This window comes from Camelus ferus, chromosome 19, assembly GCF_009834535.1.
Source record: "Camelus ferus isolate YT-003-E chromosome 19, BCGSAC_Cfer_1.0, whole genome shotgun sequence".
Taxonomy (NCBI): Eukaryota; Metazoa; Chordata; class Mammalia; order Artiodactyla; family Camelidae; genus Camelus; species Camelus ferus.
The window spans coordinates 3046665-3117243 of NC_045714.1; the positions used below are offsets into that span (position 1 = coordinate 3046665).

Genomic DNA, 70579 nt, shown 5'->3' on the forward strand with positions numbered 1-70579 from the left:
AGGCACCATTGTACTTAACCTCTACGAGCTTAGTTTCCACGACTAGGAAATAGGTGCAATCAATTCCTACTGCACTGGGTTGTCAGCGATTAAATAACCGATGTGAGAGACCTAGAAGGTGCCCAGTGAACGTTCACACTGTTCTCCTTCCCATTTCCCTCGTCTCCTGCGCCTCAACGCTTCCGTGGGCTGGGAGGAATGATGGCCCCATTCGCCATCTCTCCAAGGACAAACATCTCTATCCGAGGTCCAGCAGTGTCTGGCATGCAGCCAGCACTCACTGAATGCTGTCGATCCAAATGGAGGATCAGGAAGTCCCCACCCTAAGTTCCCTGGACTGGAAATTGGGGACCCAATTCAGTCCATCATACAGAAAACAAAGGCAAGTACCACAAACAATTCTCTTGGTGCCATGCAACTCTACTCCCAAGCCACTGGAGGTTTTAGGTTTTTCTCAGCAGAATGGAGCAAAAAATGGATGGAGGTGATCTCCTGAGCCTGCCTGGCAGAGGAGGTACCAGAATGAAGATGAAGGTAGTCCAGATTCAGCCTGATGTCTCAGCTCTCTCCCAAAGGCAAACTCCAGCTTGTTCTCATCCCCACCACGCCCCCGACTGCAGACATCCTCATATATTGGGGGCATTAACCTTCCTTCCACCGGAGGCCCCCAGGAGAGGCAGTGGGCTTGTAAGCACTTAAAACTCGTACCTCTAGGTCAGCCCTCCTCCCTTCCACCCACCTCAGCAGAAGCCCTGGAGCTGGAGGCTTCGTGGGGACAGATGCCACAGCCTTGGAGAGATAAGTCACATCCTCAGCTTCCTTCAACCTGTACAATCACCGAGTTGCTATGGTGATGCTGCAGCCCTGAGATGCAATGGCTGCAGACAGCATGGGTGCTTCTAGGGCTCAAAGATGAGGGTGACGCTGTCTGGCCCAGGAGGCCAGGCGATTGGGCGGGATGGGTTGGAGAGGAGGAGGGGAGCCCTCCTCTAGGCTTGGCTGGTAATTGCCGCTAAGTGAGGGGCTGTCACTGAACCCAACATGCGGGTGGTGGGGGCCCCTGCTCTGCACCCTGTAATTACTGCACCAGACAGCACTTGCTTCCTGTGCGGGGAGGCAGGGATGGAGGGGGGAGCAGACAGGAAGCTCTCATCCACCTGAGCCAGCAGGGCTCTGGCAGCCTCTCCCTACCACCCAAGCTTCCTGCATCCCAAGCAGCCTCTCCAGCAGAGGCTGGGACACCCCCAGCAGGCCACTCCTTTTTGCTGGCTCTCCCCACGTCAGCCAGGGTGGAGCGTAAGTTTCCTTTAATCCTAGCCTTTGAGCTTGCAGAATCCAAGGCGGGCAGAGGTGCAGGAACCAGATAAGACACCACTTTAGGGCGTCTTATCTGGGTGTCACACCTCCATTCCAGAAGTCTGAGTTGTGAAGCTGAATTGGAGGCAGGAAATCTTGGTTCTGATTCCTTTTGAACCCAGAGGCTCTGGGGACCTTAGGCTAGTCACTGCCCGCCCCCTCCAGGCCTCAGTTTCTCTCACCATAAGACTGAGAGTGGGGCTCACTCTTCAAGATTGTCCTACAGCAGGGGTTGGCAAATTATAGCCCACGAGCCAAACTGTGGTTCGGCAAGCAAGCTTTCACTGGAACACAGCCACGCCCTTTCGCTTCTAGACCTAAATCTGTGGCTCCTTTCCAGCTACAATGTCAGACCTGAGTAGCTGCGACAGGGACCATATGGCCCCCAAACAAAAAATATTTACTATCTGGCCGTTTGCATAGAAAGTTTGCCAACCAGTTTCTGAAGTATTAACATTCTTCTAGACTTACTGGGCTGAGCTATAGTGGCTCAGATCTAGAACAGTTCATAACAAGTCCCAACCTGGTCTCCACCCTGCAGACACCACCGTCCTCCCAGGATTCCTACCTGGGTTTGCATAGTGGCACAGGTTGGGCAGTTATGGGAGCAGAAGTGCGGTGCAATAGCGCCACCTGCTGTGAGTGCCTAAAAGCACTTCTACCCAGAAGGACGGGGACCAGCAACTCTCATGATGGTAGGGGAACCAGCTCACGGGAGCAGGCCAGGCGTCAGAACGCACATCAGAGCTGGGATCTCACCTCCTCCCTCTACATTTTATAAAGACTGCAGTCTAGAGGGGCAGCGGGACATGTCCAAGGTAGGTGAGCAGAAGGCCCAAGTCCCAGAGGCCCACAAACTTCTATATTGTTCCTTGGACGTGCACGTGGGTACACAGCCCTGGCCGTGAATCCTAATATGGCCACTCATTCAAGGCCTTGGTTCCACAGATGATAAAAGGATTTTCAAAATACATACTTACATAACGTTTAACTTGTTACCAATATTGACTCAATCTTCAGAACAACTCTGAGATAATTATTATCCCCATTTCACTGATGAAAAAACTGTGGTACAGAGAGGTTAAGTAATTTGCTTAAGGTCACACAGCTAGTGACAAAGCTGGGATTCAAATCAGGCTGACATCCCCAGGATTGATGCTCAGTACCTGTTTTTTCCCTGACTGCAGGTATGGTGGGGCCCCAGGAGATAGCACACACACACAAAGGACGTGGGAGGCCTAGAGTATGACCAGTCATCTGAAGAAAGGCCCCAGGCAGGGAAAGGAGGGGAGAGGCCAGACCCACACTGCCCTTCCCTGCCCCTGCACCTCCAGGCAACACAAGGCAGCCAGTGGACCATAAACCCTTTATTTCCAAACTATAAATAGACCTGCTGTCTGAGAAAAGATGCTCTCCAGGTGATGAGGCCCCAGATTCTCTATCTCCCATTCCTAACTGCTCTGCAGTCCAAACCCAGTCCCCTTAGAAACCTGTTATGCCTCTGACATCGCCATCTTGGCACTCAGAGCCTGGCAAGCAGCTGAGAACAGCCCACTCTCTTCCCCTGCTGTGAAGCCAGCACAGCTTAGACCCGCCTCCGGCCCTGTCCGAGGCTGGCCTGGTGCTCACCCCTGCTGGACCAGCTCCCTGCCTTGGTTCCACCATGTGGTCATGTGTTCTCCGAGGCCCAATGCAGGAGACTCCTGCTCTACCGTTCCCTGGCAGCTGTGAGGGGCCATGTGGGTCCCCGAGCCGCTGACAGGTGTGAAGGCTGGGGAGCAACCTGTTTCCAAGTTGGTCCCCTGGCTGGTCATTGCTGCCCCTGGGCCACAAAGTACTCCTCCTCATTGTCCTCCTCATCTGGCTGGCTGGTCCGGAGTAGTAGCTCCAGGTCAGGGTTGGAGCCCAGCCCCTTCAAGGGCTTAGGGCCGCCATCACCTGGAGATAAAGACAGCCCCATTACAGACCCAGTCTTCTTCCCCTGGCATGTGTGCTGAGTCACCCAGGGCTTCACCCACCCACCCCCTGGAGGTGACCCCTATGACTTCTTGGAGGAGTGGTGGTGGCAGAATCATCAGGCAAACTTCCTGACTTGAAGGGACAGCCAATGCAGAGGCAGCTGAACTGTACAGTCAGCCATGAGACTGGAACTGCTCTGAGGAGTCAAGAACCACCTGCCTCTTTCTGGCAGGGCTGGGTAGAGCAGAAATCAGTGGGGCAGAGTCACAGGAGAATGTTCTCAGGAGACAGGCCTCTGAAAGGGGAGATCTGGTTACCTCTGGAGTGCAGGGCTTTGAGGGCAATGTGCAGGGATATTCCCGAGAGGCAGAGGGCAAAGCCCAGCCAGTTCAGAAGGCTGATCTGATCGCCCAGCAGATGAGCTGCCAACAGCAAAGTGCAGACTTCCTGTGGGCAGAGAAGCAGGAAGGGATGTGACCAGCTGGAGGAGGTGGAACCTTCATAAGGAGGGAGGAGGGCAGGGGCACCGGACACACCCAGAGGGTAGAGCCAGACCTGCCCAAACTCCTGGGCCCTGGCAGGCTGGCCTGCAAGGCAGTGGGGAAAGCCTCCCCAAGCTCAGGGGACCAGGCCTGTCTGTAATGCTTTCCTCCCTTTGTGTTACTGGGATGCAGCCAGGGAGGTGCTTCTCACAGAGGTCTGTCAGGACTGAAAGAGGCAAACCAGATCCAGGCTGGGAGTGCAGGGAGTCAAGCCCACAGCCATGTCCACAGGGATGGACAGCTGCCCTTCCAGAAGGCACCTGTGTATGGAGAGCCCCCTGCTGCCATGGGAGAAATGCAGTCACACTGGGCTGCACAAGACACACACTGGTCAAGGAGCTCTTCATACATACTGGCTGCAAATGGGATGGGTCAGATGATTCTGAGGATGACAGCTTATGCCTCATCCTTTGGTTGGTAACCAGAAGACCCTCAGGGCAGACCTAAACTTCTGGTTTTCTACACCACTGCTCTAGTATCACTGTTTGCCTGGTCCGTGGCCCCGAGCAGGGAGGAGGGAGAGATGGTGGGGGAGGAAATGGGAGAAGTGATGGAATGAAAGGGTAAGGATGCTGCTAGTAAAGGCAGGCCTGGCAAACGCAGCACACTCATGATATAACCATTCCTTACTGTGCCCATGGCAGGCATTGCCAATCAATCACAGAACTCTTTACTGATGTCTGGCTGGGGGCTTCTCTACCACTGGCTCTAGGCCACTGCCAACGGATCAGAGTTAGCATTCCTGGTACAATGTAAATGCATCCCAGGCCTAGTGGAGTCAGACCTGGCTTTGAATCCCAGCCTGGCTACCTCCTAGCTGTGTATCCTGGGTTATGAGAAGGTCTTTATGCCTGTTTCCCCATCTGTGAAGCAGGGATGCTCATCCCTACCTCACAGGGCTGTAGTGACGGAGGGAGTACAGGTGAGAGCACAGCACGCAGAACCCTGACTGGGCACTTCTGTCCCTTCTCTGCAGGGCTCTGGGATGCAGGAGCTGGGACACCCTCGGGGGGCTCCCCTCTAGGACAGGACTGGGGTCACCTCCAAGACTGTACCTTAAAAATGCCGGCAATGGAGAGAGTGAGGCTGGAGGTTCTGGAGACCAGAAGGAACTCAGAGAAGCCCAAACCAAAGGCGAGAATCCCGCCAAGGAAGAGGCTCCCAAGTACCCGCAAGAGTAGCCCCGTGTCCTGGAAACGGAAGATTTTCTCAGATGTGGACAAATGGAGACCTGAAAGCAACAGGGGGGAGTGGAAGGCCACGTCCTGGGTGTGCTCGCCCAGGAGCCTCACCCTGCCCCCCACCCGCATGCGGTCTGCCGCTGCTGCAGCGCACACTCTCTGAGCACCTGCCACCTGGGGCTCTGAGCACGAGGACGGGAGGTGTCAGAGAATCCCGCGCAGATGGCCTGAGACTTAGGGAAACCAGGGAAGCAGTAATGGCTGCCAGAGAGCCCTGGGTTAATACAAGCCAGAGATGGTAATGAGAGGGGCTGCATCGCAGAGGAAATCGGGAGGAAGCACCTTGCTCCTTCACAGTGTGTACCGACCTGTCTGTGGGGGGAGGCGGGGAAGGTGACTTCACGTGGCTTTGGCAGCTGTGAAACCCAGTGGGCCAGGGAGATGGGGTAGCCCATTACACGAGGAGTGCCTATGCCCTGAGCCACTGGAGGAATCCCTTAAATTTCAGGTGGGCCACCTATAAACAGGGATGAAACTCTATCCTTACAAACCTCTATTTAATCTGGGTCTTGCTATTACGTATCTGTGGGTTTCAGCTGAGACATGTCCCCTTTCTAGACCCGTTTCCTCGATGACAAAATAAAAGGGCTGGGATTCGACCAGACTGTATAGTTTGATGAACAGCTCTCAGAAAGTAAACACACACACATACACATATATCAAGGTATTACAAAACCATGGTCCCTTGTTCCAGAGACAACCACACGGGCATACCCACACCAAGTGTTGCTTAGACTTCAAAGGACTCTCAGCCCTTCAACACTGTCCATCTGAGAGAACGGTTCCTTGGGTCCCTCCCTGCAGGAAAGGCCCCCTGAGGGAGCAGCACGGTGTGAAGGAGAGCCCCAGACTAGGCACAATGGACACTTGCGGAAGTGGGAGGCCGGCTGAGTACTTTGAGATTTTTGGAGGGAAAGACCAAAGAAATGCAGAGTGATAGTTCCCCCTCCCTGGCTCCACAGCAAACAGCCTCCTGATGTAGGACATCTCGTCTGGTGCTGGGCTCAGCAGTACTGCAAAGGCGTCGGCAAATTGAAGGGAATTTGGGGAAGAGCAACATAGTAATGAAGGCGCTTGGGGGATTAATTTACCAGAGAAGATTAAAGGAGCTAAATCCATGCAGCTTTGCTAAGTGATGACTACCAGGGGCTTTCGGATGAGGGTTTGCAGAGATGGGGAATGGTGTAAACACCCAGGAAGGGAGGGAGAGTGCAGCATTTGGTACAGGGGGCATAAGGAAGGGATGGTGAGAGATTTTTAAAAAGGGGAAAAAAAGAAAAAAAAAAGAGGCTGCAGAACATAAGTTTCCTGGACAACAGGGCTGCAGAATAATTTTCTCAGAGAGGTTTGAGACGCTTCACTGCTTGAAACTTAAATGGATGTGGGACAGAATTCTCTGTAATGACCCTGAGGACAGAAGGGACTCTGGGAGGAAGGATATACAGACAGGGGACAAAGACTAATTCCAGAACACTGGGGAAAGGGAGGTGGTGTTGCATCTCTGGCCTGGACAATTCTCCCTGCCTCGGCTCTTATGTGCCACCCACCCCACCCAGACCTCGGGGCCCCCAGCAGACCCCTGCCCAAAAGTGCACTCTCCTCCCCACATCTGAACCTACTCTTCCTGCCTCCTGGGATGCCTGCCTTCATCAGGCTATTAAAATCACATTCATTCTCCAAAATGCATTGTCTGGGAAGCCTTGACTTGCTTTTTTACCCCCTCATCCTGAAACAATTCATGACCCTCTGTTCCTTCTAAGAAAAAGAAGGCATAATGGTCAAGAAGAGGGACTCTGCTGGCTCCACATTCGGGGCTTGTTTCTGAGCTGTGGGACCTTGGGCAAGGCTATCTTTACTTCTCTCTGCCTCAGTTTCTTTCGCCTGCAAGATGGGGAGAGTAGTAGTACTGCCACATGGGGTTTTGGGGAGTATTAAAGAACTAACAGGTTTAAAATGATCAACATCAACTATACTTAAATTTTTAAAATAAAATAAATAAAATTTAAAAACATAAAAAATAGAAAATAAAATCATCAGAACAGCTCTGGTATACCTTTAGGGCTTGTCTGCATTCACCATCATTACCACCTGCTATGTTTTGCATACACTTTCTAGGTAGCATTTATTGTGCTGGATTCTAGCCATTTGGTTTAAGTGTCTGACCAGCCCCCAAACCAGGCACTGCCAGGGAAGAGACAGCATCTTTGATCTCCGTAACCTTGCAGCTATCACCGTGATGGGCTCAGAGCAGGGATGGGAGATCTGCTGCACCATGGTGGCCCTGCTGTGGATGACCCAACATACCTTCAAATATGGCAAAGAGCGGGAAGAGCCCCAGAAACATGAGTGGCTGCAGGTGGAACATGGTGTCAATGGGGTTCTGGAGCCCTGCAGAATGCAACATGGATGAGCCATTGGGCCCGACCTGGCCTGGCCTGCCTCCACCCCGCCTGGTGCCCAGGCACCTCTCTCACCGAGTTCCGCCTTCTGCAGGAGCATCTGGGTGAGGGTCCAGCGAATACCACCGATGAATGAGGCACCCAGCACCAAGGCAAAGCCCTCGGCATTGAACTGCGTGGACTTGTAGGTAAACATGAAGAGGCCCCCGGCGATGAGGAGAACCACCAAGACCAGTGCTGCACGCTGGAAGGATGGGGAGCAGTTGCAATCAACTTGAGGGTCTCGAGTGCCTGGAGTTTGGGGGTCAGCAGCCATCTTGGTTTGCCCTGAGGCCAGACACCCTTCTATCTGCCCTAATCTGGGGTCCTGGCCAGCTCCTTCCCATCAATGTACACAGCTGACATCCAGTTGGCATGTGCCCAACATCCTGAAATACTGCAGAGCTTTTCTACAGCTGTCCTGGGCCCCCATGTGGCTGCACCGCGTACCCCCCTGGATCTAGTGAACAAAGGGCTCCTGCCCCACTGCAGGGAGCGTCCAGGACCTGCCGCTTGGGCCCTCGTCTTTGAACCCTCTCTCCTTTGGTCACCGCTCCTGCCACTCTGGTTTCTAAGTATTCTTAGTAGTGCCCTGTGTCTAGGTCCTTCCTCAGGGAGCTACTGCCGTCTGGGCTGGCCTTGTCTCCTCGGTCACACACAAGGACAAGCCACTGCTCAGGTTCCCCTTTTTTATTCTTAGCATCTATGGGGGTAGGAGGGACACAAGGAAAGCCGGGGCCTCACCAACTCCTCCAGCTTGAAGATCAGAGAGAAGATCAGGATGAAGAGGATCGCCGAGGATTTGGTCATTGTGTACCTGGAAGGGAAAATTACTCACGATGAGCCACTGGAGCCCGGGGCGCAGACCCACTGCCAAGAAAGGAGCTGGCAGCACCTTTCTGGAAAAGGCTGGGGGAGACCCCTGACTTCTCTGAGGGCAGCAGGGCAATCTGGATACAGACCACCAAAGAAAGGTGGCCTGAGTCCTCTCGGCTGACACATGACTTTTAATCACAAGAAATCTCTGACTAAGAGGTCTCTGATTATCACCAGGGAGAAAAGGCTGCAGGTCCAACATTGAGCTTATGGCGTCCTACTACCTGCCTACCCCTCAGTGAGACCAGGATAAGGTGGGAAGAATGAAAGAAGGGGAGAAAAGAGAAGGCAGGGGCTGTGCTCTCTGAAGTGCAAAGTCAGAGATAAGAAATAACTGTTCTGCCGGCCCCTGAGCAGCTGTGTGCACCGCACACCCATCAGTGCCCTTTCTCCTTTGTCCTGTCGCCGGGCCGCCTGGCAAGGAGGCACACATCCCTTCCATGCCTGGCTTCCTGAAGAGGCTGGAGACTCCTGGGAGAGCTGCTGGGTGTCAGGGAGGAGTGGAGAGACAAGGGCTGGTCCCGGACAGTGGCTTGGTGGCTGGCCCGCCGCTGGGTACACAGCCAGCCAGCTGGACAGACAGTGAGAGCCGGAGCCTCAAAGGGAAGTGGCGGGGTGGGGCTGGTACTCACAGCGAGACGGTGATGTAGAGGAAGCTCCAGTTGGACAAGCCCACGTCAAGCGCTGTCGCCAGGGCTGTGGAGACAAGGGGTGCCCAGAGGACCCGCAGCCAGTGATAAGAATACTGCCATGAGGCGCCTGAGTACCCCCCTTCTTTGGCCTCTTTGTCTTGGCTTCCTCTTTTTCTACCCAGCAACCGAAGGGTTAACTCCTGGCCCCCAAAAAGGTGGGTGGGGGCTGCTGCAGTCCCTTCTGACTGTGCTGTTCCCACTTGTTAAAAACACTTTGAACATCCCCCTGATGGAGGTATTAACCTGATCCTGCTGATCCCTTACTGGAAGCTCTTCAGAGTGGTTCCCATCTCCCGCGGGATAGACACACACTCCTCCCAGAGGACCTGGTCCGCCAGGATCTGACCCCGGAGGACTTCTCATTTCTTGCAACTCCACTTCCTCTCAACAACACAGAGTCCTCAGTATCCTGAGACGCTTTTCAGTTCCCTTTCAGACCCACCCACACACTGAACCTCCCCCAGGCACGAGTGCCTGCCCTCCCAGGATCCGCCAGACCCACTCCCCGCAAGGTCTCAGCCAACTCAGCCCTTGCTCCGGGAAACCCTCCCTGCGCAGCCGCCCACGGACTGTGGCTGGTTCCCTCCCCGGTGCTCTGTGGGCCCCCGGCGCCTGCCTGGCAGAACGCGTGCAGGCACTACATGCTCTGCGCACTGCTGTCTCCAGGCCATAGTGCCTACTCAGTGTGTGTTCAAGGGTGAGGGGACTACAAGGCCACCGCTGTGTCAAAGCTTCTCTGGGTGTGCCTGGGGGGGGTGGGGAGACAGGATGGCTAAGAGGCAGAAGTGGGGGTCAGGGAGGCAGGCAGAGGAGTGAGAGGGGAAGGGCCTGAGCTTCAAGCCACAAGGCTTCCTTTCTGAGGTTTCCATTTGTTCTGGACCTCTGGCTTTCTGAGCTTCCTCCGCCCGCTCAGGCTCTCCCCTGGGCCGGCCAGTGGGCACATACCTGTTGGAGCGACCCTTCTGAGGTAGTCGGCCCAGCTCAGCACCACACGGGCCCTGTGGCTGGAGCACTGAACCAGGGCCCTGGACAGGGCAGAGAACAGGAAGATCACGGCCAGGTGCAGCATCGTCATGAACAGGGGGAAGTGGAAGCTCTGTACGGAGCCCAAAGCACAGAGGGAGCCTTTACAGCCTTGCCCGTGGGGTCTCGCCTCCCTCCTCGCCTCCCTCTGGTGGTGGCAGCGCTAATTCAGTAGTTCCTGGGGCTCTGCAGTGTACGTGGGGCCTTCCCCCACATTACATTCTCCCCAGTTTTGGAGGTCACACAGACAGCAGGGGGCAGAAGAGGGGGCAGTCATAGCCTGGTGCCGTCTGCATCACTTTACCAGGACTGTGAGCTCCCTCCAGCCCTCCCCATGGCACATACCCAGGTAGGAGTTGGGGTGGACCCATATGACTGTGGCAACTATCAAAATACTGAACTACTTCACTGGCTGGCGAGCAGCTGCTGGCTTTGGGCTCAAGTTCTCCAGCTATCCTCAGTGTCTCCCTTTTCCAATTTCCCCTTTACCCAAATATTTAAGGAGAATCCCTGGCACGGCCCTGTCCTATCACTGGTGTGACAGGCTTTCAGTTAATTGAATTAGTTGAATCCAGGGCCTTCCTGCTGTTAAATATCGGGGGGGGGGGGGAACTGTAGCCTTGGCTGCAGCCACCTCCATCCAGCCCTGGCACTGTGAGGCCTCAGCCTTACCTTGGTCAGCCACTTGTTATAGAAGGTGATGCCAATGGAGAAGCAGTAGTAGAGAAGGACCAGCCCCAGAGTCAGCCCCGCCTTCCACACGAAGGCCAGGTCGAGGGCCCACCTCCCCATCCGGGGAAGCTGCAGCTTCCTGGCTCGGGTCAGCGGGGGCAGCACCTCTCCTGAAGACGGCCGGCAGGAAGAGCTGGAGGGCTGGGCCCACACCTCTCAACGAGAAAGTCTCCTGGCCGGTACTTTCTCCGCCTCCATGATTCAGAACTGTCCACGGAGCACTGCCCTCACCTGAGGGGCTGGTGGCCCACGTTGACACTCTCCATGATTAACCCCAGGTCTGAGGCTAGAAAGATGAAAAGGCAGTTCCGGTGGCTCAGGCAGGGGGAGGGCTACCTGACTCGTCCACCCCAGGCCTGCCCCGCAGGGAACAAGCAGACAGGACAGCAGGAAGGAGCCTGCTGGCATTCGGCCTCAACACATCCACTCCCCTGTCACCTCAAGTGGTTCTCCATGAATTTCCACCAAAGTGACCTTTTGAAAATGTAAATCTGATCATGTCAGATCAGACTGCAGCCCTTCAGGAGCATGCAGGGCTATTATGATAAAGACCAAAACTCTTCCCGTAGCTCGGCCCAGCCAGGCTCTCCGGCCTCAGCACCAGGTCTCCTGCTCTCATCCTGCCAGAAGGCTTTCCTTTCCCCAAACACACCGGGCTCCTTCCTGCTGCCAGAGGGAACCAAACGCTCCGCCTTGCCTTCATTCCCTCCTCAACTGGTCCTACTTATCTTCAGCTCAAATGTCACTTCCTTGGGGAGCACCGCCCCCTTGATGGGCCCCCTACATTTCCTTCATCACACGTGTGCAAAGCCTGAGGATCTGCATGCTGGCTGTATCCCCTGGGGGGCTGTGAGCTCCACACAGACGGGAGCCGCGGTATCTGTGTTAGTTTACACTCACCTGACACATGGAAAGTTCACCGTATGGATTGTTGGCTCGATGCAAGAGAGGGCACGTGATTTTCAGGGCACTGATCTGGCCTTGAAGACAATGAAAATAGACCAGAAAACTAATACATCCCATGCCCTGGCCTCTAAAAACCACTCCCATAGAGGCGGTGCCTGCCTAGGGTCTTGCCAAAGACAACCAACACCACCACTCCTGGCCTCCCTATCAATCCAGCCGAGCCTAATGAGTGGGAGACCGGGCCACCCAGGTCCAGTGGATTTCCCCAGCTGCTCCATCTGTGTGTCCCTCTTCCCCCATCTCCTCCTCTGAGACATTCTCACCCTGCTGAAATGCCACCTCCTTCTTCCTAGAACCATCCGATCAGATATACCCTAGCTCCCCCACCCCCAGCCCTTCCTGAAGGGAGAAATTCCATTCAGCTCTGTACTCTGGAGTCTGGCTTATCATCTCCCCTCCCCGAAAGCGAACTCAGAGCTGGCACAAGGCTTTGCCTGAAGGACACCCTAGGCTGTGGTTCTCTTCAGGGGAACTCTGGAAACCTGTGGTGTTTTGGGAGAACTCTAGCTTTTAGTGAGTGGAGACTACGGGGGCACCACCTACATAACCAAGAATTGTTCTGTAACCTGCATAACTTAGACATTCATGCAGGTAGAAGATCTATTTATAATTCCCCAAACCTAGAACCCAACTCTGTTTCGCCTGGAACACGGAGTAAATTTTCCATGGTTCTACCATGCACTAAAATGTCCCAAGAATGCATTTGCCACAGACACTGAGAGGAGACGGAACTGTTTTTGGTAAGACAGAACGACGAGTTCCCAGCTGGGAAAAACGGTACCATCTAACAGCAGCGGCACACGTGGTTCTCGAGCTGTCACACAACACGGCTGCAGCAGTCTGCACCATGGCTTTCACGTTCTAGAAAGTTCTACAGAGAGGTGAAAGCAGGGACTGCTTCATTGCAGCTTCCAGTGCCCAGGAACTTACATACTGAGTTAATAACTTTATTTTATTGTCAATTGCTTTCCTTTTATTTCTCTTTTATATTATAGTAAGGGCAAAGTCAATTAAAAAATTCATGTGTAGGATGTTTTTATTAACCATAAGTTTCATTTGAGGATAATAAGGGGGGTTGTTAATGAAATATTTATCTTGAAAAAGAGGGTGTTGTATCCAGTGGGTTGAAGATGCCGGTGCTAGGTCACCCTCTGCGGTCCCATTCCTTGAAATGTAAGCTTGTATCTCCCCAGTGTGTATCCCTCCTTCTGAACCCCTAGTCAACTCCAGAAGAACATCCAACTGCCTCCTTGTAATTTTCGCTTGGATGGCTAACATCAAGCATCTCATACATAGCCTGTCCAGGACTCCCGTTTTCCAGAAGTCATCCACCCTCTGTCCAAACCTGCTCCTCTTCCCACCTCAGCTAGGGGCCCCCTCACCTGGTTGTTCAGGCCAGAAATCTTGTTCTCATCTTTGACTCAGCCCGCATTCAATCAACAGACAACTATCAGCTTTATCTTAAAAGAATATTCCAAATAGAGTCCCATCTCCTGACCTCCACCACTACCATCCAAGTCACCATGCTCTCTCTCCTTCACAATTCATTAGTTTCCTCTATGGTCCTCTCTGCTTCTGCCGACACCTCCCACAATCAGACTCCTGCTCACAAAGCTAAAGAGTGGAGCATGCGGGCACCAAATCCACATCTAACAGAACTCCAGGCCCATCCATGCTCTTTCCTCTATACCATTGTTTCCCAACTTTGGCATTATTGACATTTGGGGCCAGATAATTCTTTGTTGGGAAGGGGCCTTCCAGGGATGTTTAGCAGCATCCCTGGTCTCTACCCAGTAGATGCTTGTAGCATCCCTCCCCTCTCATCCCAAGTGCTGACCACCAAAAATGTCTCCATATCTTGCCAACTGTCACCTGGGGGGCAAAATGCTCCCTGTTGAGACCAATTGCTTGCATCCCACAGACAACCACAGGGGCATGCTGGCACTAAGAGTTTTCCCCTGGCACTCTCTCCCCAAGGTTCCCCCATGGCTTCCAAGTCAGGGCAGTCTGCACCCTTCTGTGAATGGACTTTTTTCATCTTCTGGCTTCTGGTGCAGTTCCTACTCCAACACTGCAAAGCCCTCCTTCCACTGTTTAAACCCTGCCCTTCCTGTAACAAGCCAGTCTAGGTCCCCCACTTGCAGGTGAAGTCCCCACGACTACCCAGCCACAGGGAGCACCTTCTCAAAGTTAACAAGTCTCCTAACTGGTGTCCCTGCTTCCTCTTACCCTCTTACAGCCTGGAGCCCACAATTCAGCCAGAGAGATGGCTTGAGCCCAGAAAGCAAACCAGGCCCTCACAGCACTAATCCCAACCTAGCAGGCGCGAGATGTAGGCCTCCCACCCTCTGGCCTTTGCCCACATCTGCAACCTCACTCTCCCCTCCCTTCCCTGCCACGCTGGCCGCTGGCCGCTGGCCCCTGACCCCTTGTCCAACACACCAAGTCTGTTTCCCTCTTTGCATTTGCTGTCCCCTCTGCCCAGAACACTCTTCCACAGACCTATGCTCGGCTAAATCTCCTGGGCCATCCCCTCCCACCCCAGTACTCGTGGCACCTCCCACTACGTGTCGTTTCCTTGTTTGCACACGTGTTTACTGCCCGTTCCAATTCCCACCCCACCGCGAGATGCGGCCCCTGCGCTTGCAGGCCCAGCAGGTCGGTGTGATGCCTGCCCGGGTCACGTCGCGGGTGCTCAGGAAATGCCAAGGAGAGCGCGCGCGGAGGCCCGGGCCCTCCACGGCGGGGAGACCAAGGCCCGGGAGGGGCAAGACCCGGATAGGCCCAAGCCGCGGCGCGCGTTGCCGGGCCGGGACCCCACTCCCCGCCCCTCCCCAGTTCCCTCCCGGACCCCGGGAACGCGCAGAAGGCCTGCCGCGCCCTCACTCACCTCAGCCGTGGGCTCACCGGGCCGGGATCCTCCTGCCGGAAGTGCGAGCCCGAGCGCCGCCGTCGGGGGTGGGCACTTCTGCCGGAAGCTGCTGGGGGCGGGGCGGGGGCGTTGTCAGGGGGCGGGGCCGGGGCGGGACCCACCGCCATGGGCGGTCCGCCGCTATCCCGCGCCGCGCGCCCTTCTCCCCGCCCCGGGAGACGGTGGAGACTGGTGCCGAGCACCGCTGCGTACTGTGGTTTTTGTACCTCTTGCGCTCAACCACAGCCTCGGTCTGGAGTCCTGGTGCCTGCAGCAGAACCCTGCGCACTGCGGGCAGCCAGAAAACAGTCGCCTACTACTGTCGAACTAATTATTTACCTTTTTCCAACCCAGTGCTGGGCAACCATGGAAACACCAAGATAGATCTCTCCTGGGCTTTGTCTTCTGGGACCTCAAGCCAACTGGGGAGTGATGTCAGGGGCATTAAATTTTAGGACTTGGAAGATCAATGGGAGGTGGTAAATATAGACATTTGTGAAACATTTTCTGTGTGCCTGGAACTTTATAAAAATTATCTCAATTTCAATAAATTGGGGGGAGGGCATCCCAGGCAGGAAATAAGGAGACGAGGTTGGAGCCTGGCTTGGAGACCACTTGTTTATAAAGAGTTAACAAAAACCATGGTTGGAAAAGTAGCCAAGGGGCAGGTTTCAGTGGTCCCCAAAATGCCAGCTAGAGTTAAGATCTTACTCATCTTGCAGGATGAATTAAGAGGTAGAGCACGCTGGGTGGGGGGTGGGGGTAGGCATTTGGAGGCCAGGCAGCCTAGGGTTGCAGATTGAGGCCCAGTCTGGGGACTTTTTCCCCTCCCTCTCCAGCCCCTCCTGGATCTGTGGCTCTAAGACTAGCTGCAAACAGGAGTCCTTGCAAATGACTCAGCTGGGCTCCCTGGCTTCCCTGAACGGAAGGCTCAAGGCTCAAGGCCAGAGTGTAACCAGTTCATTATGCAAACTGCTGCTGCCCCGCCTCCGCCAGCTGGCATCATGGGGGTATTTGTTCTCTCCGTACTTAACAACACCTACGATGACACCCAAGCTCTTGGCTTTATTCAGTCCTCAAGGCTGCATGCACTTTCCATGCCTTTTGAAAGAGCTTGTCCTCACCCCCTTCTCCCTCAGAAGCAAGATAAAGCATCTATTTCATCACCGCCCTCATTCAAGCCTCCCAGCTACCAAAGCTGAGGTTTGAAGTAACAACTAAAACACCAGCTGGCAAGCTGGGCACTAAGTACCGGCAACACACAGGGTGAAGAACATGTCTTCTTTGTAAGGCACAAGTACTCGAGCTGTTCCCTGGCTGTGTCCCTGGCAGGGAGAAGAGGGAGAACACGTCCACAGGGGTGTACGGTATGCTTTTCCCTGCTGTACCTGGCAGGCCTGAGCAGAAAGCTCTTTGTCCTGGCGTGACAATCTGTGAGCATCCTTAACCAGCAGGTGTGTGCGTGAGCGCATGTGTGCAGGCTTGTGCGTGGTCGGGAGCACAGTCACTGGAGAGGAGGAAGGGGCTCTTGGAAGGTGGCTGAGCTCTCCAACGTCCTCCAGACACGAGATGAAGGCTTGTCAAGGTGAAAGCTCCCTTGGGCAGGGAGCTAATACAGACAAACAACTGTTAACAGGAACCAGTTTGTACATGAAAGAGTATTTATTGAAAACATGGTTACTGACAGGAATCTCCTGGCCACTCTCAGGTTACAATCCTGGCTCACAACTGGGAGGGTTACCTTTTTTTCTTTTTGGCAGATCACATTTTATTTTTCCTCAAACATTCCATCCTAGGATAGGCAGATCTTATATAAATATATATACATGTCTGTATAAGTATGGCCTATAGTAAAGAAAATATATAGTACACTCTTCATTGGGCAGTACCACCATGCCAAGCTACCAATACTGAATGCCACTGTGCTCACACGTGTCCACGGAGAGAGGCTGTGCGTGTGGTTTATAAGTGCTGCAGCACCAGGGAAGCCCCATTGGCACAGCTGTGGCCTCCGCTGGCCTCAGCTGGCTCCCTGAAATCATGGCCAATGGCAGAAACCACAGCGCTGGGCTAGGAGGAAAGGGAGGCAAACCTCCTGAGGTCTGGCAGGCCAAAGGAAAGCAAATCAGAGGGGCTGCAATTTGGGTTAGGTGGGAGGTTTCTCCCCGTGGAAGGAAACGATGTAAGTGTGGTGGGAGGGGAGTAGAATCTAGTGACCTCACCACAGTCTAGGCCCAGGCCTCATCTGGGCTCTCCCTGCAGAGTTCCTTGAGACTAGGAGGGTGGCTTTAGCCCACATGTCTCTGACTCACCAGGATAAGAGACTGAGAGCATATAGGGAGAAATGTCCATCCACCCATACAACTGTGTGGTCAGGAGGACCTGGTGGCCCTGGAGATCAGAGATGTCAGAGCCAGACCTCAGTAGCAGCAGCAGCACGTTGGCCCTGGACAAGGCCAGGGTGAGCCCTCACGAAGACGGCAAAAGCAACGGCAAGGCATCTAGTAAGCAAAGGTCGAGGCCTCCACTTGGATCTGAGACAGAGGCACGGCTCACCCAAAGGTAGCCTCTCTGAGGCTCTCAATACGCCCAGCATGTCTGTCCACTGCAGGCAGCCTTTCCTGGGCCAGCTCTTGCCCACTCGGGGATCCAGCCAACCAGCGAGCAGGCTCAGGGAGAAAAGGTGAGTGGTGGTTGTTAACTCTGGCTCAAGAAGCAGTTTCTTGGCCTGGAAGGCAGGGGCATCTACTGTCCACTCCTCATGGCCCAACCCCAGGCTCCGCGGTGATGGGAAGGGCAGAGCACCCAGCCTTCACGACTCAGAGTAGACAGGGACCAAGAGGAAGCTCTGGGTGGTCCGAGGTGGGTTTGAGGAGTGACTGGTATTTACTGGCCACCACGGTCACTAGAGATTCTGTACAAGCAAAAGACAAGGCACCAGACTGTGAGTGTTCCTCCTGGGCCCCACGTCCCTTGCTGGGCACCGTGGCCTCTGGCTCCAGGCTCAGCCATAGTGATAGACGAAGTCATAGCTGCTGGGCTCCTTGGGCACGGGCGGTGGGGCCTCAGGGATCTGGATGTTCTCCAGGTCCAGCAGCCGCAGTTTCATCTCCATGCTCAGCAGGGTGTCCAGGTCACTCTTGGTCAGCTCGCTGGACATGTCCTTCCCCAGAAGGGCACTGAGGCCGTCAATCCAGATGCAGTACTATGGGGAACAAGTTGCAAAATGTCACCTGGCAGCCCCTGGTCAGTGGAAGGCCCTGGCAAGGTCCCTTTGCTGAGAAGGCTCACACAGTCTCTTTGGGCCCTTTTCAGTACAGGCAGGACTGACCTGGGTAACAGCAAAGAAAAACTGGGAGATCGTTCACTTTCTCAAAAGACCTTTTAGTTTTTATGAGGGCTTTATACTTAAACTCCCTAAGGTAGTATGAAATATGATTAAAAAAAAAAAAACTAACCAATAAAGCAAAATAAGATCTAAGTATTGGGACATCAACTACCTGAAATTCCCCCCGAAATTCATAATGGTGGGGAGGAAATATATATTAGGTGAGAAAGCAGGACATACAAGGAATCACTGTAGAATCTCAATATTGTTTCAAAAAAAGTAAATAAAAAAAAACTCAGTCAATAAATGTTAAAAATAAGTACTAGAAAAATTGAACTTGAGGGTCTCATGATAAAAGGGAAAAAACAGAATTCTCAACTCATCCCTAACTCCTGTTGTTCCATTTTTGTCCATGACTTTGCTCACCTGTCTCCCACCTGCTAGTTCTTCATTTCTTCCCAGTAAAACCCCACTGGCAGCTCAGGCCCTGCCTAAGTGTCTTCTCTTCCAGAAGCCCCACCTCTAGTTCCCTCCAATGGCTCTGAGTTCACCAGACACGTACGCTTTCAACCACAGTTAATCTTCAATATTTAGTGTCTTCCAGTGCTACAGATGAAACTGTAGGCCCCACGTCAGGAGGACCAGATCTATTTGGCTTCAAAGCCTGGGGGTCAGGTCCACCACACCAAGTACCCAAGAGCCCTGAGGAGGGACGATCTGTCAGGCTCACTTGGGTGGGTGGTCATGCAGAAACTGAAAGGAGGAAGGTTTTCCTAGTTCCAGGCAAGTAAGTTATCCCTGGTTGACCCTGTCTTTCTAACGACAACTTATTACTGCTGCTAAGAGTGACACGGAGAACCCAGCTCAGGGGGAAGGACCCCCAGTGTAGCAGTTCCTCGGTGTCAATAGCCTTCATGACACATTGTGGGCCCCTGACTCTAGGGAGACATTCCTGTTCTGCCCACTCCTCCCCTCCAGCTGCAGAGTCACAGAGAGGGCCGGGCTGTCCAAGGCAGCACGACACCGCTCACCTCATACTTATTAGGTGCAATGAAGTTTAAGGTCTCATCGGGGTCATACAGGATGGAGAAAGCCAATTCCAACACCTCCTGAAGGAGAAAGGGTTTCAGGTTTCAGTTATTTGGAGCAATGGAGTGGTCTGGGCTCTATACACCAAGATCTTGGCCAAAGTCCTAGTAACTTGGCTGCCCCACCAAATGTGCTGATTCAAATGTGATGTCATCAAGGTCCCAGGGCTCGCATACAAGTGTGGCTGGAGAAGAGACCTGGGTAATCAACCTTCACTTACCCACTCCCCACTCAAGTCACACCTGAGGTGTGGTGATACTTTCAAGATCGGAGAAAAGTCATTTCTCAACACTTGGAACCTCTGAATGACAGAGCCCATGACTAAATTTCCTTAAATATATATCTGGGTAATTGAAATGAAAGCTTTAACAGTTTAAAAAACTACCACAACAAAAACAAATTATGGCCAAAGACAGGACAACTTGAGCAGCAACACATAATTGTAATGGATTGAAACAAATACAACAGGCTTAAATCCATGAATTCATAATAATACTAAAAAACAAAAGAAAACAAATACACACAAAATAGGTCACTGTTGGGTAATATCAGGGACATGACTCACTGTTTTAAAAGTGGGTACATAAAAGGAAAGAATCAAGCATCTATTCTCCATTCTTATATAAGCTGAACCACTGAGAAACCATAGTAGTTGACAGCAAGTTTCTCTTCAGAGTGGTAGGGCAGCTAATAAATGAAAACGGATGAGTGCACTGGAAGATCATTAGTTTGCAAACCTTAATTTACTAATAAAATAAAGCACTAAGTGTCAAGAGTCTGCCAACATCACAAAGAGAGAGACAACCAGACAATATAGGCTTCTTGACAGAATATAATACCGTCCAGGAAGGGGTCTTGCCCCTCCCCCACAAAACTCAAGCCTGAGCTGGATCAAGCCCCTAGATCTCTCTCCCAATTTACAGATCTGGGACAGAGGAACAGGTTAAACTATACCATGGGGAGACAGTCAGCAGATTTCAGACTCTGGGAAACTACCAAACAAGCAACCTGGTTTCTTCAACTAACAAACCGCTGAGAGAAAAAAAGAAAAAGACAAAAAAGAAGAAAAGATGGAGGGGAAACTTATGATTAAGAAACTTAAAAGACTAATCACAATGTGTAGACCCTACTTGGATTCTGATTTAGCAAACAAAATTGTTATGAGTGTGTGTATGTGTGCGGATATACATAAACATTTACATTATTTTTATAGAGAGAAACTATGACATTTATAAGCCAATTAGTGAAAAATCAAACATCAATGGAATATTTAATAATAAATTACTTTTTATACCTAAAAGGTATGAAAAATGATATTGTGATTATGTTAAAAGAATCCTTATAATTTAGAGATATTTTCTACATATTTACAGATGAAATGATACAATACTTGGGATTTTCTTCAAAGCAATGAGGAGGGACAGGTGCGTGGGTGGGCTTTGCCACTGCTGATGAGGCTCAGCGAGGCATAGGTGGGGGTCCTATCTGTTCTGGTGCATGTTCAAACTGCTCTTAATAAAACATTCAGGAATAATTTAAACAGAGATTGGGTGTGAGGGGCCACGCACCTCAAAAGCAACCACCACAGGCTGCACGCCAGGCATCACTGTGACAGCAGCTCAGACTCAGGACTGCCTCTCTACTCACCTTGTTTTGTTTCAGAGCACTTTTCTCCTTCATGTGGGGACAATCCTTCCCAGTGACAATGGCCTTAATGTCTGCAACAGGAACTGATAAATGAAGGTAATTAGTTTCCAGAGCTTTATGCTGCAAGTTGGCCCCTGCATCAGTGCTGGAAGGGAGGCCCCAGCCCCCAGACTCCTGTACGAGCTCAGGGCAGGGGGCCTGTATCCTCCCTCCTCTGCGGTCCCTCCACATGGACCATGGCCTGCCGGGCTGTGTCAAATCCAACTGGGGGGTCAGTTCAAGGCTTTTGCATTGTCTCCCTAAGGAACGGGGCCTCAGACACTCACCTTATTTCCACTTCACCATAATGAAGGTGACAACCACCACCACCACAAACAGCAGTGACAGCAGCTAATAATTATGCTTACGCCCTGCCAGCCACTGCTCTGAGTGCTTTACATACAGATCTCATTCAGACAACAAGGAAAATGTGGCTATTATTCCCATTATACAGAAGACTCCAAAGCAGAGAGGAGAATTAACTTGTAATTAATTAGAATTAACAGCAAAACCAGGATTTGAATCCAGGCAGTCTGGCTTCAGAGCTTCTGCTCTTAACCATTGCCTGCCTTTAACTTAATCTTTTACAGTCTGCAAAACCCACTCATATCTCTGATCTCACTGAATTCTCCAACCTGTGAGGTAGGCCAGATAGAGATGTCCTCTGATCGATGGGGAAATGGGTTTTGAAAATAACTGTTTGAAAGAGCCAGGACTAAAATTCAGGTCTCCTGACAGTGAGTCCAGCTACCATGACAGAGAAGTGAACCTACTTTTCTCCTGCAGGGATTCGAATGTCACCTCCCCTTGTGGGTTGTCATCCAAATCACCATAGTGCAGGACCTTGTGGTTCAGGGCCAAGCGGCAGTACCAGAAACGTTCTGGAACACAAGAGGAAGCCGGGCAGGTGAGCAAGGACAGTTCTGGGAAAGGCCTGAGCACACGAGGGGCAAAAAGATGACTCATTCTCTGCCTGCTCCCTGCGGAGACCATCCAGGCAGGTGCCCCCAGGGCAAGCGGCTCCGCACAGTGAGGACAGACAGCCCAGCGCCCAGGCCCTGGGCTCACCTTGTCTCCGGCGATTTCCAATCTTTCGGAAGCTGCTGCCCTCACAGAGCCTGTTCAGGCGCTGCTGCTTGATCAGTTCAAGGATCTCGGGCTGGATCTTCTCCCTCAGCTCCCTGGGGTGGACATGCACCCAAGTCAGGAGAAGGTCACAGGGACAGCAGAGCCTGTGAAGGGAGACGGAGCCGGCACCACCTCCCCACAACCCCCACCTCCCCGGCTCGGCACTCACACAATTGGCGGGGACTGGAAGTCATCCTGACTCATCCTCTCGGACTGGCGCAGTCGCAGAATCTCAGAGTAGCTCAGGCTACGCAGTTTGCTCTTGAACTGATCCAGAGAGTTGGGTTTAGAGGGCAAAGCTCGAGTGATCTGCTCTCGGACGACTTGCATAACCTGAGAGGAGAGACAAAGGCAGCTGCCCCACCCCTGCTCTGACAAACGGACACCAGGCTCTGCCCTCCCCCGGGGCCCAAGCACAGTAGGGACCACAAGTATCTGCTGGCTGGGCGAGAGTACCGACTCTAAGGCACACCTTTTTAGATGGTTAAGCAGGACAAATGACTGATGGTGACAAATGCTTTATTTCACATATATTTCAACTAGTTACTGGTGTGGTGAAATGAGCTGGAGTCAGAAAGAAATGGTTTCAGATCTTGACTCTGTGCCTTACTCTGTTCCTTGAGCAAGTCACTTAACATCCTCAGGCCCCCACCTACTCATCTTTAAAGCGCAAGGAAGGAAGACACATTTGGTATAGGCTGCTGTGAGGAACATGAGATGCTACGTGGATGCACAGTGCTTGGTACACTGTAGCGTGCTCCAGATATGTGTTAGTTCCCTTAAAACAACGACAGCTAAAATAAAAAGCAGGATACTATCTGCACATCCAGTCAACTCTCCACCAATGAAGGAAAATAAAGGCAAAATCTATAGGAAAAAAAGGCTACAGGGAAACGCATAAATATGGTCATCGCAAGTCGGGGAATTATAAACTTTTCTTCCTTATAATTCACAAATGTTTTACAATGAGATAAGCAGCTTCAAAAGAGCCAGCTCCTAGATTGTCAGCTTTTGAGGGCCTAGCAGTGCTGTCAGGGGTGGGGTACTCAGAAAGCATGGAGGAGTGACTACTGGTAGGTAGTAGTACTCCAACACGCATGTCACACTGACCCACTCCGACCCCTCCCTAACATCTGCAGTTCACCAAAATGCAACAGTGCCTGCACAGAGGAGTGCTCAGGAAACCACAGCTATCACTGTTATGCTTATTCTCCCGTCCACTAAGGAAGAGGAGAAGGGCGAGTACTGGTCCACTGGGCCAATGAGGGGCTCAGGGCACGAAGAGGGAGATACCCGCTCAAGGTTACAGAGTGAACTGAGGGTCTCAGTGCCTCTGTCTCTGACTCAGCACTGCAGCCCACGCTGTCTCCCAGCTCAGGGATTCCCCGGGCTCTGGCCAGCTGTCACAGACTGTCACAGGATGGTCTCAGCCCCTGGGCCTCACAGCTCTGCGACACTGACCTTGTTGAAGTCCTCGGCTGTGGCCCTCATCTCCTTCCAGGTCTTGTTCAACAGTTGGATGCAGATTCCAAAGAGCTCTTCGAACGCTCGGTCGTGGGTGAAGAACATTGGGTGGTAGTCGTTGCGCCCTTCGTTTGCTGCAGAAGGAGAGAAGCAGGCCGAGGGTGAAGCTGGGTGTGCACCCCCAGAAACCTGAGACCCTCTGCTCCAAAGTCTGGAGGAACAAAACCAACTGAGGACCCTGAGGGGTGTGTGGTGGGCCTTCCTGCACTTCCTTAGCTTTCTTCCCCGGGCACTTTCCCGTGGCCTGGCTCTGCCCCAGTACAGGCTCAGCTGGCCCTTACACACAGGGGTAAGTGGATGGTGACATCACTGTTGAACATGCTCAAATCACCATCTCAAACAAAGCCACAGCCAGGGACTCCCATAAAGAAGGGTAAGATGGATTACAGCTCACTCAGTGATTTTCAAAAAAAGCACAATCAGGCTGTCCATTCCAGTGGACAACTAGACACCAGGCTCCTGAGTACAAGGAATGGCTGAAGGGAGAGGGGGAGCCACACAGACTTACGCAGTTCCCCGACCTGTAGGATTTCACAGAGCATTTTGGTGAGTTCAATGGCACTGCGGCCAAAGGGGCACTCATGTTTGTCTTCACGGCTGCTGTTCTCCAAGACGATCTGTGGGGGGAGAGGAAACGGAGGGTGAGGGAGGGGGGGAGGGAGGCAAACCGTGTGGCATCAGCAAGGAGAAAGCTGGCCCCCAGCCTTTACCCGGATGTAGGTGTCTTGATGGACTTTAGCCAAGTACAGCATGTTGTCCAAGGCCAGCATTCCAGGAGGAGTCTGGGTAAAGTCCATTGCTGGGTTGATGTGGTTCTGGAGAAATAAAGAGACCCGACTTGAGGCTCGGCAGTATCCCTGTGTGTGGTTTCACCTGAGGGGCTGCCAGCACTTCACGCTTCCTCTGTCGGGGCTCCTATGAGACTATGTCCCATGTCTACTACGAGACTGTGAGCTCAAGGTCACGGGGCTGTGGCTGACTTACCTTGAGTCCCCAGCACTGGGCGTACTGCTGGGCACTGAGGAGGTGCCCGATAAGTATTTAATTGAATTAACTCCATTCTCAAGCTGTATCCTCACAAAACACCCACTCCAGCTTTTCAAAGACCTAGCTGCTTTGCCCCTCTCTACCCATGCAGCTGACCTCCCGGGCCCGCCCACAGATGGGTTTGTTCCATGGGCCAAATGTTGCACATACACTTGTGAACCTGCCACAGACAAAACAAACCAAGAGTCGAGGCCTCTCCAGCTTCTTAGTGTCATCTGTAACCGTTACGTTACGAGGGAGGGTTGTTAGGGCTCTGTCCAGGTGGGACCTCTGATAGTCAGGGGAGAAGGTCTACTACCGTCCATGCTCTGGGAAACTTACAGTAAATCCCAGCATTTTGTAGTCCTTGGTATACATGGCTTTGCGTTTTTCAGTCCCACTCCCAGGGGCGTTGCTAGGGTCAGACTCCGCATCAAATGCAATCCTCCTCAGTTCAAATATAATGTCTCTTTGAGCCTGGGAGGTGAAACAGACAGTCAGCAGGTGAATCAGCTAATCAAGGGAAGTAAGGAAAAGAAAGAGTGGGTCAGGCTTTTCTGGGCATAACTGGCCTCAACCAATCTGAGGAGGCATCACCTCTACCTTAGCAGGACAGAGATGGGGTTGGCTCAGAGAGTCACCCAGCAGGAAAGGATCACAGGGAGGCACACAGCAGGAGCTCAGTATGTGGGGTGGAAGGCATCCGATCAAACAGCACACTATTTGAGCCAGGAAAGCTCTGTCCCACTGAGCACCTACCTGATCGTTGGGGTCCATCTTGGTCATCATCCTTTCTTCCAGAAGGTTAAAGGTCAGGACTTGCAGGACGTATAGCTGATGGGCCATCTCGGTTTTGATTGGGCGGTTCCCTCGGATCACATGCTGGAAAAAGCAAAGGCAGGGAACAGAGGGTTGAATCAATATTCTTTTACTGAAGAGTCACATCCACGCTGGTGAAAAAGGAAGTGCTCCAGGCAGGGAGTAGGGCTTTCCTCCCCCACACAGGGACTTGACTTTCAGAAGGGGATGGAACCTGAATGGGCCTGACTCATGCCAAGATGATTCACTGCAGGCCCAAAGGGCACCATCTTTTTTCCTGGACTGCCCTGGGCAGGGAAGCGGGATAAGGGGCGGAGTTTGTTCTGTTAAGATGTGGGAGATCAGTGGCTGGACCTTACTCCAAACAATCCAGACAACAGAGAGTGCATGGAGGAAGATCTGCCTGCACCATTGAATGGTACAATTCTTTTGTTTTCTCTGAGAAAAATAAAATGCTTTGGATGGTCTTATCAAGTAGAGAGGTTTTGAAAATATCATTTTCTTTACATGATCTTGAGACACCCACACAAAGGGAGCAAAGAAAAGGGGGTGGTATCTAATGCTCCTTGTCCAACCCCCTCATTCACTCCCTTCTCTCCCACTGGTGTCCCTCCCCTTCCCTCTGATCACTGTGTATGTCCCCCTCCCTGTGTTCCCACACCACGGCCCTCTCCCTCCTCTAACTCTGTCCTCCCCACTCTCTCCCTCATCCCACTCAGCTCATCACCTCCTCCCTGATGCCCAGCCCACCTGAAATCCTTCACCTCCTCTCATGCTCCATTTCTGTCTTGCTCTACATGCAACACCCCTGTCCCTCTGGGCTAACCAAAGCCGATCCCCTTCCTGTCTCTCGCCGTCCTGTTCTCACAACCATGGCAACCTCCTGCTCCCTTGTATTCCTCACTCCCTTTCTGTCTCACCCACCATCTTGAAGCCTGTCACTCTTGGTCTTTTCTTGCCCAAATGAGGTTCTTGCCTGGTTTCCTACACGTACCACCCTCTGTGCCCTTCATCATTCTCTTACTCAGTATAGGTCGTCACTAGAGCTGTGCTGCCAATATGGGAGCCGCTAGCCATATGACCTACATGCATCTAAGTCAGTTAAAATTAATTCAAGTTAAAAAATCCAGGTCCTCAGTCACACTAGCCACATTTTAAGCTCAGGACGCACGTGCTAGTGGCCACTGTCCAGGGCAGAGTAGATACGGAACATTTCCATTATCACAGGACAGCAGCACTTCTAGAGCACTCTAACTCTAGATCAGCTCTTTGTAGAGCTTGCTCTGATTCTGGATCAATCTCTTTAGATCTGTGCATTCCAATTTGTGGCTGGTGAACACTTGAAATGTGGCTGGCCTGAACTGAGATGTGCTGTAAATATAAAACGCACACCGGATATCAGAGCCTTAGTATGAAAAACGAAAATGTAAAATACCTCATTAATAATTAATAATAAAAATACCTCAATAATAACTGATTACACGTTGATATCACAGTATTTTGGATACACTGGGTTAAATAAAATACATTACTGAAATTAATTCCCCCTATTCCCTTTTTAATGCTGCTTCTAGAACATTTACAATGGAATAGGCGGCTCGCATTATATTTCCACTGGACAGTGCTGCTCTAGGCGTCCCCTCTCCACCGTGCCACTCCAGAGAGCTCTTCTTTCCTCTGCACAGCCCAATACAGTAGCCACAAACTACAGGTGGGTATTTAAATTTAAACTGAAATCTTAAAGAACTACAAATTGAGCTCCCTAGCCACACTAGACACATTTCAAGTGCTCAACAGCCACCCGTGCCCTGGGGCCACCATTCAGGACAGCACCTCAACTGCAGGAGGTTCCACAGGACAGCGCTGCTCCTGGCCAACCCCAGCTCATATGCAGTGCCCTCACCTCCTCCCTGAGCCCTGTCCAGCTCCCTCCGCCACGGGCACGCCCTCTTGTCTCTCCAGAATGAGCTCTCTCTCTCCTCAGCTCCAGCTCAGTTGTCTCTCTGTTGCCCAAACTTACTTTCCATGGTCTGCTCCTCCTCCCCCTCCCCGCCCCAGGGTCTTTTCTCTGCCACCTCCTGCCCCCTCCACACCTCCTCCTGTGCCTCACTCCCAGCCTCTTCCTCTCAGTGTTCCTCCCTCTGCCACTCTGACTTCTCCCTACCTGTCTATCCCTATTCCTTCCTCCTCACCTCTCTCCATAATTCATAAAGCCACTCTGAAGAGAGGTTAAAGTTAATGTGATATTGGTTTTCATTTACTTTAATCCTCCTTTCTCAAACTTAGAGACATCATAGCGGGAGGGTAATTACTCGAGCCATCAATGGCTTAAAGAGACGCAGCTCCAGTCCGATGAAGTCTTATTTGACTGTCAAGCATCTTGAGGCCTCTGCTGGCTGGCTCGACCCTGTTAAGTCCCTGGACTAAGTGAGCAAGCATTAACCTCTTCCTAGCCGACCATTTCACTCCTGAGTCCTGACACGGAACTGTCTTCTGTAGTAGATGGAATTTTTGCTTGTTCACCAGGTTTGTCCAGAAATGAGCTGAACTGCATTTAGGTAAATAATAAGCCTGGAAATTCATTAAAGTTCCCTTAGAAGGGCATCCACCCCCACACAGGAGAGGACAGCGCTCAGGTATGTGGACAAGGATGTGGGGACTCATGTGGCAGGCAGCTTGGGAGCATCTGGTCAGGTTCCTCCTGCCATGCTGGCAGTGGGGCTGTAACCAGGGAGACGGCCCTCAGGCAGGAGCCAGTTCTTCCAGGTGAATCTGGCGGGCTCTGTGTGGTTAGAGCAGCTGATCCCTCCACTTCACAAGTGCTCAGTGTTGCTTCTTGAATCCTATCACCTTTGTATCCTGTTTGCAGTGAAAGAACTGCTCATGTGAGCTCAGTGCTTACCAAGCACCGGGCACCCTGCTAAGCCCTGTATATATATTAGCTCATTTGAGCCTCACGGCCAGATGAGCAAATCGAAGCCGACAGGAGTTAAGTGAATTGCTCAAGATCAAAGATTGGTTAACGGCAGAGTGGGGGCTGCTGACTCCAAAGTTCATGTTCAGCATTATGAAGCCTTTCACACTTGACTCCTAATTTCTCATTTCATTCCCTTCACTGTGGTCTCTCAGTTTTATCTTGTTTTTGAAAACTGATAAAACAGCCTCCTTTTAATCCAGATCCTTGGGTCTCTTCCCCTGGCTCCCACCGCCCTCACCCCCACCTCTGCTCTCCCCACGTAACCCTCCTACATCCCCGTGCAGAACAGGGACTGAGATCTCCCTCCAGACACCTCCCCCTCCCCACCAACTCCTGCTCTACTCTGCTCCCTCATACACCCCTCAGGAGACACACAGATCTTGTAGTGTGATCTAAAGTGCCTATCTAGTTATTTCATGACCCTTATTAAAGCCCCTCAGTTGCTTTCAGGAGAAAGACCAAGGCCCTGCTTGAAATCTGGTCTTTCATCCTCTCCAGCTTCATTACAAATCCTCGCCCCACCCTTTACCCAGTCATACACTCCTTCTAGACACCCCTATCCCCACGCAGGAATTCCTTTTCTGACTGTCTGCTCGCTTATCCTCAGCCTCACCTGAAGACCGGCCTTTCAAGCCTTCCTGACACGTCTCCTGCAAGCAGGACTGACTGCTCTTCCTCTGAAATGTCCCAGGCTGCGTGTCCCTACTAGTGCCCCACACGACTCAGGTTTATGACTAATGTTAGCTGAGTGAATTCCTCTTCCGTGCCTATTTTTAAAATATTCCCTCTGGAAAAAAAATTTTTGGAGTTGTGGGGCAACAAACAGTATAGCAGGCCTAAGTATTTCCTTAGAGGCTCTGCAATTCCTGGTGGGATGGCCCCCCAGAGACAACTCTGCTTGCAGAAGATTACAAAACATAGCTTTCCAGTGTGAGAAGTGTTCAGTACCTTTGACAACTTCCCTCTGAGTGCCCATCCCACTCCCTGGTAATTTCAATAATAGCAATAACTCAACTATAATAATAGTAATAATTGCTGTTAGGAGTAACAAAACAATAATAGTAACAAAATATAGCTTGTTCTGGGAACTTACATTGAGGATTATGGACCGAAGGTGCTTCTGTGCAAACGCATTGGCCATATCCTGTGGGGAAAAAGAAGCAAACATGAGGCAAGGTCGCAGCCATGTAGCTGTGACAACTATCAAGAGGAAGGTGATGTCACAGCTCTGGGGCTTTTTTCCCTTAAATTTGTTTTCCTGTCAAGTTAAAAGTGGGCAAATGGAAAAAAATTCATAGACTATCAAATACACTTTAAATTCCGAAAAGTTCCCACACATTGTTTTTGAGTACAAATTAACACAAACAGGGTTTCCTTTCCCAAGGGCACAATCAACTGTGTCATCTTCAAAGAGGGACAAAGACTACTTCAGGACAAGACACCTGTGTTACAAGGATGCTGGGCGATGGACAATGAGCACAGGGCACAGAGCAGCATGATGGTCCCCAAGCCACATGCACCGTTCCAGGCAGACACCACTGCCAATGCTGGAAGGGACTCTAATGAAACACTGACGTCAAATCGAGGAAAGGACTTGGGCCCTAGCATCCTCCTCTAGCCCCCCAGCAACACACCAGCAGACGGAGTCAGGGCAGGATGTGCTGAAACAGCAGGTGGTCCGTGATTCACTTCTGACCAGTTTAGAGAACAATGTGTTGGGTGCTTTGGGGGTAATCTTTCATAATAGGGTCACCTTTTTTTTTATGTTTGGTCAGATTTTGACAGTAACTATTTATTTTACACACTCAGGAAATAAAGTATCCTAAATTAAGTGAATCTTCCAGGGAATGAAGCTTTAAGGGTCTTCTCAGAACCATTATTTTGACCATTCTTATGCAAATCTCCTAAAAATATATACACTTCTTTATTTCTGAAGAGACTATAATGATTATATAATTAATCGTCGCCAAGGGCTTGGCTTCATCAAAAAAAAAAAACAAACCATCAGTTATCATTCTGTGTTGTGACACTGTAATACCCTAAGAAGCTCCTGAAATGTGAAGCTATTTTCCCCTAAACAAAATGGTCCCAGATTACTGTGCTTTAAATTTTTCTGGCAGCTTTTCATAATTCTTCTGTCTCCTCCTTCCAACGTCAGCCATCACTTCTTATAATGTTAATTAGTATGACTTCACTTTCTAAACTGCTGCCTTAATTTAATTTTATACATAATTCTAAATTAATGGGCCTGAGGGAGCTGTCACACCTCTCCCATGGAGCAGTATCTGTGAGTGTTGTCATTTTTCTCAGAGCTGGAAGGCTTTTCTCTCTCACTTACAGATTTCCAGCCATATTCCAAACGGCTGACCCTCCCAGGAACATTAAGCTTTACTCTGTATTCCTGAGCACACATGGGCTGGCGGAGGAGGCAGGTAGACTAGAAACTTCTTTGGTAGCTATGGGATTAAATCCTGCTGTAGACCACACACCAAGTGGGGAACTGACAATGGTCTACTGCTAGAATATAAAGGCCTTTGACCAAAGTCTTCTCTGTGGTGCTGAGCAGAAAGCACTCATCCTCCTTCATATCCTTGTAAAGCTGACTTCTCTAGTGCTCCCTCTGACCAAGAAATGAGCATCCAAATTTCCCTCCGTCAATTGCCTAAAGCTTTTCCAATTCCTACAGTCTAGTAAGTGTCCAAAAGGGTACGGATTTACCTTTACTTTTGGCTACAGCAGGCTGGAAGGCAATGCATGTAGTTTCATCTAGATGAAAGTCACAGGCTATTTCTGAATTTGATCTTCCCTGGCTGAACCACAGACCATGTGAAGGCAGGTTACAAAGGAGAGATTGGGCCACTCACCCTGGGGCAGGCATCCCCTTAATCCTTTATGTGACTCTGATGTGCTTCACTTCCTAAGTGTCCTGACAAATGAGATTTACAGCTTACAACCTTTCCCTGCATCTTGGAGTCCCCTGAACAGCTAGATCAGATCATGAGACTCTTGCCCAGCTTTGCCCTCCCCACATGGAAGAGAGCGGGGCCCTTTCCACATGGCAGCGCTACTTACAGTGACAGGCAGGTCTAGAGGATTAAGGTGCTTGTCCTGCCGGCAGAAAGCAAAACGCACAGAGAAAAGCAGATGGAATGAGCTTTCAGCTTACATTCAAAACAGGACTAGGAAGGAAGAGGTTAACAGAGCAAAGCCATCCAAGAAAGACAAGGACAGACAGAACCACAGATGCTCCTGGTCCTCCCACCAGAACCTTCCAAGAACTTGGTACACGATCCGACAGGAATTCCAACTTACTGGGTCCATAGCATTGACAGAGAATGACAGTCTTTCTTTAGGACATCTCTTGGACCTCTACCAGAGAAATTTAGAATGGTAGTCCTGGAAGGGCCCTTAGCTTTTGATTTGGCCCTTTCATTTCACAGAAAGAGAAACTGAGACCCAGAGAGGTAAAGGCACTTGCCCAGCAGTGGCAGGAAAAGTATGCAGCCTCGGGGCCCTGGGCTCTTAGCTCGGCGCTTGCTCCGCTGCCCAGCTGACCCTTGGTTTCCTCACTTGTGAAATAGGGGTCTGGCTTCTTCTCAAGACATCCTTATGGAGTAAACGGGGCAGACGTTTGTTGTCCCCACATTACAGGTGAGGAAACTGGGGTTCCAAGAAGTAGAGCAATTTGCTTCATGTCACACAGCTAATTCACAGGGAAGAAAAGTTTAGAACCTGGATCAGAGGATCTTCAAACATGAAACTTTGACCTAAGTCCCTCCACCCCTGCTTCCTTAAGCAAGGACCTCATTTGTTCCTGCCTCCTGGGACTCGGTGGTGATGCCCAGAGGGTCTCCTCTCCCTGCTCCTTGATCCTCTAACCCAGGGGTTCTCACACTAAGGCCAAATGACGCCTGAAACCTGTCTATGTATTGAAGGTCTTAGGAGGACAGCCACACCCACTTGTCTGCCTATTGTTTGAGGCTGCTTTTTGCTACAGTGGCAAAGTTGAATAGCTGCCACGTGAACCACAATGCCCACCAAGTGAAAAACATTTACTTGTCCTCGAGAGGAAGAAGTTTGCAGCTTCTGCTCTGCCCTAAGACCCAGTTGGTTTCCCTCCTAGTTCTTTCCTGGGTCTTTCCTTAGCAAAGGCACTCTGATGGGTTCTGACCACAGAGGGACAGGAGGAAGGACTCTTGGGAAAATTACAGGAGCGGGGCGGGGGGGGGGGGTGGCGGTGAGAAGTCTCTCGGAAGAGCCCAGATGAAAAGCTTGAAAAGACAGCCACAGACCTGTCGCTTGTCCTCAGGAGCCTTCAGAAAAAGTGCGTTAATCAGTGCAATGGCGTAGGTCTGAATCTCCTGGTTGGAGCTGTGTCAACAGAGAAAGAAGGCAGAGGGAGATTAAAAGACTGACCTGCAAGACGATACTCAGAGATGGTTTAAAACAATCACGTGCAGACTGTAATCAAATAATTATCTGAAGCTAAGTCTCAAAAGCTTTCAAGGAGGGCAGACTCCCTCACTCAGCAATTCCACTAACAGGAATTTACCCAAAGACAGTCATCAGAGAGCAGTGCAAGGTGTTTCACTGAAGTACTATTAAAAAAAGAACGAACAGTAAATAATGCAAATGTCCACAGTAGCAACTCTGTGCGTGTATGTTGAAATTCTAAGCAGTCATTAAAAATCATGTTTTAGCATAAAGGCTCTTCAACTAGGATTAGGGATGGGCTTAGAGTGTCTGTGAAAACTGGAAATGGTGCATTCCATGAAGCTGGCGGACTGCGTGACATTTTTTCCAGGGAGATCAGAATCCATATTAGATTTTCAAAGGCATCTGGGATGCAAAAAATTTTAGAACTACCCTTTTAGAAGGTTCCTTGACATGGGGAAATATTCAAGCTCTATTATTCTGTAAAAAAGTCAAGGCACGCATAGAATGTGTCGTAAGATTCCAACTTTGTTAAAAAAACATGCATAGGAAAAAAAAAAGACCAGTGGGACAGTCACTTTAATGTTAACAGTGGTTATGTCTGGAGGTGGGATAATAGGCAAATGATTTTTTTATGTGTGTTTTTCTGTATTTTCAGAGTTTTCAACTATGAACTTATTTTATTTGAAACAAACAAAATAACTACAAGCCTTCTCTGGAATCTCATAATCCTGCCACTTGAGGTCGTCGAGGGTGCATTCTATGGTCTTCTTTTCAGAGGGGCTGCTGGGCTTCCTGGTCAGGCGGGGCATCTTAGACATCTAACGGAGGGCACTAAGTGTCCCTCAGCCCAACAGCAGAGGACATAATTTTTGGGGACACCAAAGGGCTGAAAGTATTCATAGACTGACCCCTAAGAAATGCCATGCTCTCCTACCATCCCTAAGGAGGTAACCAGGTCATTCTCAATTCAGAAACAAAGAAATCTGAGGTCAGGAAAATCAGAACTCTCCATCTGGAGTTTATATGTCCCCCTGACTTCAATCAACCTTTCTCGCTTTCTGGGCATGAAAACAGAGGCTGAAGAATTCCTTAGAGAAGTGACAAGGAGAAATCAGAGCTGCAAATCTCCTTGTGCTTTCTTTTTACTTGGACCAGTGGGAAGGTACAGGCTGAGAGCACAGCTGAGTGAAGACAAGGCTGCTGTAAACAAGCAAGTCTGGCTTCCCCTGGGACCAGCAGGGCGTTCTGTCAACGTCCCGTATGCCAGAAGGGAGTAAGAGTTAGGAAAGAGTCAGTGGTGTTATCACCACCTTTGTTTTGGGAAGTCCAGTCCCCTTAAATTGTGTGGAGTGTTTGAAAGTGAAGTAAAAAGAATGAGGAGGAGAGGAACAGTGCTCCAAAGGGTTCATCTATCTTCAGTTTTGGTTTACTGTCTAGTAAAATGCTTTACGATGTGGTAAGTTTCTTAAAAAACAGACAAAAGCAAAAAAACCCTTTTGAATTTATCGAATACTTATCCTGTGCTGGCCTCTATGCTAGACTTTTTATCTCTTTTGATCCTCACAAGTCTGAGAGGTGGGGATGATTAACCTCAGTCTAGAGACAAGGAAATTGAGGCCAGAAGAGATTAGGTAACTTGCTGAAGGCAAAGACCTAGTTTGCAGTAGAGCCTGGATTTGAACTCATGCCCTATACAATACTTCTTACTATCCCCCAGCAAGAGTTCAGCAAGAGTTCATTCAACAAATACTAATTGCTCTTCTACTTAAATTAAAACAAGGGATACAAAAATGACTGGTCCCTGTTCCCAGAGAGCTCAAAGTTTAAAATGGGAAACAGATAATAAAAATACAGTATTTTATATAAATATAATTGTCATAGGTATAAACAGAGGCTATTTGGCCCATAGACGAGAAGGCATCTAATTCTGTCTGGTACCATGGTGGGAAAAACTTCACTGTATCCTACGAGGTGAGGAGAGTTACAGAGGATTTCAAGCAGGAGCATAACGTGAACGGGTCTGAGTTATGGGAGGAGTTCTGGCAGTGGAAAGGGGATGAGTGGATGAACAAGCAGACCAGCATCTTGGAATACAAGCAAAGCAGAAGTAGAATTGGAAGACTTAAACAGAGAAAGGGGGGAGAAGAGAAGAGGCAGGGAAAGGAGGCTGGGCAGGGTCTCTACTTACACCTGGAGGTGTGAGATGAGCTGTCCCACGGTGATTTCCTCTGCAATCTTCTGGTACAGACTCTGGCTATTCAAGACCATGCTTTCCAGGATGGCCAGGGACCTCTGAAGGATTGACACATCCACCGTGGGCTGGCTCACGTACCCTGCAATCTAAAGCCAGGGAAGGCAGGCCAGTTAGGAAGCTCAGGGCCCCAGAAAGCTGAAGGCTTAGGTCTTGGACTGCCTGCTCGCCAAGGCTCTCCTCTTGGGTGTGCTGCCCACACTTGGACAGCTGTCCCTGGGTGGGCAGAGGTATCTCATTTATGGCTACCTTGGCCAATGTGCCAGGCAGTCCCTAGGCGTGGATAGCTCAATTTCAGATTACAGTATCCAGTCAACTGTGCTTCTTTAGATCAAAGGACTTAATCCTTTGTTTTCAAAATAAGGGTTCAGGCATGAGAAAGTGGAGGGTGGAAAGCAGAGGATCTGACTGATACTGGGATCTCATTTGCTCTCCATGTACTGGTCTCCTGACAGACACTTTGTCCCCATACACAAGTGGAACAGCAGGGACCTCGAAGTCTTGTAATCTAGTCCCTTTTCTCAATCACCATTGACACATGTGTATCCTTGACACATGGTCATTTCACTTTTGCCCAAATATCTCCAGCATGGGAAGCTCTCAACATCCCAAGCCAATGACAGGTGTAATTCTAGGTCAGCAGATATGTCATTCATTGGTTTTAATTCAGCTTTCTGAGTTGACACTGACCCTCCTTGTAGAATAAAGGAGGCCCAAACCAGAAGTATCTCTTCCCACCCACTAAGTTCAATTTGACAATCAAACAGGATACCTTGCAGAATTGTAAACAGAAGACAGAGTAGTAAATATAAGGCAAACGAAATGAACATTTTTTTTTTTCTAACCAAAGAGGAGGGAAGGCTCAGGAAGTAGGTCAGAAGACTTAGGGATGGTTCTGCTTGGCTGGCTGGCGCTAACCCAAGTCTCACTGACAATCCAGCTCCACTTTGGCCATATGCAGTTGTGAGAGCACAGTTCCATCTTCTCAGTGCAGGCCCTGTGAGTATAACGAGGTACATCTTTCAGGAGCCACAGGAAGGCCAGAGCCTGAGGATGAAAAATCTGGCCTCAGGGACCAGTGAGGCCGACCCTCACTGGAACAGCTGTGTTGCCTGCATATTCCCTCAAGCCTGGAGAACAACTGGAGACTGAGGGAGGAGAGAAAGACAGAATGTTAGACGCCTCACCTGCTTAATGAAGGTGATTGAAACCATGTCCCAGGAGACAATGCCATGGTCCATGAGCTCTAAGAAGGCAGTCAGGGTGAATGCCAGCATCTCACTGTAGCTGAGACATGTACAAAACACACACACAACAACGCAGTGGTTCAGAACCAGGGAGCACAGGCATGAAGGCAGCCACAGCAGGGACAGATATCAACGCCAGCACCACGTGAGGAACCGGCGGGTGCCACTGTGAGCCAGCACCTGTGCAAACACCTGGCCAGGTGTGGAGCAGGTTCTCCCCATGCATCTACCACTGAGGAAAAGGCTGCTGGGTCTCAAGGAAACTGGATCACTTATCCATTTCTCAAGAACAAAAAAGACATCAGACCTTTGTCAAACCCAACCCTTGGTGGCGGCACCTAAGGGGGCTTATGTCCCAGGTTCACCTTTAAGGCCAGAGGGCAGCAGAGTGCAGGGGGAAAAGGGTTGAACTTTGCACTTGGGTTCAATTCCTGTTCAACTATTTACTAACTGTGCAAATTTTATGTTTTCAAACTTCTATTTTTTTCTTTGTAAAACTGAGTTCATCTCATAGCATTAACCTCACGCGGTTGTGGCGAGGACAAGATGATGATGTATGTGAAACCCTTCCACAGTGCTGATGGAGAACAAGGGTAAAATGTTTTCTCCCCTTTGTCTCCCTCTGTATACATTTCATCCTTTATACATCTGTACAGTGCTCTATAATCAACAAATTATATTCCCATTTACAAAGCATGTTCTGGTCCATTCTTGTTAACAATACTCCTCAGGACAATACAGCAAGGGAGGTATCACTCCCATTTTAAAGAGGAAGAAATGAAGGCCAGTCCAATCCTGCACTCCTGGGACACTGCAGAACTCCTGGGTCGGTGCTGATGGCAGCCAAAGCCTTCAAGATTTCAATGCAGCTGGAAAATCCAAGATTTCAAACAAATACCCAAGATCTGTTGCTCAATTTGGCTAAAAATTTCAGTAACTGATCCATCAGCTAAAAGAAGACTTCTGACTCCCTCTCTGCCAGCTTAGGTTCCATAGGCTTAGAAACTAAACATCTGTTTATTCACTGCTGATAATGGCAAGGCAGTTTCCCGCCACGTTCACCTTGGCACTGGAGTTATCACAAAGATGTTCATGGTGCATCGCAAAGTTCCAGATCTCCCTCTCCCTGTGAAAATGGGTGGTAGGGAGATGGCGAATTGGTGGGGGTGAGCTATGGTAAACACAGAGGAAGGCCTGTGCTTCTCTGTGTGCATATGGAGCGAGGGGGTGACAGGCGAGGGAGGGAGCAGGGGCAAGGTTAAGAACAGACAGATACCTGTTCTAGGTGATAATGACAGTCTGCTCCCTAACCTCCGTCAGGTCAATCATTTTCCAGAAATGATTTCAGCCATGCACTGACCTCTCTCTGACTTCTGCAGCCCTAATTTTCACTCCTCACTTGGCACAGTACTGTTTTGTACCATCATTTAATTTGTGAGAGCCCAGTTAGACTGTAAGAATTAGGACCACAATAGTGAATTCTACCCCTCCGTGGGGACCCTGATGCTTGGCGCACTGCTCTGTATACAGAAGGTGCTCAATAAGCTCATTTGACTCAATGGAAGTGGGACTAGGATGCCCTGCGGAGTGTCATGGATCTCTGAGAGTCCCCATAACAAGACCTCAGTAACACTCACTGGGACAAGAGCTTGGTTCCACTTTCCACGAGCCGCGTCAGCACAACGATGCCATCCATGTTGATGAACTCAGTGGCGAAGGTCACGTCAGCAGAGAGCTTGGCCAGCTCCTTCATGGCATCCAGCCGGGTCTCCATGTTGGACGACTGGGTCCTCTCCATCAGCTGGCGTGCAGCCCGGGACTGTGAGACCAGGGATGAGATACATGCCATCTGCACCTTGTGGCAGGTTACTGCTCTGTGAATAGCTCACAGGGGCCTTTCTGTGGACTTCCAAGCCCGAGGCAGAACTATTTTTTCACACTGCTTAAGATTTGCTAAATAAATGTTTATTGAATCAATTAGCATATCCCCAGTATGACAAGACCAGTCTGTAGTTACATGTATCCTTCCTGTACCACTCCGGTCTACGGATTAAAAAACTCACCAAGGGAATACAAGGGAGATTGGGCGATGACAGTCCACTAACTACGACAAGTCACAAAGAAACAGACATTGGTTCAATATAGGAGAGCTTCCTATTAATTAAAGCCGTCAGACAGTGGAAGAAGTTGTCTCTTTAAGTACTGGGCTCTCGGTCACTGGAAGCAATCAAGGACAACCTGGACAACCACCTGTCAAAGATGCTATCAGAGGGATTCTTGCACTAGGGGGGAGAATTAAATGTGATGATCTTCAAGAGCCTTTTCAATCTGAAAATGTGATAAGCCTGAAAATTTTCTTTAACTTTCCTTCAAAGCCTGTATCATTGTTCCTCAAAGTGACAGCCCTGGGGAAGTTTTTAAAATGTCAAGGGGCCAAAAACAGCTAATTTCAAAATAGCTTTTTGAAAATGACAGCTGGTTATGGAGCCTTCTCCTAGCACGGGAACTTTTCATAGAGGAACAGCCGCCCGCTTCCTGTAAGCGGCGGCTATAATCCCTCCTCTCGTGTTCACTCATCTGTACTGTTGCTGGACTTACTACCTTTATAGTTGCTGCCTCACAATTGACCTTTTCATCATTCTCTATTTTTTTGTGCATTAATTTAATGTTCTTGGTTGGAATGGAAGAGTCTGGAGAGAAAAATGCTCCTGTGGTCTTTATTTTTCTTACAGTGCTAAGCAAGTGACTGGAGCCCAGGTTCTGCTGCTGCCAAGGAGTCAGGCCTGCCCTGCTCTCTCCCTTTCCCTGTAACAAAGACGGCTCTTTACCAGCACACTGCCTGTGAGCACACAGAAACCCGCCATTACCTCCACGCTGGGGAAAATATGCTCCACGAGAAAAGATCACAGGACAGAACAATTTGAAGAGCACTGGTCTGCATCACAGTTAGAAGCTTCCAACTCCAAATTTAGTTTTCCTCTCAAGACAGCCATTTCCAGGCCGCCACCTCCTGCTCCAGAGAGATGTGCTTCCGGGAAAATCAGCTACTCTGGGTAAGAGGTCTGTAAAATGCCTTGGCACTTCTATAAAAGTGCACGGCTCGCAGACTGCTACATTAAACTAGCAGAGCTCAGCGGGGAGAAATGAAGTCCTCAGGACGTGAAGAGCTCAGGAGGAGAGATGGGAGCAGAACACTGGCCTAGAGGCGAACACACCTGGGTCTGAGAGGTGCCTGCCGTGTTTTGAGCTGTCAACGGCTGGCGAGGTATTTAACCTCTCAGTCTGTTTCCTTGTCTGAGAAACGAGGCTATCAAGAGTGCTCATTTCATGGGGTTTGCCAAGATTAAGTGATGTCATATACGTACAGTATTTAGCAAAACAGAGGTGCTCAGCAAATGTTACTTAGCTGCTTTACTCCACACCTCCCTTCCTCTTGGATGGACCAGTCTCTCACCTCACAAGAAAACAGGTGCCATCATGCCCTTAATTTTGGCAGCCCTTCTACAAATGTACCTAAGCTACCCCCACACCACTGGTCCTCCTCTGAGGCAGAGCAGTCAGGGCGAATCCCTCCCCTTGGGCTGTGGGCGCCTCCTGTCCTGACCTAGTAAGGTCCTGTTCCATTACTTACCCTCTCTTTCCTGCACCATCAGCCTTCCTCTCTTCCATCCTAACATATTTTCAGGGACATGTAAAAAACTGTGACAGAAGTTAACCACTGTGAAGGGCTGGAGGAGGCAGGGAGCAGGATAGAGGAGGGACAGGAGTGGGAAGGAGACCTTTCACCGTATCTGTCGAACCTTTTTGATTTTAAAACACATGAATGTTTTTTACCTCTTTTCAAAAAGCGTATCTTTTCAACTCCATATCCCAAGCTAGGACTTTCTCTAGCTATTTCCTTTTGTAACCAAGCTTCCTGATAACATGGCAAACTCAAGGTCCTCTTACACTCAAACCTCTGCAGTCTGGCTGCCACCCAAGCATCCCAATGAAACTGTTTTCATGAGGACCACCAGTGACTGACTGGTTTTCCAGATCACAGACTGCTTTTCTGTCCTCAGTTTACTCTCTCCCTGCTCACTGCAGACCACGCCATCCTCCATCCTGACACCCTCACTGCCCTCAGCTCCTAAGCCATTTCAAACTCATTTTCTTTCTACCCTTCTGGGGGCTTCCTGAGTCACCTTGCAGGGCTGCTCTTGCAGAAATCAAGGAGCCATCCTGGATTCTCCCACTCTTTCCACAGCCTGTGCATGCCCTCCTTCACCAAGTCCACCTCCAAGTACCTTTCCTGCCCATCTTTTCATCTCCACTGCCATCACCTCCATGGGCTGTTGACACTGCTCATTAGCTTCTCGAAAATTCCTCCTACCACAATCTTCCTTTTTTCAGCCCATCTTCCACAGTCACTAAAGTGATCTTTCTAAGACGTAAATCTAAGCATAACATACCTTCCTGCTTGAGCTCTTTCAACGCCCCCACGTTGCCTTCTGAATAAAGTCCAACCCATACACAGGCCACCCAGGAACCTTCAGCTGGCTTCTGTCCTCGGCCACTCAGCGTTCCTGCCTCACCCAGACAAAGCACATCTCTGCTTGGAATACACTTCCTTTTCTTCTTTCTTCAGGTCATTCTTGCTTATCCTTCAGCATCTGAGCCAAGGGTCCCCTTCTCTGGAAAGGCTTTCTGGGAATCTTCAGGCTAAGTTAGGTGGTCCCTTTTCTGAGTTCCCAAAGCTCCCTAAGCAACTTTCTCTCAAGACCCCTGAGAGAGGCCTTATATTGTATTTGTTGGCTTACTCTCAACTAGGCTGTCAGAGCAAAGATTGGGTTTTCAGCCTTCACAAGTCTTAGTTTCTAGAACAGAGTCTGTTCCATGGTAGATGTTCATATATGTTTGTCAAGTAAAGGAATTCCTAAGGAAAGTGAATACCTACCGGGGAGATAGCCAGCTGGAGGATTGTCCCATTCTTAATGTCACTGCGAGTCTAGGTAGTAAAGAGAAAAAAAAGAGCAGCTGATAAACTAAAATTGTGCATGCAAGCTGAATCAACAAGAACATTCTTTTTTTTTAATAGGATCATGCTATCTGTTTTTTTAAATGAGTTTTTTTTTCTTTTTCTCTTTTGTTTCTCCCTTGACAGAAGCACTGTGGATTGAACCCAGGACCTCATGCACGCCAGGTACGCACTCTACCACTGAGCTATACTCCCACCCCTCCTTTCTGTCATTTTTAAAGTAGTTGTAACTGAAACTCTTCAGTCAGGCCCTCTTCTCCTGCTTATTTCTTGGCAAAGAACTTCTAAGATCCTTTTCAAGCGCCTCTCAGGAAGCAGAAGCCGCATTTTCCCAGCCACCACAGGAGAACAAGGGCTGGCGCTCCCTGATCTGCCCAGGAAGCAGCTCTTACCCCTTGAGTGGATGCACCCTGGATGTAAGGAGGGAAAACAGCCCCCCCCCCTTGGCTGGTTCCCTTCAAAGCAAAGCCTGTACCGGTTTTGCTTTCCCGGTACTAACCTGTTCAGTGATGTAGAGCTGGGGACCATCTGCGTAGCGGAGGGTGTAATACTCTGGGTTTGGCAGTGACCACCTATGTAAGAGAAAAACAGTACAGCTCGTTTGGCCATGCCTCGGAACCTGTTTAGAAGCTGCAAATAAGTAATTTTCAATAGAGTTGCTTAAAGGAATGGGTGGTCTATTTGAAGTACAGGGGAAAGAAAACAAAGCTCTGGGTTGAGACGTTGAACAGTAACCCCCTCAGCCTTCTATAAAGACTGGCCCCACAATCGGTGGCTAATAATTCACCACGGGTCTCAGATCCCACCAGGACCTCAGGTGGGGCACTGCTGGGCTTAAAGGGAAAACTAAAGATTGATAGGTGGTCTTAGGGCCATCCCCACCTGCTATACTTCCTTCCTAAGACAATGATCCACAACAGCCCCGCCCTGGGGATCCTTTGGCAGAATTCCCTTCAAGGTCTGGCAGTTGCCTTAGTCTTCAGTCTGTCACAGTCCAAAACGAGGGCAGTTTCAACTTACCCATCACAAACTTCCTTGATGATGGATGCCAGGGGCCGTTTCTGAAAGAGAAAGCAAGAGAGATTCTTCACCAGCAGCCCCATCCCGCCAGTGCCAAGGCCCATATGAGAGGGTCTGCCAAGCAGGGTCAACCTGCGGCCTGAGCACGGACTTCTTCTCTGAGAGCTTTTCTCAAAGAGGAAGCCTCTCTAGGTCCTGGGGACCAAACTTCCATAGGGTGGGACAGGCCTCAGCTTTCCTGCCGCTGGTTCTTACTCATGATGTGAGTGGTCCCCACCCCTAAAGACATCCTCTGCCGTGCACTCCCCAGGCCCCTCTCCTTGCATCGCTACTCCTCATTTCCAGAGTTTACCTGGTCGATTTCGAGGAGCTGAGCATTAGCACCTGGCCACTCAATGGCCACTTTGACGATGTCTGATGGTGGTGGCATCGTCCCCACTGGGTCCTGCTTCTCCAAGACACACACACAGACACAGCTGCCTGGGAAGAAAGTATCAGAAAGAAAGAAAAGGTCAGAGTTTGCCTTCATTTTTCACTCTTAGTACTTATTTCAGAAAAACGGAGAATATTGTCCAAAGAAACATATGGAACTACTTGGCTTGAATTTTTCTAGATCACACTACACCTTTTCCTTGGGCTTTTAGTCTCTTTAGATTAAATCAGCAAGTAGAAATAGGACAAACCTATCTATCAACTGTAGATAAGCCAGTAGCAGGATCTGCCAAAGAGACACTTCAGTTTAAGGGCCAGGAAGGGTCTGCGGTAGGGGAGCATATTTACTGCAGTCTTGTCCTGGGACCCTGAGAGGGAGAAGCATATGCCCTGAGACAGATAAGAACAGACACAGCCTTTTCCTGGCTGAGCAGTTGGCTGACAGAGCCAGCTTGCTCTGTTCTGCTGTCATCCCAGGAAGAGCCCGGAGTCAGCAGGGCTGGGCCAAATGCTCTCTTGCTTCCTCCCTACTTATTGCTGCCATTCTTTCCCCCTCAAAGGACACAATGTGGAGCCTCCTCTGTGTGGGATGACACAGAGTTCAGAAAATGGGGAAGAGAAACGGGACAGGAAATGCTATTTTAGTCCCAACTGCCAAGGGCAAGGGTGGCTGAGAGCACAAGTGTAGTGAGATGAGGATACCCCCACACAAAGGTCCCACTCTAGGAGGACAAGGCTCTGGAAGTACCTCTGACCCCCTCCCCCACTGCTCTCCAAAATAAAGGAAAATAAATCATTCTGAACAAGTCTGTAAGATGGGCCCATGTGACCGGTATCCTAGGCAACTCTGTTAGCTTAGTGGTGCTCCAAGCAGTAGCTAAAGCATCCTCTCCCCAAGGTCTGATGAAGGGAAGTCACTCCACTGATGGATTATTTCAATGTGTATTTACACTCCATGCCTGCAGGTTCAGGAGAGGCCTCTCTTTTAATGAAAAAGACTTTTCTCCTGCATCCTCCAGGTTTAACCACTCACCCGCAATTCATGCTTCACTAATGGAGACCACCTGCCCCTCCTGGAATATGCAGCTAAGCTGGTGCTAAGCCAGTGTTCATGGATGCTATCATTTTTTTCAGCCCAAACAGATGTCAGTTCTCACAGACTCGTTAAGCACAAACCTCGGTGAAAGGGGTATGTACAAGTCCCTCCCCCTACAAGCCAGCAGATCTCAGAGAGAAGCTTCCATGACCATTTCCTGAAAAGGGTGGGCTGCTTCAGAAGTCAACTGTCAAAAATACCAACACTGCTAAAAGATGGTATTCTTTTTTTTCTTTTTTGACTTTTATTTTTATTTTATTTATTCATTTTTTATTGAGGTATAGTCAGTTTACAATGTTGTGTCAATTTCTGGTGTACAGCACAATGCTTCAGTCATACATGGATATACATATATTCATTTTCATATTCTTTTTCACCATAAGCTACAACAAGATATTGAATAAATTTCCCTGTGCTATACAGTATAAACTTGTTTATCTATTTTATATATACCGGTCAGTATCTGCAAATCTCGAACTCCCAGTTTATCCCTTTCCACCCTCCTCCCCACTGGCAACCACAAGTCTGTTTTCTAGGTCTGTGAGTCTGTTTGTTTTATATGTAAGCTCATTTGTCTTTTTTTTTTTTTTAGATTCCACATATGAGTGATATCATATGATATTTTTCTTTTTCTTTCTGGCTTATTTCACTTAGAATGACATTCTCCAGGGCCATCCATGTTGCTGCAAATGGCATTATTTTATCATTTTTTATGGTCGAGTAGTATTCCATTGTATAAATATACCACAACTTCTTTATCCAGTCATCTGTTGATGGACATTTAGGTTGTTTCCATGTCTCGGCTACTGTAAATAGTGCTGCTATTAACATTGGGATACAGGTGTCTTTTTGAATTAAGGTTCCCTCTGGATATATGCCCAGGAGTGAGATTGCTGGATCATATGGTAAGTCTATATTTAGTCTAAAAGAAATGGTTTTCAATGTGTTTTCATTTATTTTTTTGAGTCCTCCCAGCAGCCTTCTGATGTAGGCAGAATAGGATTATTACCTCCATCTGAGGATAACAACACTGAAACTCAAGTTTGGTTAAGTTGCCCAAGTTCAGCCAGCTAATAAGTAGTAAAGGGGACAAAACTCTGGCCAGTGCTCCTCCCCTCCCTGCTGAGCTACACTGAATTTCTGCTCATTGCAACTAAATCAAGCCTAAAGGTAAAGTGGGCTGGCCTCATGGCCCCGAGAGCTTCCACAACTTCTGCAGCTCCAGGCAGAATGTTTCACGTGTAATTTTTATGTGCCTAGACACACAACAAACCTCTGAAAAGAAACTGGCCCACTGGAGTAAGTCCTGGCTGAGATGCTTTGCTCCAGTGACACAGCAAACAGGGGTGGTACCATGAATTGGATGCCTAGCGCAGGAACCTTTATCCTTATCTCGATCTGCCATAATTAGGAGGTATGACTGTATAGATATGAGATCATTTTTTTAAATTGAGCTATAATTTACATATAATAAAATGCACAGAGCTTATGTATATATGTGTATATATATACATAAAATAGAAACACACACACACATCCTCCTGTAACCACCCCCCAAAACAAGACACTGAACATTTTCACACCCTCCAAAACTCCCTACCTCCTTCCAGTCAATCCCCCACCTTCCAGCCCTCCAAGAGGCAACTTCCTTCAGACTTCTATCACCATAGATTTGTTTGGCCTGCTTTTGTACTTCATATATATGGAACTGAACAGTATGGCTTTTTAGACCATTTGTTACTTAGGTTAGTCTCTTCTTTTTAAAAATAAGTAGGCAGTGTAGGTACAAGAGGAAGAGTGCTGGGCTGGGATGATTTCCCCGCTGAAGAAAGCAACTGGATTCAGAGGCCTCAGGACCTAGCCACAGCTCCATCGCTAAGTGTCTGGGTGCTGCACACGTGTCCCTACTACCCTAGTCTCAGTTTCCTCCTACTGTGAGGTGAGAATGTTGAACTAAAGCACGTGTCAGTTGCCGTCAAAGATTCTAAAGTAGAGCTTAAAACTCCAGATGAAGATTGCCAGTTTCAAAGTCCTCATCAAAAGAAGATACACCTTTATTCCAATGGTGCTGCTAAGAAACAAACCATATTTTGGGGAACTCCTTTCTGAATACTGTCTTTGAAGATAAACAAAGCTAAAGCTCATTATTTTACAGTTATACTTTACTTTGACCCCACATGGCATTTCCTAAGTTGATTCTCTCTTTTTTAAAGTCAGCCCCGACTTTAATTCCAAAAATTCACACCCATTCTAAAGCACAGGGATTTGCAACCACCAGGACTATTCCAGAGATACTACAAGCCCCTGTTCTCAGTGACTCTGCCCTGGTCCACAATGTCCAGGCAGCGCATGTGTGCTGAGTGGCACTCTGCCCACCCAGGCCACAGCCAGTGGGACCGAGGTGAACACAGAACCTTAGCTGGACTAATCCAATTCTTTCTCGTAAGCTTCAAGACAGACTAACGGAAATGGATGACAATGGGCCCTGGAGCAGAAAGGTCATGCTCAGCTTCAGAGCAGGTACCACTCCAAGTCAAAGATATGGAGAAGTAAAAACCAAGAGCCTTGCAGAGGAAGCTGTTCAGCAGGAAGAATACAGAAATGTGTGGATGACTGGAGGCCAGAAACCACAAAATCCCAGAAAGAGATGGAAAAAGCTTGCATCTGAGGACTTTCCAGATTCCATGGCTACATCTCTTATACTTGGGGTACCTGAAATCCCCCTGTATTCGGCCAGTAAAACTCCCTTCAATTAAACTAGCTGCATTTCTATTCATTGCAACTAAAAAGACTAAGGTTGACCTCAAGCTTTGAAGGAATTCTAAACAGAGGTCTGAATAGACAGCAGCATAACAGGCATAAGATGATGGCATTGAGCAGGCCCTTAATTAACACTGGCTGAAATAATGATGAGCAAAACCTTATTAGATAAGTCTGGTTTGTTTAAAACAGATCAATTATACGGTGACTTTATAGTAGTCATCTTGGATGTAATAGTAACATGGACACAGCCTCTTTATAGTTTATCATTCACGTCTGTAGCATTTTTATGATGCTCCTACGAACTGTGAAAGTCATCTCCATTTCACAGATGAGGCAAATGAAGTTCAGACGGGTTGAGAAACCTGTCTTCCACATGTCTCCTTCCCACCTCCCCCCCACAAAAAAAGAAAGAAAGAAGTCACATCAGAACTGGGTCTCAAGACTGGGTCTTACGACTTCAACAGTTCCCTTCCATCTATAACACTTCCTTTGATGAGGATGATGACATTAGCTAACAATTACATACTGCTAAGGCAGTGTTAATTCATTTAATCCCCACAGCAACCTGTGAGGTATATTATTACCTCCATTTTACAGGTAAAAAAATGGAGGCACAGAAAAATTAATTACCATGCTCAGTGTCACACAGCTTGTAAGCGGCACAGCCAGAATCTGGCCCCAGGCAGTCTGGCTGTTTGAAAGCCACGTGAAAGCAGGCTGTGCTGTACCTACAGCAGGAGCTCAGTGGAGGATCTGGGTCTGGGCACCTGAAGCTAAACACACTGAAGCTCAAAGACCAACACCAAGAGCTCACCACTGTACCAGTAACAGAGCCCACGGCCTAAAGTGATCCCCACTTGCCTGCGCAGTACTCAGCCCTTCACAGTCCAGCCAGACTCTCCTCACTGCTTGCTATTTCTACAAGGCAGGCCATCCTCCTCCTTCTCTTCTCTACCTCTGCACTTTCTCTTCCTTCCTTTGACTGTCAGAAGAGCTCATATTCAAGCTTCAAAGCCCCACTCAGATGTCACTTCCTCTGTACTAGTCTCAGCTTTCCTCACGTCTCCCCAGAAGAGCAAAAGAGGAGGGGCCCTGTGTTCTGCGGCATTCTTTCACACCTCTGGGAGGCTCCTGTCCTGCTCCATTATAGTCAGGTATTCACACAGCTCTCTCCTTCGCTCTCTCCTTCACTCTCTCCTCTGGGGCAGGTCCAACCCTGCAGTCTCATCACCAAGCACAGCACCTGGCACACAGTCACGGTTCAGTAAGCACCTGTATCTGCTCAAATCCCACAGCTCTGACCTCAGCTCCTACAAACCACGGCTGGCTCTGCCTGGAAAGGGACTGGCATGAAGCACTCAGGTTGTATGGTGTTCCCTCCATGACCCACCACCTTCTACCTCCACAGTATCTCCACCATTTAAAGTTTTGTTTTCATATCTAACATCAGGACGTGTCTCGCTGGAATATCAGATTTAGCACCCCTGACTCCAGTTAAAAGAAAGAGGGGAATATCCCTCTGCTTTGATCCCTATGGAAACGTCAGGAGAGAGGAGACTAGAAGAATAGTATTCACCAGGTAACAGTCCCCGGATAAAGGATCTCCTCATGGGGAACCCTTCCAGCACTCGTCTGCTTACTCTTTTCATTTTCATTTTAGAAAGGAAGTGGAAATTAGGTCGAAGCAGTTCAATAACATTGCAAAATTCTCAGGGTTATAAATAGCCTCTTGCTCTACCACTCAGCAGTACTATAGAGTTCAACAGCAAACAGCCAGCATAAGGGAGCAATAGATTCACAACCAGGCCCAGAAGGCAAAGAAGTAATAAACCCTTCCGGATTAATCAACTCTCCATCCCCTCCTCCCACCTCTTTCAAGTATTACAGATATAAAGACAATTTGGAAAACTCTAAATGTCACCAAACAAGAAAGAGGCACACACTGATCTGACGAAGATAATTCTACTCTAAGGCATGAGAATGAAAGCCCAGGTTTTCAAAGGCAAAGCTGGGGAAACAAGAGAAAAACACCATCAAGCGTCCTCTAAGCAGCTTCTGGAAGGTGTGCGTATATAATGAGCACAGTTACAAAAGGTCCCATGGAGCTCCATCAATCCACCGCCCCAGCAGGCCCTGCTCCAGGGAGCTGGGTTCTGAGAGCCGATCAGAGAGGAAGTGAAAGATGATCCCTTTCCATTAGTAAGGAATTCGGATGGAAGGAGGCCAGAAGGTCTCCAGTTCCCCTCCTTCCCACTCATTCCTTTAAGGGTGAGATTGCCACATGCTTTTTGTTCTGTTCTTTAGCTTTTGATTTCGTGGGGGAGACTTCAGTAAGTTTGGAATGCACCGCACCAGGAAGGGACCAGAGGTCACACCCTCTTTCTAATCGAGAGCAAAATCTCAACAGAGGCTTCTCCCTCTGAAATCTAGAGTGAGAAGTGACTCAACTTCCCTCCGTTCAGACCCTTGCATGAGGGTGAGACTCTGAGGTGCAGAGAGGGAGACTGATTCACAGATGCAGGTTGTGACAAGTACTGCCAGAAATGCTGAGAAGGACCATCATACCAATGGCAGCCGAGGTCTCCCTTTTTCGTTGAAATCTGTTAGACACAAGACTCACCCCAACATGTAGTCAAAAGCCACTTAGAGCCACGAGCACGGTGAGGACGGGCATGGAAACAGGGTAACTGACTGGGCTTCTCAACACCTACCCTAAGGATTGCCTACGTCTCCTCTTCTCCTGCTCAGAAACCACAGCAGGGTTCCCCTCCTTACAGAGCAAAGCTTAGACCCCCCAGGAGAGCACCCAGCTCCTTCCAGCCTCACTGCGGCCTCCAGACCACCCTCGGAGACACTGTCACAGGAGGCCACCTTGTTCCCTCAAACATCATGCTCTTCTTCCAAGTCCTACTGTAGCCTCTGCCGTTATTCCCTCTACCTTGTCCAGATGACGAGCTTCTTCTTTTTTAACTGAAGTACAGTTGGTTTATAACGTGTTAATTTCTGGTGTACAGTAAAGTGATTCAGTTTCATATATATATATGTATATATATATATATATTCCTTTTCATATTCTTTTTCATTATAGGCCATTACAAGGTATTGACTATAAGCTGCCAAACTTCTGCTCAGGCTTTTAGGCCCAGCTCAGACAGTCACTTTTCCATGTGGCCCTCCTAATCCTCTCACCTCAGGCAAAATGAACTGTGCCCTCATCTGTGTTCCTATCTTTTATCCAAACCATTATAATCCCACTGATGAATAATTCTCCACATGCAGCCTTTTGTCTTGCTATTCAAAGTGTGATCTGCACTCCAGCACCATCGACACTGCCTGGGAGCCTACAGTCATGCAGAATCACCCACTCTGGCCCAGACCCACTGGATCAGAACCGGCCTTCCAACAGGATCCCCAGCTGGCTCACATGCACGTTCTCGTCTGAGAAGCAGACTCTAGACCAGCGGTTCTCAACTCAAGTCGTGCCTCATCACTGCCCCTGGTCACTGTCAACCCCCCCGGGGGGTTCTAATGAGTGGCCAAGCCAGGAGCCAAGGGGCCAGGGCGGTTGGCTATCAGGGCAGGGACTCATCAAGTCCACGCCTACTCCCCTGCCTGCTGTTCCCTCAAGCTGGCAGCACAGTGCCTGGCACAGAGCTGTTCTCACAGAATGCCACACCCAGAACACCCTCTAGGAGGCCCCGAAACCAGTCTGTCTTTAAAACAGAATAAAACACTCATGACAGAGGATCAGCTGTTGTCTGGAACTCTGCAAATCCCTATCTACAGTCATCAAGATAGACTGTAGAAGGGTCAGTGTTTACTGACCACTTGCCCCAGTTTTTGGAAATCAAAGAGAAACTGAAGTGGAAAATACTGATGAAGTGGAAGAAACCGGCTGCCTTCATGGGGCTGCCATGGCTGCAGCAGGAAGGCCGCGCTTGAGGAGGGAGGGAGTGTGCCGAGCTGAGGAGTAGTCCAGGGTTATGACTGAAATCCCCGGCTGTGGGCCTGAATCCTTCAACCCTTCAATGCCGACCACAACAACACAGCATTGTTCTCACAGAAAAATCAGGCCAAGCCTCTCATTTTATAAATAAGGGAAATGAGGTCCAGAGAAGCCAGCCACACCACCAGTCAGGGATAAAAGAAGGCCTAGCCCCTCCACCCCCGGTCAACCCGCCTCTGCAATGCAGGAGACCTGACCGCCCAGCTTTGCCACCAGCATGAGCCTCTCTAGATCTCAGGTCCTGATCTACACGAGGAGACTGGACTAGACGTTTGTGAGGTCTCTTCCAGCCCTGACCTTCTAGTGAGACAGAGTAACTGAACTAGGTTAGGAGCTGCTGTTCTGGAGTGGGACAGACCTAGATTTGGATCCCAGCTTTAAGAATTTCTTTATCTATACAATGGGGATTCGAATCAACCTTACTCTATAAAGTTGCTGTGAACATAAGGTGGGATAATATATGTAAATCATTAAAGCATAAAACCTGCACAGGGTAAGCCAAATTCCAACACTGTGAAGTTGAAGATGCAAAAACACTGTAACTAAGTTTCCCCAGTGTAAATAAGCCCCAGCTGCCAGGCTTTAGTTTACTGATGACAAAATGAGACCACATACTCCATGGTAATCAGGAAGGAAAACTAACATAAAATTATTATTATTTATCTCCTAGCAGAAGAATCTTGGGAGTTTCATAGTTCCAGAACAGTGGCCAATACAATGCCTGGCACATAACAGGTGCTTGACAAATCTTTTCTAGTGACTCAATTAAAACCAGTATGTTTAATGGGGTTACAAATTTAAATGTCTTAAGCAGCCCGGCAGGTAGGTAAATAAGCTAAGCAGCATCTATGTAGGAACTGTGGTCAACTACGAAGTACCCGACCTGCCTAGAGGAATTCAAACTCAGCACTTCTAAACACACTACGCAGCCTGGCCTAGACAGACACAGCAGCCTCTGCACACCATTTCCGGTTCATCACACCGCACGCTGTCCCGCACCTCATCAAATCATTGTGTGATGTGCTCTTGTCTTTCCAAGTACACAGCAAGCATCCTGAAGATGAGGGCTATGATTTATGCTCCGCGGTCACCCTAAATGGCCCAGAGCAGTGCTGGCCTCACAGTAGTGAGGACCTCGGTCAGTGAGCAATTGTTGAACTGCACAGCTGGACTGCTAACTCAAGCCCTGTAGGTCCAGCACCTTTGAGATGCCACAGTTCCTAGGACCAGGCTGAGCTGGTGCGGGCTGTGCTGAGCTATGGTGACTGGATCAAGAAGCACCTGCCTTGCAGATTTTTCCTTCAACTGCATCAAATACACTTGTTCCTGAGCCACTAAGGCAAGTGGTACTGATGCATCCAGAATCCCTGTCTGTGCATGGAACAAGACAGAATACGCAATATACTCATAGGTGCCATTGTTTTCAAGAAGTTTAACCCCCACTTCCTGCACCCCCAAGCTTCCAGAGAACCTCCTAGAGGCAGCACAGGTACAGAAAGATCAAACTCCAGATGAACAGATTGGGGTCCTGGTCCTCATCTTGCCTCCTCTGCTCACAAACTCTAGGATGACTGCTGGCTGACAACATAACTTTTAGGAGCTTCATTAATTTTATTTGGAAAATTCAGATAATAATTACCTCAAAAGGCTAAAGGCAATTAAATGCTGCAAGAATATAAAGCTTCCAGCACTGCACACCCCAGATGAGTGGCTATTGAGCATTTGAAATGTGGTTACCACGAGTTGAGATGGGCTCTAAGTGTAAAACATACAAATTTCAAAGACTTAGTACACACACAAGGATGTGAACTCTCTCATTAATAATGTTTTTATACTGATTATATGCCAAAATAATATTCTTTTGGAATCTACTAAGTAGATTCCAAAAAGTAATCTCACCCGTTCCTTTTTATTTTTTTAATGTGGCTACTAAAATTTTTTTAATTACATATAGTGCATTCTATTTCTGTTGGACAGCATTGCTCTAGCACAGAGCCTGGCACATTTTTTTGTGTAGGACATCAGGGACACGACTCACACACTGTTCCTCCTGCCAAAGCCAAGTCATCCATTCATTTATTTAATACATTTTTTTTAACAGTGCCTGGGCCTGTGCAAGATGCTGGAAAAACAAGGAGCAAAACCAGACACTGTCTTTTTCTTTGTGGAACATACTAATCTGGTGGGATAGGCAGACATGAATACTTTCATAAATAAATGTAAAACTGCAGCTGTTCAAGCACTGTAAAGGAGAAGTACACAGTGTGATGACAGTGGGGAATTCACTTGGTGGGGCAGGTGGGGACCAGGGATGCCTTCGGAGGAAGTGATACTTGAGTGAAGATTTGAAAGATAAAGAAGAGTTTACTGGAATAAGCCAAGCAGGGAAGATAAGCCAGGGGAGTAGGAACGTTAAGGGTGAAGACCCTGAGGAGGGCCAGAGCTTGGTATGAGGAGGAACAGGAAAAGGCCAATGTGACTAGCGTATTGAGCAAGAAGGGTAAGTACACTGAGATTAGGGAGGAGAGGTCGGCGGGTTCACATCTCCAGGGCTTGGGTGAGGATCTAGCGCTGGCCCTGGTAGAGGTGCAAGCCGGCCAGTTACAAACCGCAGAGTATCCGGATCTGATCTGCATTTTGAAAAAATTCCTCTGGCCAAGGTGTGAGGCCCACTGGGGAGTGGCCCGAGTGCCTGTGGGCAGATAGGTTAAGACACTGCCTCAATCCAGGTAAGAAGCGAGAGAGGCCTGAACTGGGGCGAGGGAAGCAGCAGAGGTGCAAGTACATGGACTAGGGGCTACTGAGCCGGCCGGATCGACGGGGCGGGGTGATGAGCAGTGGCCGTATGTGTAGGAGGAGGGGTGGCGATGTCAAGAGAGACTCCTGGGCTTCTGACGGGTGCCACCCAGCCCCAAACACTCTCCGGGCTCCTATCGAGCCCTCTCCCATCCGGTCCCTCTCCCTCCCCTCCCCCCACCGTCTCGATGCGCCCCCAGGTTCCATCCTCCCACCCTCCTCCTCCCCCATCGCCCCCACCCCGACCCCTGGCCGGCCCAGCGCCCGCTCCTCCAGGCCTGGGCCGCCCTCGTCACCACCCGTCGACCCTTGCCGGTCGGAGACGGTGCCCTCCCCCCCAACCCCGTCCTCCTGGCACGAAGAACCCAGCTGGGCCGCGACCCCTTGGGAGCCTACAGAACCGGCACGGAGCAGCCCAGGCCCATTCTCTCCAGCTCCTCAGCCCCCTGACAGAAGCAGCCCGCAGCCCTCCGCCCACTTCCAGGCCTGGCCTCCCCTCCCTGCGTCCCTCCGGCCAGGCCCTTCTCCGCGGCCCGGCGCGCCCCTCACTCACCAGGACGCCGACCTAGGCCCAGCTCCCGCGCCCGGCTCTCACCGCCGCCGCTCCTCCAGCCTCCGCCCACCCCGCCTCCCAGGGACCCCGCCCCGCGCAGGTTGACCCGGGCTCCTATTGTTCCGTTTCTCTGTCACGCTGAACTCTCTTTCTTCAGTTGGGTTGCTTACCTGTCACTCAAGAGAAGGCGGGCCCAGCTGCTGGGGGAAACTCCGGCGGTCCCCGCCCGGCTAGCCGAGGCCTCTTAAAGACACAGGCTGCCTTACCCGCCGCGGGCTATGGGCTTTGGAAGAATGGGATTTGTCAGCAAATGTAAGAAGCAGCATTCCCTCGCCCTCCACCCCTAGACTTTTCTTTTGGCACAGCCCGGGTGTAAAGGAAAATGCTTTGGTTCCTTGTGATAAATCAGAGGTTTTGAGCGCTCAGATGTCCTTTGGTAGCACTCAGCCCCGTGCCCAGCAGGCATGTTACGCACTCAACTGTGGGATAACTGTGGTTTGGGGAACTGAGTGGGAGGTGACAGTCGTGTCAGAGGCTGTGAGCAGCCGCGGCTGTTCACCACCGAGATAGAGCTAATTATACCGGCACTCAGCGCTGACCGTGGGCGCGGTGCAGAGGCAGAGGGGTACAGCTCAGCTGTACTGTTGGTAGGGACCCGTGGGAGGTGGTATTCGTCACTGCACCTGCAGATCCGGAATAAGGCAGGGCACGGTGCCAGGGCCTCACTCGTGTTATCGCCCTTTACGCGCACAGCAACTCTGATGCAGGGATCATGCCAGAGCAAGACGCGAGCCTGAGCCTGTTTGCTTCTAAAGTTTATGCTTTCACCTTTTTGCCTCACAGATCCTTATAAACTCCCTGAAGGGTGGATATTTCGTTGTCTCTTCTACAGATCCTCAACGGAGAGACTAAATAATGAAACTGATAACTCAGCAAGGAGACTAAATAACAACCACCAATTATGTGGCACGCCACAGTCTGCAAAGCATCTGAAAAGCAGTTTTACATATGTTGTTTCATTTGATCCTCAAAACATCTTGAAATTGAAGATGATTTTTACTAGTCCTATTTTACCAGTGAATACAGGGATGCTCAGAGAGATCGAGGCTTAGTAATAGCTAACATCGCTACAGCCCTTGCAGAAGTCATCAGCCAACTTTCCACTAATGTCCAGATAGGAAATGCTTTTTGGCCATCGGGTCTCTGTCAGAACTATTCAACCGGGCTGTTGTAGTGTGAAAGCAGCCATAGACAATATGGAAACTAATGAGCGTGGCTGTGTTCCAGAGCAACTTTATTTACAAAAATAGGCCATGGCCTGTGGCTGTAGCTTGCCCACGCTGGATATCAAAGCTTTATACAGACCATTGTTCTGTGGGATCCTCACAGCAACCTTGTTATTATTCATACCGTTCCCTTTAAACTATTAATGTATTATTATTGTTGATGATGTTATCATCCTCATCATTTTACAAAGGGGGAATCAAAGGCTTGGCAAGGTTAAGGATTCAACTGCAGTCAACTCAGGAACTAGAACTCAGATCCAGCTTTACTCACTCCCAACGCCGTCTCCCCGTCTACCACCCTGGGTTGTGAGAAGGCAGGAGAGTCCACCTTGGTCAAAGAGGTCTTTTTCCCACCCCATTGCAAGACGACAGGCCAAGTTCACTTACCTTTCCCAGGCTCCAGGGGTCATTCCTGTCATTCTCCTCTCAGGGAACATTCTCCCATTCCTTCCTGTCTTCCCCATTTACTGTGGCCCACGAATACCTCTCCTGCCTGGAGCCCCCAACGTGCTTACACCCAGCAGTCTTGTGTGACTGAGACTAGCATCTGCTGGGAAATGGACTCCCCGTGGGCAATGACTTCAGTGGAGTCTGCTAGGTGTCCGCCAAAACCCCTTTTCCTGGTCTCCCAAGGTCACACAGCTGCCCAGCTAAGCTTCATTCACTCCCCAGCCTTACTCACGGTTAAGAATGGCTGGGTAATTAAGTTCTTGCCAGTGGAAGTGATGTGTGAAACTTCAGGCAAGGCCTTGAGTCAGTGGGCCTGCCTCTTCCCTGCTCTTCCTTCCTCTCACTGGCTGGGTCTTGCCATGACCTTGGCATGATGATGATGATGTGCTGGGAGATGATAGAAACACCAATAGGAAGTGCCAGGGTCCCTCAGTGATCACATGGAGCAGAAAGCTACCTACTGACCTGGAATTCTTCTAGGTCACTTCATATGCTTATGTGAAAGAGAAGTAATCTTTGTTCTTTAAGCCACTGACTTTTCTTGGGGGTGGGGGGTGGTAATCTGTTTGTCAGAGTCAGCCCTGCATTGACACAACCCTGAGAGTGAAAGCTTCCTTACATTTTGGGCCCTGGGTACCCCACTTGCCTCACCATAGTCCTGGTCCGGCTCAGTACCCATGTATCCCAGGAATGAATCATTCACATTAGCTTTACAATACTTTATCTCCCCTCAGCCCTGGCCCCGATTTGTTAGTGCAAGTCCTTTCATTGCAAGTCTCAGGAACCAACTCTGGCTAACTGTAGCAAAAAGGAGCTTACCGGCAGGCTAGTGGCTAATTCACAGAGGTGACAGGAAACTGGAGGATTAGGCTCAGAAAAGGACAGAGCCTGAAGATGCTTTGGGTGTTTAGGTAGCCAAAATGAATTAATCCCATCCTTTTCTTCCCTTATTTTGATCAGATCTTTCTTGATCCGAATCAAGATCCCTGGAGCAAGAGTCCAGTTGGCTGAGCTCAGGGAACATGCCCTCCCCTTTGCTCAGGAAGGCAGGCACCTTGATTGACAGCTCCATCAAGACTGCACATAAGGCAAGATTCCAGAGACCTCCACCCCTACTCCCAACTGCTACCCTTGGGCAACTGGAGCCAGGTGCCCTGTTTTCAGGCTGGGATCAAGTAGAAGTACCTGAAGCTGAACGTCATCATTATAAGAATCCAGCTCAGTGTCTGGCACGTGGTAGAGAACAATAGTGACAATCCCTAGGCCTTGTAATTATACAGAGCTCTTTGCTACGGTTGGGCTGCACCCCGCAGCCCTGCAAGCTTTGTAGCTGTCCAGACTTGAGACCGAAGAAAAAGACATCAACAGAGAGACAGCAACAGAGACATCAGTGGTTTATTGGATGGGGAGGTGGCTCTTACGCAGAGGGTTCTGGACCGATACCATGTGTGGCAGACGACGGACAAGACAAAGCAGCATTCCTCACTACCTGGGGGAGAAGGAAACTATTTATAGGGGAAATTGACATAAGGTGAGTTCATCAGTTACCAGGACTAATTAAGCCCTATAATTAAGAGAATTGGATAATCATGTGAATGACACACAGCCTGGTCAAGCAGGGGATGTACAGAGAGCAAGAGAACAGCCATCCTGAATGGCCTGACCATCTAGTTACTAACCAGCTGTGCATTCTTGTGTACGTTACTAGATCTCGCTGGGCCTTGGTCTCCTCATCTGTAGAACGGGGATAATAACAGTATTGACCTTGATGGAGTGCAATGAGAATTAAATGAGATACAGTAAATGTCCAACACTTAGCATGGTGCAGTGCCTGGCACATAGTAAGTGCTCAACAAATTGTACGTAGTTTTAAAAATTATAGGAGGCCTTCTACAAGTATTTATTGCATTTTTTTAAGTTCCTCTAAAATGACATCTGAAACTGGAGCATATCGGAATACTTCTCCCAGTTCTCTAATCCTTTGACCTGCCACATTTGTGTAGTCTGTCGTCCCCTTTGTGCCTCTTTCCTCCTTACCCAGCCTACCACCTTACCCTGGGCTTCACTATAGTCCCTCCCTCATGTTCATTTTCAATTCCAGTGCTCCCTTCTCTCCCCATCTACTCACATGGAGAATCCCAACTCTGTTCAAACTTAACTCATCACCCAGTCCACACTTGTGCCCAGCAATTGACTGGGGCCAGAGGAAAACACAGACCCTCTCTGGCTCAAGTGGGTCCTCCCACCACAGGGCAATCCTTCGGCACCAAGTTCCCTGGCCAGTTCACTCTTGCTCACCCAGAGTCTATCTCGAATCTCCTCTCTTATACCTTCAACTCCTTATTCTTAGTTGATGAACTTCATCTCTGACAAAAAAAAAAATGAGAGAGAGGGGGAGAGAGAGGGAAAGGAAGGAAGGAAGGAAGGAAGGAAGGAAGGAAGGAAGGAAGGAAGGAAGGAAGGAAGGAAGGAAGGGACAAGAAGAAAACAATTTCATCTTCTCATTGCAGATCCACCAATCTACCTGAATCAGTGCCTCCCCTCCTGTTATAAACACATCTCTAATCCTCCGTCAGGGCAATCCTGCAGGCGCAGGTGTATTTCGTCTCCTCTCACCTACTCAGAAATTTTGCTTCTGCAATTCTCCCCGCTCCCCTGCAAATCTACGCTTTGGTTATTCTCATCAGCATCCACCTATGCTGTAATATGGTCCATCTGCTGAGGGGCTTAAAAGACAAAATCTTCCCCACTGTCTACAAGACCTTAGATGATCTGTCACTTGACGACTTCCCACTCTCCCCCTAGCTTACTCTACTTGAGTCTTACAGGTCTAATTTCCCATTCGTTGAACACCGTTTCTTCCTACCTCTGTGCCCTTGCATTTGCTGTTCCCTCTCCTGGAATTCTCTTCCCCTGATCAACACGTGGCTTACTTCTTCATTTTATTCAGTCATAATACTCCTTGGGCAAGTCTTCCCTGACCACCTACCTTCTCTAATCCAGCCCCTCCAATCCCACTCTATTCTTTAACCAGCTTTAATCACCTTCACAGCACTTGACCTCATATTCCTGTTCTGTTTTCTGACTTTCACATTACTTGACTGAGGTTTAGAGATTCAAAGAAACTTGACGCACAGCCTGTTTGGTACCCAGGTCAGTCTGACTTAAAGTACATGACCTTCTCTTTATACTACCCACTGAAAACAATAAACCTGGGCATTTCACTTTTTTTTTTCAAACATTTGTTAAGCCTGGATACATGTGAGACTTTGTCTCAAGATCTTTACATGATTTATCTCACTTGATCTGCATTTTCCAATGAAGTACATACTCTCATTACCTTACTATGCAAATGAGGAAACTGAGGCACAGAGAGGTTTAGACATTTGCCTGGGGTTATTTGGTGGAGTGGTGAAGCCGGTATTCAAATCCAGTTGGGTCTAATTTCAAGGCCTGGGTCTTTTCTGCAACACTGTGCTTTCTCCCTTAAGACAATTCTCTGCCTCAGACGGAAAGAGAAGAAAAATGACTAAAACAGGCGAATAAAGCATCATTAAGAAAATTCATGGTGACTTGGTTCATTAAGTGGGAAGCAAAGGGCAGGAGGCAGACAGCCAGTCTAGCTTTGGCTCTCGCAGGTTGGGGGTTCACATAACTCATGATAACTCAATTTGCGAAGATCTTTCTTCCAGGAACTGGGGCTTATCTTGTATCTGTGTGAGTGGAAGCGGAGCAGGGGGTGGGACGCCGAGACCTTGGTGAGCAGTCATTGTCAGCCCCAGCAGGGACGTACTCCAGACGCTTGCGTGAGACTGGCGCCCTCTGCTGGCAGAGGAAATCATCCTTCAACATCTATAGCTCCGTTGGAGGGCGCGCAGGAGGGCATCAGGGGAACGAATTCTATGAGAATTGCAAAATGTCTAGCACACCCAGTAAATAAAAATAATGGCTACCACTTACCATTATAACATTAGGGTAGGGACAGGCGCTGTTTTAAGGATTTTACATTAAATTTATTTACTCCTAGGGACTTTTACATACTGCATCTAATTGAACCTTCACCCCAACCCTCTGAAGTCAGAATTAGTATTATTATTACTCCCATTTTTCACAAGAGGAAACTGAAGCACAGAAATGTTAAGTCATTTGCTATATGGTTATTAAGTGGCAGATCTGGGACTTGAACAAGTGGGCTCTAACCTTGGCATCCATGCTCTGGAACCCACTAAATGGCCATTTCTTAATGTCCGGAGCGCCCCCTGGCTAGTCTCCTTTAATAGCTTCGCTAAGAGCCGACGCACAGTAATGGTCCAGTAATTTCTTAGACAATGTAAGCATGCTAGGGTTTGGTGGTGAGGCTGCTGCTTTCTGTACTCAAGCGGGAGGGAGTGGGGTGGGGCGGGGGGAGGTTGTAGATTCCTCTGGGCGACTGATCTTACAGCCCACTGCTTCCGTCTGAAACGGAGATAAGCCCCCAGCCAGCGCTAAGCTTGGCCCCCTGGATCTGCTTCTCCAGCAGGAAGATTTTAGTTACAACAGAAGTAGAGAATCCTAAATAATAATGTAAAATATTTAGCAACCAGTGAGGCATGAACACTGACAGATCCGAACAGACAGCTCCTGGAGAAGATTCCTAGAGGATTTCTCTGCCCCTTCCCCCACCCCATATGGCCATATGCTTTAACCCTTTAGTTACTAGAATGTAGGAAGGGGAAGGGGTTAGCGGTGGAGGGAGAGGTCAGGGCTGCTGGGGAAGAGGGGAGAACACTCAGGGGCTTGAGGCATCTACTATTTACCAAAGAATGTAGGGGCATTTCACTACATTAACGATTGGTATGGCTATGCAGGCTGAATATTGCCATCTTTACTGTGGGTCCTTAGGCAATTTGCTCGACCTCTCTGATGGTCTCCTCATCTGTAGAATAGGAATAATAATGGAAACTGATTCATGGGGCTAGTGAGGGAGTTATATCAGGTAAAACCAAGTAAAGGACCTGCTTCTAGCTCAGAGTAGGCATTCAGTCAATGAAGGTTGTTATTAATGGACAAACAGGTGTGTGTGTGTGTGTGTGTGGCTGTTGGGGTGGGGAGAGTGAGGTACCCTTGCTGACCTAGGGCTCCTTTGTCTCACCATCCCTTGACTTCATTCCTCTAATTATAAGCCGGGCCCTAGAGATCAGAGCCTGGGTTGTTGGGGGTTCCTGTATCAGTAGATGCTTCCTTTGCTCCCTTTGCTTCCTTTGTGGCGAGCAAAACAAATGTGGTCCCTGCCCTCAGAGCATTCACAGCCCCACAGGGGAGATAGACAGCAACAGACAAGCAACTAACTAATTACTGAACGAACTAAATAAAGTGTGCTATTATAAATTGGGATAAATGTTATGGGAGAATGATGAGGCTCATTTCCCCACATTTCAGCAACTAAAGCAAGAGGACTGCACAGTCATGGAGGTCCTCTCTGAGGAGGTGATGATTATATTGAGACTTGATGGACTAATAGGAGTTTTCCAGGTGAAGGGTGAAGGGGAGAGTATTCCAGGCAGGAGGGACAACAATGTGGGAAGACCAGGAGATAGGAGAGATCCTGACTTGAACTGGGTCATGAGATCATAAAACAAAGGGAAGAGAAGGGCAGGAGAAGCCAGCTAATGCAGACAGACCTTGTCAGTGCTACTGTGAAGAGTTTCAGTTTTGTTCTATGGGCAGCAGAAATCCACGAGACGGTTGTAAGCAGGGGAATGATACATTCTGATGTCAGTTTTGCAAAAAGACCTCTTGGGTGCTATGTTCAGATTGTGTTGAGAATGGCTGGTAGGATTCAAAATGGAAACTGGAGGACCAAATGGGGTGCGAACAATAAAAAGCTTGCACACTCCTAGGAAAAGACTGATTTTTCTACAGCCCTAGTAATAAATAACCACGAGAACTGCTCTTAAACCTGTCCAACAGGGCAACTCACCTCACTCATCCTGTGTCTGAAACTAGCCAATCAGTGACAGTCTGTGCTTTGAAAACCAGCCAACCTGCAGCGGATTCACAGCAATGAACAAGCCTTTAAGGCTGCTATCAACCCACTCCTGCTTTTGGAACCAACCAGATCCCCAAACACACGTTTCCCAAAACCTATGTAAGATTAACCATTTGCTTTGCTCATGAGACTATGCAGACCAGCCAGGCGCTTCTGTACATAAGGAAGCAATAGATCCAGCTGGTGGCGATACTGAGCTGTGGTCTCGGCGTCCAACAGAGCTCTTTACAGCCCACCAGGCTATGCAAGACGACGGCTTGGTCTTCTGTCACTGCTGAGGCTGTCCTGCTGAGGTTTGCGCTGCTGGCCCTTGCTGGTCCAGGCTTCAATGGCTGACCAACCCTCTTTTGAAGTTCATCCTCTTCCTTTGGAGATTCGACGTCCTCATTTAAGTGTACAGTCACATCTTGGCGTGGGGGCTGGTCCACCCCTTCCAGGGGACATGTGGGTCAGGGTCTAGTCAGGAGTTAGAAACCACATCGGTTATTTGAAAGAGAGAAATCGATACAAAGAATTATTAACAAGGGATAAAGTTGTTAAGTAAGTACCTTAAAAAAGGATTAAAAGAACTCTTAAGTTCTCGCAGAGGTCGTGACTGTAGGAAGCATCTACCATCTCTAAGGCTCAAGAACAAAGGAAAGACATTGGCATTATTAAAACTTAGAGGTGGTTTCTGAAGCCTCTGAGGAGGGGTCCCTGGCCAGCTTGTGCTAGTGTTCTGAGCTCAGAGGGTGGGATGCAGACCTTTGAGGAGCAGGTGCTGGTGTCTGCAGGGGCATAAGAAGACTTCTGCAAGTGTTGAAAAAATTGCATACTGGATTCATCGGGGGTGATGGGAAGAAACCACTGCCAAAGTGCATGTGTGATGCTGGGTGATGCTTGTAGGAATTCCACAGGAGAGAAACGGGAAGGAGCAAGTCCTTTTTCTCTTCCAGGCTTGCAGCTTCCGGCCTTAGCAGAGACTAGAAAGGACAGCTGGCAAAGCCGTAGTGCGGTTCTCGGAATCCCAGCGCCAGCATCACAAAGCACAATGTGGAAAGGTGGGTCTGGAGCTGAGAGACAATAGCTTAATGACCGCATGGGTGACATTCTCTGTTTCCATCCCATGTTTGCTTTGTCTTATCATTTATCAGAGGGCAGTCTTGCTTCTAAGATTTGGGGAAGTCACCTCATTGTTACCTGTGTACTTCTCTCAGGTGGCTCCCTCCCTGGTGCTGGGGACAGGGGCACACACAATCAGCTGATTCCCAGCACAGTGTGATGCCTTCAGTGAATGAAGGGACCCAGGAAGTGCTAGAATGAGATGAGAGTTCAGCCCAAACGATTCTAATCCCTGGACGTGGCCACGGTGCATTGGCATTGGCATTGGCATCGAAGGCTGAGTGATGAGTGGCATTCCAACAGAACTGACAAAAGCCCCACTTTCCAGAAGAAATGGAGGTTCAGAGAATCCGTGTTTTGAGTCAGAAAGAACTCCATCTGTCTGACTGCCAAGCCCAGGCTCCTAAACCACTGCCTTGTGACTAGAGCTTGTAATTACTTCAGGTTTATCATTCTATAAAACGGGGATAATCATGTCTGCCTATTGGGGTGGTGGGGAAGGTTAACCAGCTTCATCTATTAAATAAAAACATAGAGCCATTTTGAGAGACAGATGCTGGACACATTTCCACTCCTACTCACTAGCCTGGCAATTTGTAGTTCAAGTTCGTGCCTCAGCGAAGTTATAAAGCGTCCGTGTCGTGGATCTGGGGGTGGGAGAGGTGGCGGTGTTCTTACGTGGTTGAAACTGAGAATGTAAAATCCTTGAATGTCATTGTCTCAGCAAATACTAATAATAGGGATCATAATAATCATTGTGATGTGCTCCCATTTAATGAGTGCCTACTATGTCTGTGCCAGGTACTTTGCATTTATTATTTTGCCCTGTCTATTCATCAAGGAGGTATTTAGCTCACTGCAAGCCAGGCATCATGCTATATTAACTCTAATCATCACAATGAAACTGAGTGGTACGTATTATTACTCCTGTTTAACAGATGATGAAACTGAGTTAAGAGAGCAAATAAAATCAGACCATAGGATAAGTATCATTAATATCTCAAATACATGTAAGAGCCTATTACATCAACGTTTTTAAAAAGCATCCCCAAAGTTTTGTAAATGAAAAAGTTTGACTCCTTTTCTCCCTTTTTCAGTTTTGTTAGGTAGAATTATTACAGGTCGACTGCACATACACACTATATTGCATGTAAATACATATATACAGTATACTGCACTTTTTTTAGTTTACATGTATGTACTGATTATGGTTTCTAAGAACAGATTAGAGTTTTAGCTTTTTAAACTTACATAGTTATCAAAGGAATAAAGACAACTGCAAAGAATCAACAGAATGCAGTAACCCAATCATAAAGGACAGTCAAATGACTCTTTTAAAAATAATAATTCTTTTTAAAATAAAAACCTCAATGGATGAGTGGAATAGCAAAATGGATTGAAGAGTTAGTGAACCAGAAGCTTAAGCTAAGGAACTCTTCAGAATGCAGTGCAAATGAAGAAATAGATGGGAAGTGTGAGGACAGATGCACAAGCTCACTGTCTGCTTAACACGAGTTACAGGACAGAGAAGAAAACAGAGGAAGGAGAGAACCCCTGAAGCAGGGTGATAATTCAAGACATTTTCTGACAATTTAAATGCATGAGCTCTAATATTGAGAGGACCTAGTTACAGGTCCTCTGTAATTACAGGAAGATTGTCAAAAGACCTACATCTAAGTATATCATGATGAAATTTCAGGACACTGAAGATAAAAAGGAAGTGAAAAAATTATCTAGGGTGGAATGAGAACAGGATGAACATCAGCCCTCTCATTGGCAATTTGTGAGCAAGAAAACAGCGGCATGATATCCTCAAAGTCCTCTGGTGAAATACTTGTGAATTTAGGAGTCTGTACCCAACCAAGGTATCAAGCAAACATGAGGGCATCGTAAAGACATTTTAAGACACAAAGGGAATAAAAAAAGTTTACAACTCACTGTCCATGCGGAACAGCATTTCTCAACAGGGTCCTGTTAGCATCGTAAGATGAAGCCACACACTGCAGGTTGCTTAGTGTCCTTCACTGCCACCCGCTCACTGCCAATAGCATTCCTCCTCAGTCACTGTGACAATATAAAACACCCCGACTTTGGAAGGGGTGCGGTATAGCCTCTGGTTGGAGAACCCATCAGTGTAGAAGATATACTCCAACAAAGACAAAATGAATCCGAGAAGAAAACATGTGATATAAGAAGCATGGCTAAGCAAGGAAACCAGGAAAGTTTAAGTCTAAAAAATATCTTATAATAATTAACTAAAATCTGAGATGATAACATGGGATGGAGAGGTATGAAGTCTGAAAAGGAGGTAAAGGAGAGAAGTAAAAGCATGCTAAGATTCTCATTTTATTTAGTAGAAAGACATAGATATTAATTAACTCTAGATGTTAATTAAGAATATGCTTAACCATGTGTGTCAAAGATATAAAGATAAGAGAAACAGAATATGTATTTCCCAAGTATTGAGAAGAAAAATTAATTGAGAACAAATAAAGTGCTATCAACTAACCAAAAAGCAGGGATGAAACAGAATCATGAAAACAGCATGTGCAATAGAAAACCCACAGTAAATTGGTCAAAAATGTGCAAATATGTCAATAACCATAATAAACGTAAATATATTAAATTCACTGTTAAAAGCCAAAGATTCTTGAACTGCATTTAAAAAGTCAAACTGTATGATATTTCATAAGAGACAACAAAACAAGGTAATACAGACAGATTGAAAAATACTGAGATAGAAAAATGTATACCAGGCAAATGCCAGCAAAGGGGCAGCCAGTGGTACATCAATCTTGGCATTAGGCAAAATGGATTTCAGGGCAAAAATAATCAGTATGACTTGCAAAGACAAAAATAGATATTGATGAAATATTCAATCGACCAATAAGTTTAGCCTTTGTGCTTGTATGTGCCTAGTAACATAGAATTGAGATACATAATATTAAAACTGATAGAATTACAAGGGAAAAAAACCCAACAAATCCACAGCTTTGTGAGAAACTTTAATTTACCTGCTATAAATCTACAGAATGAGTAGTCAAAAAATCAAACAAGGAAGATAGAGGACTTGAATACCAGGATTAACAAGATTTAGAGAACGCATTTATCTGGAGATACATATTTTCCCTTTCCAAACACATGCGATAGCTTTTATAAAAATTGTCCATGTTTGAAATCATTGTTTTTTCTTTAACCCTCCTTCTCACTTTTCTCGTATTCTTATATTTTTCCTTCATCCTTTCCTGTTTTTCTCTCTATTGGTTCCACCTGCTTTTCCTTCTGTCAGGTAACCTTGCTTGCAGAATGATTATATCCTTCTATATCTTTCTTCATGTGCATGAAATCAGATGCAAATGTATATACCAATATAGATTTCTCTCCTACCTCTTACAAAAATAGAACCATAGTTTGTAGTGTTTCTCTGCATCTTGCAGAGATGGAAGATGGAAGTCCCCTCATGTCAGTAGACAGAGGTTTAAGCAATTCTTTTTTAATGGCTGTGCAACATGTCATGATATAAATGTGCCGCAGCATATGCAACTATTCCTCTACCTGTGAGTACACACTTCTTTTTTAGGGTTTCATTGCAGTCATGTTCATTGTTGACGGGAACATCCACAGTCACGTATATTCTGGTGCTTTTGTTTCAATGGGATGGATTCCCAGGCATGGGATTGCTGGGTCAAAGAAAATGTGGAGTTGTTTCGTTTTGATATATGTTGCCAGATGGCTCTGCAACAAGGTCAGCGCTGCTGGGATGTGGTGAAGAGTCCCTTCCCAGCCTGTAGAAGGTGTTATCACACTCTCAGTTTGCTAATCTGATGTGAGCCAAGTGATATCTCATTGCTATTTCATTTGCATTTCCCTGACTCCTAGGGAAGCAGAACATCTTTTTAGGTTTATTCACCATTTGGATTTGTTCTATGAATAGTCTAGGGATAGCGTCTGGCCGTTTGTATTCTGATACTAATTTGCAAACACTCTTTGTATGTATGTATGTATGTATGTATGTATGTATGTATGTATGTATGTATGTATGTATGTGTGTACCTATCTAGCTAGCTAGCGATTAACCCTTTATCTGCCACCTGCATTGCAGATGGATAGCAAGATCTGATTGAGTGCTAAATAGGTACCGTGTTACAGGTTTTCGTCTAAGATTTTAACGGTTTTTATTTTTTAGACTTAAGTCTTTAATTCACCTGGAATTTATTTTTGTTTAAATTATATGAAATAGTGTTCTGATTTTATTTCTTCTGTCTCTACACTAACCATTATAGGATCCACTGTCCACGTAGGCAGTTGTGTATTTGAAATGGGACTGGTCTGAATTGAAATGGGCTGCAAGTTTAAAATATACACCAGATTTCCAAGACTTAATGACGAAAAGAATGTAAAATGTCTCATTAATAACTTTTATATTGATTACATGTTGAGGTCATAATATTTTGGATATATTGTATTACCTAAAATATTAAAATTTATTTCATATATTTCTTTTTTTACTCTTTTTAACATGGCTCAGAGAAAAATGTTAATTACATACACAGCTTACATTATATTCCTATTTCATAGCACTATTCCAGATTATTGGTCGTGCCAGAACTATTTTTTAAACGTTTTTGTTCTTTTTCACTTATCTTTTATCAGCCTCACGAGAGGTATATCTATTTTATAGCTGATCGTAGACATCTGTCTGATTCATCACTTCCCATCATGTCTTGACTAGCCCTTTTACATTTGGAGAAATTATTCATCAGAACTCAAATTCCCAGCCTCCCTTAACATTAGGATGTGTGTATTTGACCTTCGTGGGATGAATGGGGAATCAAGTTCTACATGGAGTTTCCACTTCCCTGGGTCCAGGTCGCACAGGCAGTGAGTTTTGATGGTGGCAGCCTCAACAGTGGTTTCAAGGTCAAGGTCATGGCATTGGGGGGTGGTGACAGCAGCGGCAGCATCTTCATCTGTCAGCATTGGGTGTGGTTCCAGGCACTGCTTACCCTTGAGCCTGGCTTTTCAACCCTCACAACGATACTGTGAGCTGCTCAGTATCTCTTCAGAAAACTTGCTGGCTGTGTAATCATCAGAATCAACTTCTATTGCAACGTAGAACTCAATATAGAATCCCGACTGGCTGACTGGGGTGTTTTTCCTCAAAGAAAAGGATTAGGGATTTAGTTTTTCTTACTGTTTTTAAAAAATACCTTCTATCTTAATGAGTTCTCTCTTCTTACCTTTTTTTCCCCTAGCTTATTTTCTTGTTCTTTTTCTATTTCTCAAGGAGACCATTGTCCTAGACTGGCTTCTCCAGAAAACAGAGCCTGTGTCAAAAGTCTACATGCTAACGCTTCACTGGGTTTCTGAAGCAACAGGAAAAGTGAGACAGGGAGGAGGGAGGAGAGCAAAGGTAACTCCGTGCATTACTGAGAGGCTCACAGTTTTTGTAACCAGTGCAGCTAATTGCTCCAGCTCACAGTACATCTTCAGAGACGTTGTAGGAACTACTCTGTCTTGGAGCATCCCTCAGGAGGAGAAGGTGACAAGAATTTATCCATTGGGTCCTTCCTGTCCCCCATCTCCTGTGGTTCAAAGTCTGTCCCACAAGGCATTAACCTGACACATCCAGGTAGTATTACCTGGGCTCTGCAGAAGCCAGAGCCTCCTGGACCAATCTGACCACCGCATACAGTGGTCTGTCTCTCTCTTCCTTTCTGTCCACCAGCTGGAGCTCTGCTGACCTAGAAGGACAAAGACTGCTGGGCTGCCCATGACTCAAGAGTGTGACCCTGCCGTCGATCCCCAGCAGCTGAGCAAACACCCCAGGGAGCCGGCAAAGGAAAACACCAACATCCCTACAGGGTCCTAAAACAAGAAAGAAAGGGAACAGGCATAGCACAAAGAACAGCAAATACAAAGTAGAGGAGAAGGAAGACAATCTGAACAGAAACTGATGATGAAAATAACACCCCAAGGAGCCACAAATACAGTGTGATGCACTCACACACACACACATCCATGTTCTGGAAGGAAGGGGAAAATCTCATATTCAGACTAAAAATCTCAGGAGATTAATCAAAAGAGAGGATGGTTACAGTTGAAACCTGACCTGGAATACCAAATGGAGAAATAAAACACAAGTCAAAAATTCAAAAGATAGAAACGATGAGGGGAAATAAAAGAGGTTTAGGGGAAAGATGTGAGCAACCAAATATTTGTATGTTTGAATTATTCAATATTGGAATTACTGGAGAAAGGGAAATTCATAAAATGGAGGAAGTGGAAGACAGGCAATAACAAAACAAAACAATGGAGGAAATCTTCCCTGAAATTTTTCCAATAAAGACTTGACCAAGATTTGAAGGGTTCACTGACTTCCAAACAGAGCTTACAAAAAATAATACTCACCTTTAGGCATGGACTGGAAAAATGAATTCCAAGTATAAATATAAAGCTTACCAGCCTCCAGAGAGGGGAAAGAAGTAACTTACAAAGAAAATCAATCAGGTTGTCATTGGACTTCTCATTTGCAATACTGGAAGCAAACAATGGTGTGATAATATCTACAGACTCCTGAGGGGAAAAAAGGAGTCTTAAGGGAAAGACTAATAATAGCATGGGACTTCAAGTTACTGCAGGATCTCAGCCTGGTGTTGGGGAGGGGCAGGAGGCGATGGAGAGTAAAAGAATTTAAATCTCTTTGTGGGGTGGGGAGCATGGAGATGTGAAAGTATTATAATGGGTCATCTTTTTTTTTTTTTTTTTTTTTGGAGTGGGCAGAGGTAATTAGGTCTGTTTGTTTGTTTGTTTGTTTTTTTAATGGAAGTACTGGGGATTGAACCCAGACCTCGTGCTTACTAAGCAGGCACTCTACCACTGAGCTATATCCCTTCGCCCTGTGTCATCTTAACATGGAGAAATGAATGGTATTTTTCATATAATGGAAGATTATATCATTACGATCATGTATTCTTTCTGAAGACCAACAAGAAAGGGTCATCACTCTAGAACACCAAAATCTAAAAGAACAACAGGTAATAAATGGCTGTGTTCTCAAGCCAGCAAAAACAGGAAAAAGGAAAGAAATAGCCAAGTAAAATAAGTAGTAAGCCCAAATTAACGTGGAAGGAATAAAATAAATGTATTCATTTTTACCCTAATCTCAAATGGGCTGAATTGTCCTATTAAAACCCAGAGTGCGCCAAATAAGGATTAGAGAACAAAACCCAGGTACACGCTATTGTCAGGAACACTCTATCAGCCAAAAGTGAGCATAAGGGAAACCTGAATGACCGTGGTTCACTAAACATATGAGAAATTTGTTTTTCCCCTGTGAACAAGAGGTAGGTAGGGAGGTGGTGCAGAGCTGGGGGGGCTGCTCAGAAATGCTCTCCTCTCTTCTGTCCATTCTAGATTCCTCTCACCCTTGGCCTCTCTGCTGGAATTGGTGGCTTACTGGTGGCATGACCCCCAATCCTCATTCCTAAGGGACCCGAGGCCTTCCGGGTCACTATGCCATTGTCAGCGTGAGGCCATGATGGATGTTCATGTCCATTTGCCATCAAAATTGGGCAACTCCCCCATACACCAAGCTCAGGCTTCTTCCTCCTCTGTCATAAGGGACCCACCTCCCACCCCATTCAGCCATAGGTTTAAGCCAGGGGACAAGCAACAGGCAGCTGAAGTGAGGGTCAGGGTGGCTTACTCATGTAGCTTCCTTGTGCCTCGGGCCCTCCTCTGTTCAATCTTGTATGTACCACTTCCATCCCGGTGTGTTGCC

General features: G+C 48.3%; 2 protein-coding genes across 5 annotated transcripts; both read right to left on the reverse strand.

Annotated features, from left to right (window-relative positions):
- Positions 1-2703: 2703 nt before the first annotated feature.
- SLC35C2 (solute carrier family 35 member C2) lies at positions 2704-14806 on the reverse strand. 2 transcript variants are annotated; one of them, XM_032461291.1, is made up of 11 exons: positions 14716-14796; positions 11760-11839; positions 10800-11145; positions 10050-10200; positions 9045-9108; positions 8281-8353; positions 7573-7741; positions 7403-7486; positions 4913-5088; positions 3633-3762; positions 2704-3294 (listed from the first exon to the last, which is right to left on the reverse strand). In XM_032461291.1, the coding sequence occupies exons 3-11, from the start codon at positions 10917-10919 to the stop codon at positions 3167-3169; spliced, it is 1095 nt and encodes a 364-aa protein (XP_032317182.1). In that variant the 5' UTR covers positions 10920-11145; positions 11760-11839; positions 14716-14796; the 3' UTR covers positions 2704-3166. The 2 variants fall into 2 exon arrangements, with proteins under 2 accessions (XP_032317182.1, XP_032317183.1); XM_032461292.1 differs by lacking the exon at positions 11760-11839 and having other exon boundaries at positions 14716-14806.
- A 1573-nt stretch (positions 14807-16379) lies between these two features.
- Positions 16380-54046, reverse strand: ELMO2 (engulfment and cell motility 2). 3 transcript variants are annotated; one of them, XM_032461288.1, is made up of 21 exons: positions 53932-54046; positions 42638-42765; positions 42286-42326; positions 41765-41837; positions 41185-41235; positions 37886-38067; positions 36189-36288; positions 34939-35090; positions 32606-32684; positions 29407-29457; positions 25277-25399; positions 24860-24994; positions 24202-24306; positions 24000-24108; positions 23429-23565; positions 22137-22300; positions 21908-22020; positions 21613-21720; positions 20801-20883; positions 19096-19173; positions 16380-17941 (listed from the first exon to the last, which is right to left on the reverse strand). In XM_032461288.1, exons 2-21 carry the CDS (start codon positions 42713-42715, stop codon positions 17741-17743), a joined length of 2163 nt encoding a protein of 720 aa, XP_032317179.1. In that variant the 5' UTR covers positions 42716-42765; positions 53932-54046; the 3' UTR covers positions 16380-17740. The 3 variants fall into 3 exon arrangements, with proteins under 3 accessions (XP_032317179.1, XP_032317180.1, XP_032317181.1); XM_032461289.1 differs by having other exon boundaries at positions 42638-42761; positions 53932-53999; XM_032461290.1 differs by lacking the exons at positions 36189-36288; positions 37886-38067; positions 41185-41235; ... (2 more) ...; positions 42638-42765; positions 53932-54046 and adding an exon at positions 35847-36035.
- Between the last annotated feature and the right edge of the window lie 16533 nt (positions 54047-70579).

Coding starts and splice junctions, on each gene's coding strand:
- SLC35C2 (XM_032461292.1), bottom strand. CDS start 10,919: ATGGGGAGGTGGGCCCTCGACCTGGCCTTCGTGTGGAAGGCGGGGCTG. Junction 8,354..9,044: donor CTCTACATCACCGTCTCGCT/GTGAGTACCAGC, acceptor TTTCCCTTCCAG/GTACACAATGACCAAATCCT. Junction 3,763..4,912: donor CCATTGCCGGCATTTTTAAG/GTACAGTCTTGG, acceptor CTCTGCCCACAG/GAAGTCTGCACTTTGCTGTT.
- ELMO2 (XM_032461288.1), bottom strand. CDS start 42,715: ATGCCACCACCATCAGACATCGTCAAAGTGGCCATTGAGTGGCCAGGT. Junction 23,566..23,999: donor CCTACAGGTCGGGGAACTGC/GTAAGTCTGTGT, acceptor CTCCTTCTGCAG/CAAACGAAGGGCGCAACGAC. Junction 20,884..21,612: donor CGAATCCCTGCAGGAGAAAA/GTAGGTTCACTT, acceptor TTCATTTATCAG/TTCCTGTTGCAGACATTAAG.